This window comes from Malus sylvestris, chromosome 13 (assembly GCF_916048215.2).
Source record: "Malus sylvestris chromosome 13, drMalSylv7.2, whole genome shotgun sequence".
Taxonomy (NCBI): Eukaryota; Viridiplantae; Streptophyta; class Magnoliopsida; order Rosales; family Rosaceae; genus Malus; species Malus sylvestris.
In genome coordinates, this window is record NC_062272.1 from 32,786,106 (window position 1) to 32,847,053 (window position 60,948).

The 60,948-nt window shown below is 39.1% G+C and overlaps 4 protein-coding genes and 1 long non-coding RNA gene across 10 annotated transcripts; all 5 read right to left on the bottom strand.

Annotated features, from left to right (window-relative positions):
- Positions 1-1,724: 1,724 nt before the first annotated feature.
- Positions 1,725-3,187, bottom strand: LOC126597787 (uncharacterized protein At4g14100-like). The gene is made up of 2 exons (XM_050264623.1): positions 2,564-3,187; positions 1,725-2,267 (listed from the first exon to the last, which is right to left on the bottom strand). Exons 1-2 carry the CDS (start codon positions 3,027-3,029, stop codon positions 2,167-2,169), a joined length of 567 nt encoding a protein of 188 aa, XP_050120580.1. The 5' UTR covers positions 3,030-3,187; the 3' UTR covers positions 1,725-2,166.
- Positions 3,188-9,496: 6,309 nt separating this feature from the next.
- Positions 9,497-21,030, bottom strand: LOC126597783 (xylose isomerase-like). Of its 5 annotated transcripts, XM_050264618.1 has the most exons (21): positions 20,873-21,030; positions 20,207-20,292; positions 19,966-20,074; positions 13,886-13,960; positions 13,679-13,808; positions 13,494-13,585; positions 13,295-13,345; positions 12,870-12,946; positions 12,745-12,799; positions 12,549-12,650; positions 12,257-12,308; positions 12,027-12,072; positions 11,900-11,955; positions 11,510-11,561; positions 11,300-11,379; positions 11,140-11,210; positions 10,986-11,026; positions 10,646-10,745; positions 10,473-10,544; positions 10,313-10,390; positions 9,497-9,752 (listed from the first exon to the last, which is right to left on the bottom strand). In XM_050264618.1, exons 3-21 carry the CDS (start codon positions 20,014-20,016, stop codon positions 9,717-9,719), a joined length of 1,317 nt encoding a protein of 438 aa, XP_050120575.1. In that variant the 5' UTR covers positions 20,017-20,074; positions 20,207-20,292; positions 20,873-21,030; the 3' UTR covers positions 9,497-9,716. The 5 variants fall into 5 exon arrangements, with proteins under 5 accessions (XP_050120575.1, XP_050120577.1, XP_050120573.1 ...); XM_050264620.1 differs by lacking the exon at positions 12,027-12,072 and having other exon boundaries at positions 11,914-11,955; XM_050264616.1 differs by having other exon boundaries at positions 11,914-12,072.
- A 7,077-nt stretch (positions 21,031-28,107) lies between these two features.
- Positions 28,108-36,062, bottom strand: LOC126597791 (uncharacterized). The gene is made up of 3 exons (XR_007614328.1): positions 35,805-36,062; positions 34,730-34,932; positions 28,108-29,358 (listed from the first exon to the last, which is right to left on the bottom strand). It is a non-coding gene; the product is annotated as an uncharacterized LOC126597791 (long non-coding RNA).
- LOC126597786 (uncharacterized) lies at positions 32,240-34,380 on the bottom strand. The gene is made up of 2 exons (XM_050264622.1): positions 33,660-34,380; positions 32,240-33,552 (listed from the first exon to the last, which is right to left on the bottom strand). Exons 1-2 carry the CDS (start codon positions 34,361-34,363, stop codon positions 33,420-33,422), a joined length of 837 nt encoding a protein of 278 aa, XP_050120579.1. The 5' UTR covers positions 34,364-34,380; the 3' UTR covers positions 32,240-33,419.
- Positions 36,063-36,069: 7 nt separating the features above from the next.
- Positions 36,070-60,187, bottom strand: LOC126597785 (uncharacterized). 2 transcript variants are annotated; one of them, XM_050264621.1, is made up of 2 exons: positions 59,517-60,173; positions 36,070-38,930 (listed from the first exon to the last, which is right to left on the bottom strand). In XM_050264621.1, the coding sequence occupies exon 2, from the start codon at positions 37,613-37,615 to the stop codon at positions 36,653-36,655; it is 963 nt and encodes a 320-aa protein (XP_050120578.1). In that variant the 5' UTR covers positions 37,616-38,930; positions 59,517-60,173; the 3' UTR covers positions 36,070-36,652. The 2 variants fall into 2 exon arrangements, 1 of the variants encoding a protein (XP_050120578.1); XR_007614325.1 differs by lacking the exon at positions 36,070-38,930 and adding an exon at positions 40,850-43,672 and having other exon boundaries at positions 59,517-60,187.
- Between the last annotated feature and the right edge of the window lie 761 nt (positions 60,188-60,948).

Sequence of the window (60,948 nt, forward strand, 5' to 3'; positions counted from 1 at the left end):
GCAATGGCTTCAATGCAGGCGGAGAGCAAAGAGGAGAGAGGTAGAGTGTTATTGGTGATAGGTTTTACCTATTGGCAGTTTTGGAAGGTTCTCTGTGCTGCGACTTTTGCTCAAAAACTTCCCACTCCAAACCAGGTTATTCACTCTATTACCTGTTGGCAGATAAGGAACATTTTAAGGCTGCTAATCTTAGAGCTTAGGTTCCTTCCTATCCCAGTGTTATCCCCAACATCCTAATGCTACTTGGACCCCTCATCCTCTTCCTTTTCGGCAAGTTAATGTAGACGCTAATTGGTGTGCGACAACGAGGATAGGATTCTTGGGGATTGTTATCAGCGATCACTCTAGGTGTTTGTTGCAGCTTGGCGAAGCCCAATTTTGGCACCCTTGATGTTGGTTGTGGAGGCATTGGCAGTGGCTAGGGGTTGTTTCTTGGCTCGGGAACTAGGGTTTCCTAATATAGTGGTTGAATCTGTTTATACCATATTTAGGGCCTCGTATTTAGATCTCGTACAAATACTCGATAGACTTAAATCTAATTATGTGATAAAGGAAAGGGCAAATATGTAATAAGTGAGGAGTCCTTATTCTATAAAAGGACCCCTCACCCTCACAATTAAGGGAGACCAATTCCTAAGCCTTCTCACCCCTCTCAAAGCTCTCACTCTTATTCAGAGCTCTCTCTCCCTCACTTCTCAGATAAATACATAATCAGTGTGGATGTAGCCCAAATCTTGGGGTGAACCACGATACATCTTGTGTTATTTACATTACTTGCAGATTCACGGTCGGATTTACGTTGTTCCAAGACCTCCGGTTTTGTGCATCAACAGAATCAAATTCGAAGGAGGTTATATCCTCTCTATTGGGCCCGATTCACCTTGGCGGCTGGGAGGCTTTCCCGACCCTTGCGAGGGTTGTTCAACTGGGAGAGTCCTTTCAAGCCTGTCGTTAATCTTAGGCTCCAAGAATAGCGAATTTGGCTACAAACATGGTTACGTCGAGATCGTTTCAAGAGATGGATGCTAGCACTTGGGTCGTGAGACCTCCATTTTCTTTGGTGCATGTTCTCAACTACCACGGTCTACCTTGTCCTCCTTCTAGTTAGTCCCCCCTAGATTGTTGAGGGGTGATGCTATGCACTCAATGCAGTGTCTAGGGCCTAGTTTGGTACTGAGGTGATTCTGAAAAAAACTGGTATAAAAAAAAGCTGGGAGCTTTTTTGTGTTTGATAAACATTCAACTTCATCTTTTTTTTCACAGTTTTGGGTGAAAAAAGCCAAAAACAAGAAGTTGCAAAACCCAGCTTTGAAAAACCGGCTTTTTTTCACATCTGTTTTACATAAAAGTTTAACAAACACTATAATACTGCCTTTTTTTTCAAAAGCATTTTTACAAAAAAATTTACCAAACACTCAACAGCTTTATTTCACAGCCGCTTATTCTCACAGCACAGCAGAAGCAGCTTTTTTTTCAAAGAACAGCAATACCAAACCAGCCCTAGGTCTTTTTATCCCCTCAACAATCCAGTTGTTGTCTGTATTATGTTATGCTCTCTGTTAGCCACTTGTTTTCGACTTTCCTTGTACTCAATTGGCGTTAGCCCTAGCAATGAATTTACCAATTTCACAAAAATTAAAATTAAAATCTAACCTCATTGATTGTTTCACTCTTGTATCTCCCATAAGAAAATAGGAAGAGCTTCTAGTAGTAAGAGCAAGATATCAAATATAATACATTTGATACCTTCAGACTTCAAAGTAGTTACAATCCAAAGTTACATAACTTTATTTAACATTCTTATCTAATTATTAGCCAATGCATGGACTACACGTTTACTGATCTACACATAAAGTATAAAAATATACAAATAAACACACACATTTATATAGCGAGATACTAGAGAGACCAAATTTTTAAATCATTTTTTGTAGACCACGTGATGTGCCCGTTGATGATTGGACTCCCTTTTTAATGATCTAAAGAAGGAATACTCCAACCATGAACCACCACATTATATGAACTACAAAAAATAATCTAAAAATTTGACATTCCTAGCATTTTCCTCTATATATAATGATTTACAAAAATTAAAGCCGGATCCGAACCGAACCAAACCGTGGCTCGGGCAACTTGATGCCCACCTCGTAATTTACTGTCTAAGGTCTATGCATCTTTGTCTTGGTTGAAGCAGTATGCAGGTGCTTGAGTGACTGTATCTGGTAACACTGCACCAACCTCAAATGTCATTACCTGAGAAGATATTCCTACAAAATAATCATACAAATCATCAGCAGTAACATATTGATGACTATTCTATCCAAAAAAAAAAAAAAACATATTGATGACTATTTATTTGAGTCAGGTTAGTTAATTTGTAATCTAAAAAGTTGCATTAAAATCAATACTTCATACTAACAGTCTAATAACATAACAAATCAAACTGTCAAACAAGATAAAATATATTTTTTTTCAAAAGTTAAAGCAATTTAATCGATATAACCGTTGATTTCGAACTCCCAAAATATAATTGCTAGGGAATTAAGAAGAATGGCATACATACCATCATAGAAATCCCAACGAACTGGCCTCTTAGTGTAAACATCCTCATAGTACCAAATAAAATCCACCTTCTCCCACACATTGCATAGAAACCCATCTGTGACTTCCGTCCCAAGATACTCTGCTCCGTCAAGAAAATCAGGCCTTGGAATGCCGACTTCAAACCCCATAACCTCACAACTTCCGTTGTCACCGACGGAGTAGTAAAACGATGTGCCGTTGTTCCACTCTATGTCGTACAAAACCTCACCCAGCTGCTTCTGAAATATGTTGACGTTCCTACCTCTCGGCCAGTCGTACCAGAGCTCGCTGAGCTGGAGGTGTGTTGTGGTCAAGTTCATGAATAGAAGTGCATGGAATTGCAGTGGCCATGGCGACGGTGTTGGGTTCGAGTTTGAGCAAGTCAGGAGCTGTAGTATTATGCAGGTTGTTAAGCATAGTTGCAGTGGTAGTTTGAGCTGCTGCATCTTGTTTCTCTCTCTCTCTCTCTCTCTCTCTCTCTCTCTCTCTCTCTCTCTCTCTGCTTCTTGTGGTGATGTTTATTAACTTGTTTTGAGAGGGATAAAACACAACCGAACTGAGCGGTTGAGAAGCAAAGGCAATAGTACTGCACCTGTCCCACCTCATATGTAACTATAGCTTCCTCTATGCATAACATATGTATGTATAAAGTTCTCATTTAAGGGACACTTTGTTTGCTAGGGGTACTGGTACATTGTTTTTACCGACGATTTTGAGAATATGCGACGACCTCTTTCATTTGAGATGTTAGATTAATCTAACGGTAGCTAAGCTTATTATCTATAATAAGCCATGTTGTACCTAAACAAATTGTCGGCACGGAACCAATTAACAAAAATGAACGTCGATCCCTTCCACTCAACAATCCTTTCTCCACCTCAGGTTTTCTTTTTCTTTTTTTTTTTTTTTTTTTGCCTACTAAAAATAAGGGCCGATTGGGATTTTCCATCGTCTTCGTCCGAAAATTTGAATTCTTGAATTGTTGAAGCAATTTCCAAAACCCAGGAATCCCAAATCTCAATCTTGTGGAATTGGATTACACGGATTTGAAAATTGTTGACTTTGTGGAATTGGATTGGCTGGAATTTGTGGAATTGGTTTGTAAAGTTATTAGGGTTTTATGTAATTGGATTGTTCGCCTTCTCTGCTCTGGTTCATTCAAATTGTATTTTGTTGAGATACACGACGAAGACGACTGGGCTTTGTAGATGGAGGGATATGTGAAACCTCCTCCTCTGTTTTTATCTTCTTCTTTTTTTTTAATTTTTTTTTTAATCAATTGATATTTTGTTTAGGTGTAACATGGAGTATTTAAAGTAATAAGTCACTTCGTATTACGGTCTAATGATATTTCTCTTCACTTGTAAGTAAGGTCTTAGGTCGATTCTTATCAAATGTGAGTTTGAACCACAATATTACTGACTCATTGTGAGACTAAAACCACCTCTTCCTAAAAAAAGCAATGAACCTAGCTATCGTTAGATTAATCTAATGATTTATATAAAAGAGATCCTCACAGGTTTTCACAGTGAGGACCTTATGTGAGCATTACTGTCCTTCTTGGTTGTATATAGGCCTGGCAAACGGGTCGTGTCACTCGTGTTCGTGTCGTTTTCGTGTAACACCTGTTATCGTAACGGGTTGTATCGTGTCACACCTGTTATCTTAACAGGTCCTTAACAGGTCGGGTCACTTTACCCAACGGGTAAAGTGACCCAACCCGTTATGACCCGTTAAGAAAAATATTTTTTTTTTCTTAAATTTGCACATACCACACATTATCACATAAATAATACTTCAAAACATTAAAACACATTTGTCGTTTAAGTACTATATCTACACTCGAAAATAAGAGTCTCATAAAAAATACATTCATACACTACTAATCTATTACAGATATTAAATGTGCAAGGATATGCAAAATGAAAGCGTTTTTGTTTTCAAGGTTGTGAAACATTTCTCAAAAGTTTAAACCTTACCAATGGAACTCAAAACTTAATGAAGGTGACCCACCAGAGTGTTTATTCGTACTTTCATTAAGTATAACATAAGATTTTGTGGTATCCACTAGTGTAAATATTTTAAATTGAATATCGAATTCATTCATTGTATTCATATAGGGTCAAGGAGTGTAGTTGTAAAAAATCATCAAAATCGGAGTTAAAATAACCGTTAAATTGTGATTTTTCGTTTATAACCATCGAAAAGTTTTGTCCCGTTACTTAATCTTTAAATGTTTGTTTTTTGAAATTTTTGGCGTATGCGATCTCGAAGCATATACAAACAAGTATGACGGTTAGATCGTTGAAACTAGTTTCGTAGAATGCGTATCTCATCAAAACAATAAATTCACTAACACTTAAGAGTTTATTCTTACTTTCATTAAGTATAACATAAGATTTTGTGGTATCCACTAGTGTAAATATTTTAAATTAAAGATCGAATTCATTCATTGTATTCATATAGGGTCAAGGAGTGTAGCTGTAAAAAATCATCAAAATCGGAGTTAAAATAACCGTTAAATCGTGATTTTTCTTTTATAACCGTCGAAAAGTTTTGTCTCGTTACTTGATCTTTGAATGTTTGTTTTTTGCAATTTTTGGCATATGCAATCTCGAAGTATATACAAACATGTTTGACGGTTGGATCGTTGAAACTAGTTTCGTAGAATGTGTATCCCATCAAAACAATAGATTCACTAACATTTAAAGATTTTATTCATACTTTCATCAAGTATAACATAAGATTTTGTGGTATCCACTAGTGTAAATATTTTAAATTGAAGATCGAATTCATTCACTGTATTTATATAGGGTCAAGGAGTGTAGCTGTAAAAAATCATCAAAATCGGAGTTAAAATAATCATTAAATCGTGATTTTTCATTTATAACCGTCGAAAAGTTTTGTCTCGTTACTTGATCTCTGAATGTTTGTTTTTTGCAATTTTTGGCATATGCAATCTCGAAGTATATACAAACATGTTTGACGGTTAGATCGTGGAAATTAGTTTCGTAGAATGCGTATCCCATCAAAACAATAGATTCACTAACATTTAAAGATTTTATTCATACTTTCTTCAAGTATAACATAAGATTTTGTGGTATCCACTAGTGTAAATATTTTAAATTGAAGATCGAATTCATTCATTGTATTCATATAGGGTCAAGGAGTGTAGCTGTAAAAGGTTATCAAAATCGGAGTTAAAATAACCGTTAAATCGTGATTTTTCGTTTATAACCGTCAAAAAGTTGTCATGTTACTCTATCTCTGAATGTTTGTTTTTTGCAATTTTTGGCGTATGCGATGTCGAAGTATATACAAACATGTTTGACGGTTGGATCGTTGAAACTAGTTTCATAGAATGCGTTCCCATCAAAACAATAGATTCACTAACACTTAAGAGTTTATTAATATTTTCATTAAGTATAACATAAGATTTTATGGTATCCACTAGTGTAAATATTTTAAATTGAAGATCGAATTCATTCATTGTATTCATATAGGGTCAAGGAGTGTAGCTGTAAAAAATAATCAAAATCGGAGTTAAAATAACCGTTAAATCATGATTTTTCGTTTATAACCGTCGAAAAGTTTTGTCTCGTTACTTGATCTCTGAATGTTTGTTTTTTGCAATTTTTAGCATATACAATCTCAAAGTATATACAAACATGTTTGACGGTTGAATCGTTGAAACTAGTTTTGTAGAATGTGTATCCCATCAAAACAATAGATTCACTAACATTTAAAGATTTTATTCATACTTTCTTCTAGTATAACAAAAGATTTTGTGGTATTCACTAGTGTAAATATTTTAAATTGAAGATCGAATTCATTCATTGTATTCATATAGGGTCAAGGAGTGTAGCTGTAAAAAATTATCAAAATCGGAGTTAAAATAACCGTTAAATCGTGATTTTTCGTTTATAACCGTCAAAAGTTTTGTCCTGTTACTCTATCTCTGAATGTTTGTTTTTTGCAATTTTTGGCGTATGCGATCTCGAAGTATATACAAACATGTTTGACGGTTGGATCGTTGAAACTAGTTTCGTAGAATGCGTATCCCATCAAAACAATAAATTCACTAACACTTAAGAGTTTATTCATAATTTCATCAAGTATAACCAGTGTAAATATTTTAAATTGAAGATCGAATTCGTTCATTGTATTCATATAGGGTCAAGGAGTGTAGATGTAAGAAATCATCAAAATCGGAGTTAAAATAACCGTTAAATCGTGATTTTTCGTTTATAACCGTCGAAAAGTTTTGTCCCGTTACTTGATTTCTGAATGTTTGTTTTTTTTGCAATTTTTGGCGTATGCGATCTCGAAGCATATACAAACAAGTTTGACGGTTGTATCGTTGAAACTAGTTTAGTAAAATGCGTAACTCATCAAAACAATAAATTCACTAACATTTAAGAGTTTATTCATATTTTCATTAAATATAACATTAGTGTAAATATTTTAAATTGAAGATCGAATTCATTCATTGTATTCATACAGGGTCAAGGAGTGTAGCTGTAAAAAAATTATCAAAATTGGAGTTAAAATAGCCGTTAAATCGTGATTTTCGTTTATAACCGTAAAAAAGTTTTGTCCCGTTACTTGATTTTTGAATGTTTGTTTTTTTGCAATTTTTGGCGTATGCGATCTCGAAGCATATACAAACAAGTTTGACGGTTGTATCGTTGAAACTAGTTTCGTAAAATGCGTATCTCATCAAAACAATAAATTCACTAACATTTAAGAGTTTATTCATATTTTCATTAAATATAACATTAGTGTAAATATTTTAAATTGAAGATCGAATTCATTCATTGTATTCATATAGGGTCAAGGAGTGTAGCTGTAAAAAAATTATCAAAATTGGAGTTAAAATTACCGTTAAATCGTGATTTTCGTTTATAACCGTCAAAAAGTTTTGTCTCGTTATTTGATATCTGAATGTTTGTTTTTTGTAATTTTTGGTGTATGCAATCTCAAAGTATATACAAACATGTTTGACGGTTGGATCGTTGAAACGTGTTTCGTAGAATGCGTATCCCATCAAAACAATAGATTCACTAACACTTAAGAGTTTATTCCTACTTTCATCAAGTATAACATAAGATTTTGTGGTATCCACTAGTGTAAATATTTTAAATTGAAGATCGAATTCATTCATTGTATTCATATAGGGTCAAGGAGTGTAGCTGTAAAAAATCATCAAAATCGGAGTTAAAATAACCATTAAATCGTGATTTTTCGTTTATAACCGTCTAAAAGTTTTGTTTCGTTACTTGATCTGTGAATGTTTGTTTTTGTAATTTTTTGCTGATGCGATCTCGAAGCATATACAAACAAGTTTGACGGTTGGATCGTTGAAATTAGTTTCGTATAATTTGTATCCCATGAAGTTCAATGGTGTGTGTGTGTGTATATATATATATATATATATTTATTTATTAAGTAGATTTAAATCTATTTATTTTGTATGTATAATTATTATAGTTTTTAGGGGTATAAAATTTAATTTAAAGTTTAATATATATGTATATATATATATATATATAAATATAACTATTATAGTTAATATTTTGGGGGTATAATTATTGTAGTATATATAATTATTATAATTATTATAGTTAATTTAATATATATATATATATATATATATATAATTATTATAGTTTTTAGGGGCATAAAATTGTTAAATTAATATATATAATAATTATAGTAATTTTTTAGGGTTATAAAATTATTAAATTAATATTCTGCTTATCGTGTATCGTGTTACCCACGTGTATACCCGAAACAACCCGTTATCTTAACAGGTGCTTATTGGGTTACCCGATAACGACCCGTTTCGTTATCGTGTCGATTCGAACACCTGTTAATTTCGTGTCGTGTCGTGTCAGATTATCGGGTCGTGTCAAGAATTGCCAGGCCTAGTTGTATATAGGTCCTCTATGTTGAGGAATTATATTCTATTTCTATGAATTTGTAATTGTTGAGTAGTGATGTTTTTTTAGCGTATAGTAAGGTTTGATTTGAGGTCCTAGTTTGACATGCTTGTCCTATATCTTCAATATAAGTTCTTGATCATTATTCTTAATAAAGTTTGATTTCATGTCATAAGGGACACCATTAATAATTTAATTTCATGTCTTTCATCAATCATCATTCTTGCAAAAAGTAAGGCAAATTCAAAAGAGGGATGATTTTCACATGCATTTTTTAGTTTCTCACACAACTACGTATTTATAGTCATCAAATTGAGCAGATTAAACAGAAACTACATTATTAAACATGAACGTGTATGAGACCAAAACTAATTGTGTTTATAATTTATCATCCAAAACAGTTATGAAATTATTCTGGCCAAAACAAGTAGGCAAAATAATATTTCAAGAAAATACTATACGTGAGTGGATGAATGACTTCGGGTTTTGTTTAGCTTCTTACAAGATTTTGGAGTTTCTTTTAAGGAAAGCAACAATAAGACCTAGGAGTTTGGGAACGACCGATTCTTAAATGAATTGTATTGAAGAAAGTTGAGATTTCATCATAAAATAAATAGACAATACGAAGAGTAGCCCAACTACTTATAAACACATGCAATGTCCCTCTTCTCATCAATGTGAGGTTCATTCTTAACACGCCACCTCACGTGTGGCGAATTTTCAAGCCTAACACGTGAACAACACAAAAGAGTGACGTGGAGTGAGTGTGACCGTTAGACTTCACACGTGAGGCAACCTGCTCTAATACCATGAAATTTCTTAAGGGCTTTAGGCATGTGCTAGCTAAGATCATCAAACTGCATACATTTGCCCCTGAATTGAAATTTGAAAGGCAAATCATGCTCCATTTCATGCACTACATATATTGTTCAAATTTAAAAAGGAAACCTCAACAGCAATATACCAAATCATGGCTCAAAAGCTGCGTAAACGCTGTCGTAGACTAGGTAGGATAAGCATTCCAGACCATCCCATATAGGTAATATGTAACTCTACATGGTTAGAAGAATCTAGATCAACTGGGTACTTGTATACTCTCCAAGAACAAAGGAAACACTGTACTTTATTGGTAAATATTACTACATCAATTATTTGTACCAAACGAAAAACTCGTTATCCTACTTTGCATGCTTACAATACCGACTGGAAAAGCATCTCCGCAAGTTCCTGAAACAAACCCCACAACCTGATATTACAACGTATCTTAAACAAAAATAATGAATTACTAGGATTGCACCGAGAGTATGTTATCATCCAGATTTTCATGTTCTCCTCATAACTAGTAGCAAGCTTTACATGTGCTACGAATCCTTTTATTCGTCCAAAAATGAATTTTATTTTTTTTCTCTATCGTTTCTCAAGGAAGCTGAAATACTGAGACAACTTCAGGAGACAGCAGACATAATAAGAGCAATTTCATTTTAGACATTTTTTTTTCTTTTATCTTTTTCACACTTCTCAGATCTTCCATCGCCTATTTAGATTTTCATCACTGGTTTTAGAAATATGTATGGTCACCCAGAATGCAGAGATCATGATACAGACATAATAAGAGCAATATGATTTTAGACATATTTCTTAATATATATCCTAAGGCGTCAACTCTTTTGTTTCGATTATTTCTATTATACATGCATCTGCAGTGCCAGTATTGAAGCAAATTTTCTGTGATTGTTTGGATATTTGATGCTAGGAGCTCAAATGAATATTTCTAAGCCAAGTATTACCTGCTTGGAAGAAGGAACTCTCGGTTCACCCCATCCTATGGCCTTCTTCTCAAGATACTCAAAATCAGCCTTACCGGCCTGTTGAAGGTGCATTACCATGCATTAGCCATCTAGGCCATTTAAACCTACAAAACTAGACATAGTGTTCGAAAGTGGTTACCTCTATAAGTGCCCCAATTTCTGTATCGAAACTTTCATATCGTTTGCGAACAAGCTCAGGCAGAGAACCATCCTTTGTAATTAAAAAATGAAGAGACATGGTATCATGATTAGCAAGCAGAAAAACAAAATCATAATTCATTGAGAAAGACGAAGTCAAGCGCGGTGCACTACCTCAATCAGCTTCGCAACATTACGGAGGCCACGGGCCAGGGTATCCATTCCGCTGATATGAGCAATGAACAAATCCTCAACATCTGTGCTTTCCCTCCGTCTAAATATTGTTTAATAAAAAGGAAAAAAGAAACAATATAAGAAAACTAATCTACCAGCATAAAAAGGATAATGCTAGGGAGACCAAATTTTTAAACCAAATGGTGTGGTGGTTGATGATTGGATTATTACTTGGTTTGCGAATTTGGTTTAAAAATTTGGTCTCCCTAGCATTATTTGCATAAAAATATCACAATATATGCATTCACAATAAAATGGAAAGGCAATATAAGGAACTGACAATTTTGCATCAAAGTTGAATCCTCCTGGTGCTATTCCTCCCTGAGATAAAGAGAGAACAGATATAGATAAGCTCATGAAATTGGATGCCCGACCAATCACAAGTTTTTAAAACTTAAAACAAGAAGCCGAAATTGATGTCATTTGTGACATACATTCTTTACTACACCGTGCATAACCAGAGTCGCCTCTGCAATATCTGTGAGAAACTGATCTGTATCCCACCCTGCGACAGTGACAAAATCACCGTATTACAACTTTCATTCACATATAGTTTCGGTTACAAAAAGATTTGAAGTATTACAATAATCCTACCAGTCTGAGGATCTCCAGTGTTTGCATCAACGTTTCCTAGTAGACCATTGAGTCTTGCAGTTTCAAGCTCATGATAGCAACTGCAAAGTACACAAGTATTACAGATTTGGCGAAGGATTTCAAATTTTCTGATGTGCTCACACAACTCGAGGGAGAAATATAACGTGAACGTTTGCTTATGAAGAACTTAAGGCACAAGCTGTGATTTACCTGTGACCAGATAGTGTGGCATGATTGCACTCAATGTTAAGCTTAAATTCTCCTACAAAAGAAATGGGATGACGCTGTTAAGTATAACTCCTTTAAAGTAAGAAAACTATATATGATTGAAAAATAGTTCTCAATATCTCTGCTCTTCCAGTTCAATTGAAAGAAGGCTAGCACACTATTGAGCAAAACTTTTACGTAAAGAATTTAAATAAATGGACTACAAAATGACATGTCACCATGAATGCAAAAACCAAATATAAAAACACTTATTGTATTGTATAAAATTTCACAACTCGTCTCATTCATATAGCCAACTTTGGAGCTTAACCAAAAACTAATAGTAACAAAGTCAAGTGACTCGTGAATATAGAGGGTATGTGTAAAATTCACCTATGAGGCCATACTTTCGCAGGAAATTTGCTGATGTTGCAGCATCCCAGTCATACCTAACAAAATCATGAGAAAACAGATGTGTGAAAACCATATTAAATTACTAATAATCAAGCAAGTAGCATACTGGTGTTTGGTAGGTTCTTGAGGCTTGGGTTCAATCAACAATGTCCCTGAATGGCACAGAAAGGAAAGAAAAACATAAGCTCGCCTGAGCAAAGTAGTGGATACCAAAAGAATAACAAATAAAGATTGAAAAGAAATGTTGAGAAACTAGTCACTCTGGTATAAAAGTAGAAGTTGAGGTTATAACAGTATCTGGTATAAAGCTTTAGTATAAATTTAGTGCAAGTATACCATTGAATCCAATTTTCTTCTTGTAGGCAACAGCAGCTTCAAGAAACCTTGCCTGTGAATATACATACAAAAGATCATGCTAAGTAATAATGAAGGCCTCATTATGAAACCGACAGACAGGTTATACCACTACAGTGATATGGTAGCATAAATACAGTGTATTCCTTGGTAGGTTTGAACTACAGTTGCTAAAGGAGGGTTTATACATGACAGAAAAGGAAAAAGAAAATGAGAAATTGAAATGTATCACTGAAAGGAAGCTTATTTTGAAATAACTGCAAATGGAACTCACCAGATGATCAAGCTCTCTTCCCATGTCAGTATTCAAGAGACTCTGGTAACCCTCACGGCCACCCCAGAAAACATAATTTTCACCCCCTAAATAATGTGTAACCTGCAGAACGTGTAAAGAATTACATACACTATGAATATAAATAAATGCAAACAATTAGGATTATTAATTTGAGATTACTTGCACCAACACCAACCTCAATGGCTTTCTTAACTTGAGCAGCAGCATATGCACACACACCTACTTTGGGGCTGTAAAGCATTTTGAGTATTAGTCCACACAAAGAGAAAGAGTATATTAATTATTTGTTCCAAAGATTACCTGGTAGCACCACCATGCATGTAACGAGGATGCAAAAACAGCTGAGCTGTGCCCCATAAAGGTCGAATTTTGGTTCCCTACAGGGCATACGAAAGAATTTAATGTGATTTCATAAATACTTGGACATTTTAGTATTTACATTTTCCACTTGACCTTGTTAGGAATTTATCAGAAAACATTGACTAGCATGGGGTTTTGGAGGCTGCGTATGATTGATTGGTCTCTTTTTCCAGAGTAAAGTGACCAAAAAAGAATTGTCAGATAACCGATGAGCCATGCCTAAATTGCAGTGGGAGAATTAAGTATGACTGCATATGTCACATCTTGAAACCAATGTAACTGAACTTTAATTTGCATGAAAATAATTGCCTTCATGTATTATGTCATTTTATCATATCATTCCGTGCTGCTGTATGCAGAAGTACCTGAAGCTCCTTAGCAAGGGCCACCACTTCATCCAAGTTTTTATTAGATTCCTGCAACAGGCAAAACAAGGTCAATGAACAATTTCCAAGTTCATAAGATCTTGTACTTTCCTTGAGAGAGCAATGCAATTTCCTATCTCCTAATTTGCTTTTTTCACATTCTAAAACAGTTATATAAGTAAACTAGAAAGTGTATCACCTCCAAGGTTTTGCCAACGGGAGCTATATCCCTGTCATGAAAACACCACCTATCAACTCCAAGCTTGTTTATGAACTGAAAGTTGGCTCTCACTGCATCGTCATTTATTCAAGAATATGTATTACGTTAGCTCAATAATCATCAATCACAAATGCAAAGGATAAAAGTAACAGTCAAAATCTCACTTCTTCGCTTTGCCATAGCCACAGAATTAGTTCCATCCTCCCATGGCCAATTCTTTGTAGGTGCACCAAATGGGTCACCTCCTGTTCCACGGAATGTGTGCCAAAATGCAACACTAAACCTCATCCACTCCTATGGTTATGAAGAAACTTCAGTCACAAACCATTAACTGCTTCATAATTCAAATTTTATTAAACAGAAGAACCAACCTTCATTTTTTTTCCCAAGAATCTCCTCGTCCGCATTATACCACTTGAATGCAAGGGGGTTCTTGGTAGAGGGGCCTTGAAAGAAGGACAATATGAGGTTATATATTTCGGCAAAGATAATCCAAAAAGAAGATTTCTGTAAAGAAATCTTACTTCAATCAATAACAACAACAACAACAGAGCCTTTTCCCACTAAGTGGGGTCGGCTATGTGAATCCTAGAACGCCATTACGCTCGGTTTTGTGTCATGTCCTCCGTTAGATCCAAGTACTCTAAGTCTTTCTTAGGGTCTCTTCCAAAGTTTTCCTAGGTCTTCCTCTACCCCTTCGGCCCTGAACCTCTGTCCCGTAGTCACATCTTCGAACTGGAGCATCAGTAGGCCTTCTTTGCACATGTCCAACCCACTCATTCCTAATCTTATCCTTTCTCGTGAGCCCACACCTCCAACGAAGCATCCTCATCTTCGCTACACCCATTTTGTGTAAGTGTTGATGCTTCACCGCCCAACATTCTGTGTCATACAGCATCGCCGACCTTATTGCCGTCCTATAAAATTTTCCCTTGAGCTTCAGTGGCATACGACGGTCACACAACACGCCGGATGCACTCTTCCACTTCATCCATCCCCCTTGTATTCCATATATTCTGTCTTTGATCGGCTTAGGTGAAGACCTTTAGATTCTAACACTTCTCTCCAAAGGTTAAGCTACGCATTTACCCCTTCCTGAGTTTCATCTATCAACCCTATATCGTCTGCGAAAAGCATACACCAAGGAATAACATCTTAAATATGTACTGTTAACTCATCCATTACCAATGTAAAAAGGTAAGGACTTAAGGATTGTTGATGCACAAAATCAGTGAGGACTTTGGTACAGCAGAAAGTATTAAGTTTGTGACCTTCGCTAGATTGCTCCAGTCATTAGTATGGATAAGTATGTAAAAGGATAGAGACAGGAGAGCAAACACAAGATGTACGTGGTTCACCCAGATTAGCTATGTCCACGGAGTAGAGGAGTTCTCATTAATTGTGAAGGGTTTACACAAGTACATAGGTTCAAGCTCTCCTTTAGTGGGTACGAGTGAATGATTTAGTACAAATGACATTAGGAAATATTTTGGAAGAATGATCTCATTTTATAGAAGAGAGTTTCTAGCCTTGTTCTGACATTGACACGTGTCGTGTTGTGATTGGCTTCCGATGTTGACACGTGTCGCGCTATGATTGGCTTCTAATGTCAACACGTGTCGCTTTGTGATTGGCCTCCTGGTTGGAGGGAAACTCTTCTGGGTCCTTGACGGTATAACGTTGACTGGTGCTCGGTAGTTTCGGGATTGGTCAAGTATGGTAAAAACAATGCTCCCCTAAGTTCCCAAGTGAGGGAAGCTCCTCGGTTGGGGACTTGCAAGATCCAAGCCGCTGAGTAATCACGAAACTTCTAAGTACCGAAGTGTGGTATCGTCTTCACTTGCTTTATCTATCTTATAGGTAGATGTGACATCTTCTCTGGAAGTACTCTTCCTCCGTCCAGGGGTGGTATCTTTAACTGGTGGAGATGCACAAGGTAATGTATCAATTTCACTTGAAGCTTACTTGTAGTTTCAAGCTTGGTCAAGCGCGATACAAACCATGTAGTAGGAGTCCCCCAAGTCGCCGAGCTAGGGGATCTGCTGAAAGAGGTGACAGACAAGGTAAGCAATCAGAGCTCCAAGCAATCAGTCCCAGATCAGAAGTTTGATTTCGAGTTCCGGTTGACTGTTCTCATTCTCCTTATCTTACATGCAGCATGAAGGATAAAGAGAAGAAAAGGAGAAGAGATGATATGAGATACTTTTGCTTTTGAAGAAGTAACTTTCCACAGGCTTATTCTTGAACTGGGCTAGAGAGTTTTTTGGTTTCCTCCAGAGTATAAGGCCGACTGAAGAATTTGAGGGTCAAAACAAGTCCATCAAATCTAAAGTACTTTCGACCCTGCTAATATGGGATACTTTTGTTGTTGACAAAGTAGTGGAAGTATCGGCACGTATTCTGTTACGCTTGTCTCCACATGCTTCCTTGTATCCTTCTCACTTGCCCTATCTGTTCCTCAGGCAGATGTGGTATCTTCTTTGGAAGCATAAGATGTTGAAGATGAGTACTCGAGAGCAATGCCAGGTAAGTAATCAGGTAAGGGTTCCAGATAGTCAGTTCCTGACTGGAAGCTTGATTCTAAGTGCTGATTGATTGCTCTCTTTCTCCTTAACTTGCAGGTAAGAACCAGGCCAAAGGAAAAGACAGGGAAAAAGCATGATATGGGATACTCTTGCTTTTAACCCTGATGATATGAGATATTCTTGCTCTGGTGTAGCTTGTTTGCAGAGGTATTATCGGGGGGAAAGAAAGTGAGTATTTCGAGAGGCTTCGTTGGGAGTACCCTCTCAGATATGAGGAAGGGTTAAGCATTTTTGCAGGTCTGCCTGTCCGTTGAGGATGGAGGTTGACATATGTAGGAGTCTCCCTAACAACAAGTAGTAATGCTATTCCTTTACCCTTCTTGGTCATAGCACTGTAGTGGGAGCTGTCAGCTTCACGTGTTTTAACTCTGTCTGAGCACTTTGAAAAAGTAGTCTGTGGTATCTGGAAAGCTGATGTTGCGTGTGAAGATTACAAACAAGCTTTATCCAAGGAGATCTGGCTCTCAAAGTTGAGAAAGCGATGCCTCTTCGGTTTTCGAACAAGCGATCCTGTCGGGGATTTGGCTCTCAAGATTCGGAGAATGGTGCCTCTTCGATTTTTGAGAAAGCAATCCTACTGGGAGTCTGACTCTTGAAATTCGGAGAGCAATGTCTCTTCGATTTTTGAGAAAGTAATCCTGTTGGGAGTCTGGCTCTCGAGATTCGGAGGGCGGTGCTTCTTCGATTTTGGAGCAAGCAATCTTGTTGGGAGTGTTTTCTCGAATGTGAGTGAAGGTTCGGCATTTTTGCTAGTCTACCTTGCCACGAAGCACAAAGGTTGAGACACAGGGACTTTCCAATTATCCAGCAGTGATGCTGTTCCTTTACCCTTGTGAGTAATAATATGGTAGCTAGACCTTCAAAATTTATGTGTCTAAACTTTGTTAGTGTTGTTTCTTTGCTATTCTTTTACCCTTCTTGGTCATAGCGATATAGTGGGAGCTGCAAGCTTTACATGTCTAAACTTTGTCAGAGATCTTTGGCAAAGTTATTTGTGGTACCCATGAGCTGATGTTGCGTGTGGAAAGTGGATGATTGAATAGTAAGATTCACGTGCTTTCTACTTCACCAGAAATCTTCGACAGATTGCCCGTAATTTTCGCAAAGCTGAGTGTGCATGTGACAGGTGCTGACAAGGCTGAGAAAGCAGGTGCCTCTTCGATTTCTGAGATCGGCCCTCGTGGTCTCTGAGTAACCCAGCTTTTGAGAACGCAAGCGCCTCTTCGATTTTTGAGATCGGCCCTCGTGGTTTTTGAGTAGCCCAGCTTTTGAGAAAGCAAATGCCTCTTCGATCTCTGAGATCGATCCTCGTGGTCTCTGAGCAGCCCAGCTTTTGAGAAAGCAAACTCCTCTTCGATTTCTGAGCAGACGCCTCTTCGATTTCTAAAGCTCCGTCGAGTGCAGATTTTTATAGAGGCTGGCATTAAGTTCCAAAGCACACTTAAATCTCCACCAGTAGAAGCTCCCTTCTTGCACTTCTAAGATCTTGATTTGTCCGACCTCTTCTCTCTTCAACACCTTTGAAAATGTCTGACCCTTCCGACCGTCGTTTTGACTTGAATCTTGGTGAAGAGGCAACCGCACCTTCTCCAGACAACATATGGTGCCCATCCTTCTTATCCCCTACTAGTCCTCTTACCGTTAGGGATTCTGTGACGAAGAATGATATAACCGCTGCGGTGGTGGCCAGGAACCTTCTCACTCCCAAAGATAACAGACTTCTTTCCAAACAGTCTGATGAGTTGGCTGTTAAGGATTCTCTGGCTCTCAGTGTTCAGTGTGCAGGTTCTGTGTCTAATATGGCCCAACGCCTATTTGCTCGAACCCGCCAAGTTGAATCATTGACGGCTGAAGTGATGAGTCTCAAGCAGGAGATTAGAGGGCTCAAGCATGAGAATAAACAGTTGCACAGGCTCGCACATGACTATACTACAAACATGAAGAGGAAGCTTGACCAGATGAAGGAATCTGATGGTCAGATTTTACTTGATCATCAGAGGTTTGTGGGTTTGTTCGAAATGCATTTATTGCCTTCGTCTTCTGGGGCTGTACCGCGTAATGAAGCTCCAAATGATCAACCTTTGATGCCTCTTCCTTCTAGGATTCTGTCCAGTACTGAGGCTCCGAGTGATCGCCCTTCGGTGCCTTCTCTTTCTGGGGCTCTACCGATTGCTGAGACTTCTCCTAAGCAACCTTTGTGAAGGCCCTCTCTTGTTTGTTTATTTTGACTTATGTATATGTACATATTTGTAACTTGTCGGAGATATCAATAAATAAGCTTTGCTTCATTTCAACGTATTGTGTTAAATACACCAAAGCCTTCTTTACTAAGTTCTTTGAATTTTTCTTTTGTTGAAGCTTGTATGTTGAAGCTTTGTGAGTGAAGCATGTAGGTTGAGGTAGTGTTCCCTTAATTTCTCGAGTGAGGAAAACTTCTCGGTTGGAGACTTGAAAAATCCAAGTCACTGAGTGGGGTCGGCTAAATGAATCCAAGTGCTCGGTCCTGTGTCATGTCCTCCGTTAGATCCAAGTACTCTAAGTCTTTTCTTAGAGTCTCTTCCAAAGTTTTCCTAAGTCTTCCTCTACCCCTTCGGCCCTGAACCTCTATCCTGTAGTCGCATCTTCAAACTGGAGCATCAATAGGCCTTCTTTGCACATGTCCAAACCACCGTAACCGATTTTCTATCAGCTTTCCTACAATTTCGGCTACTCCTACTTTACCTCGGATATCCTCATTCCTAATCTTATACTTTCTCGTGTGCCCACACATCCAACAAAGCATCCTCATCTCCGCTACACCCATTTTGTGTACGTGTTGATGCTTCATCGCCCAACATTCTGTGCCATACGGCATCGCCGGCCTTATTGCCGTCCTATAAAATTTTCCCTTGAGCTTCAGTGGCATACGGCGATCACACAACACGCCGGATGCACTCTTCCACTTCATCCATCTAGCTTGTATTCTATGGTTGAGATCTCCATCTAATTCTCCGTTCTTTTGCAAGATAGATCCTAGGTAGCGAAAGCAGTCGCTCTTTGGTATTTCCTGATCTCCGATCCTCACCCCTAACTCATTTTGGCCTCCATTTGCACTGAAATTGCACTCCATATATTTTGTCTTTGATCGGCTTAGGCGAAGACCTTTAGATTCCAACACTTCTCTCCAAAGGTTAAGCTTCACATTTACCCCTTCTTGAGTTTCATCTATCAACACTATATCGTCTGCGAAAAGCATACACCAAAGAATATCATCTTGAATATGTCCTATTAACTCATCCATTACCAACGCAAAAAGGTAAGGACTTAAGGATGAGCCTTGATGTAATCCTACAGTTATGGGGAAGCTTTCGGTTTGTCCTTCATGAGTTCTTACGGTAGTCTTTGCTCCTTCATACATATCCTTTATAGCTTGGATATATGCTACTCGTACTCATTTCTTCTCTAAAATCCTCCAAAGAATGTCTCTTGGGACCCTATCATACGCTTTTTCCAAATCTATAAAGACCATGTGTAAATCCTTTTTCCCCTCTCTATATCTTTCCATCAATCTTTGTAAGAGATAGATTGCCTCCATGGTTGAGCGCCCTAGCATGAACCCGAATTGGTTGTCCGAAACCCGTGTCTCTTGCCTCAATCTATGCTCAATCAATAAGAACAAAAAATTCTTAAATTTTGGCAATACAGAAATAATAAAGATATTCAAATGCAATCGATCTTCCAAATCAAATTAACTGAAAAAATTGGTAATCTTAAGAATGCCAAGAGTAATATGGTAGGAGGAAAATATTCTAGAATCCTACTAGGAATTAGACAATAGAAAATTGAAAAGGTCTATCGAGATAAGAGTGGTGTTTCATAAGCCTTTACCTCATACTTAATTTTGGGAATGCCAGGGAAAAATTCCCCTTCCCATTCATCAGAACCACTGCACCCACTTCCAAGATCTGATGCAGGGCATGTTGGCGAATCAGCAATCTGTGTTCAATACAAAACCATTGACAATAAGAAAAGAAAATCAAAATTTAGTTGGAATTAATCTTTAAACAACATATGTATCGGTGTATTGTATGTATATGGAAATATAGTAGGTAGAGGAAGATTCGTTACCACTCCAAATGTAACCACATTCAAACAAAGAAGAAGCAACAAAATCCTGCCAGCCTTCATTTTCAGCGTCTCATGTAAATACACCCCTGCCATATAACAAAATTGATCACATCCATCAAAGTCCAAATAAGCACACATAATCACAAGTGTATTCTAGTGAAAACCCGTAATCGGATTCAAGTGATACCTCTCTCTCTCACAGACACCAAAACGCATACAGCAACAAGAGAAGCACTCTGTGGAGAGCTCAGCTATCAGTGACCAGTGATCACGACCATTAAATGAATTTACACACTTTTCATGAGCATTACAATTACAGCAACACAGAGCCAAACAGAACTTCAATTTTACGAGATTACCAATTACCCATCATCAAAATTACCACATAAAAAATGGGTTTCCATCAAAATATTCAATCATCAAAGCAGAAAGGTTCAAACTTCAAATTAACCAAAGCTTAATCACCACTAACTTTTACTAATTACCACATCCAAAATTATCACCAGCCTCCACAAAAAGAAAAAGAAAAAACTGGGAAAAAATAATCAAAAACCAAAATTACAACTTATCAAGAACACAAATTAACAAAAAATTTATCCAAAAAAGAAAACCAAAATTTACGGATAAGGCTTACAGAAAAGGAGAGAGATGGAGGGAGAGACTTACAGAACGAGATGAGCTCTCCGAATATGATGATGTAAAATGGCGGTTCCCAGTGACTGTGTATAAATACCTGATTTTCCAAATTTAATCCACAATTTTAATTTCAATTTATTGAATTGGATTAGCTGACGATCACCGTTCTTTTGTACAGCATCCACAGTGGTTCGAATTTCCAAACGATTTGTTACATCTATTTTAATTTACCATTTTACCCACAGAGGTGCGCATTTTAGTCTTTTAGAGGAATTAGAATGGGGGCAAATGTGTCACTTGACAGGATTATTTGTTGCCTATTATTTCGAACTAATTTCGCACCAGTTAGGATTAAGGATTATCAGTTTGTAAATGATAGATAACCTTACGTGCGAGGTGGTAACGTTCCTCACAGGCACAGTTTTATCCCGTGCAGCTTACAGCCCTTTGTTTGATTCGGAAGAGGATCCTCTCTTGAGCTCATGATGGAATCCTCCTGACCACAAAATTCAGGCCGTTCAAATTTAATCTAACGGTTGCAATTATTATAATATTTAGAAAATCTTCTGTTTGGAACCGTTGTATTAAATTTGAATGTCCCGGATTTCGTGGGAAGGAGGATCCCATCCTGAACTCAGAAGAGGATCCTCTTCCGTTTGATTCGATGATTGTTTGTTATCTCACTAAGTTTTGGAAGACACACGTGGCAAGGACTCAGTAGTGCGAATGAAGATATCAGATTATCAACAACCAAAAGAGGACGTCCATTAATTTAATTGAGAAAATAAAATAAAATGGTTTTCTTGTGAATAGTGTTGTAAAGTGGGTGTGAAGGGATGCGTTAACAATGGAAGAATGAAATTCAAATTTGTAAGCTTAAATACTAGAAGTTTGGTAGTTATTATTGGTTTTTTAATTAAAATGATTTTTGAGATTTGCATATGTAACATCCCACATCATCTAGGAGAATAGATCTTCTATGCCTTCTATGTATATTCTTATCTCTACCTAGCATAAGGCATTTTGGGAGCTCATTGGTTTTGGGTTCCATCGAAACTTCGAAGTTAAGCGAGTTCGCGTGAGAGCAAATCCATGATGGGTGACCCACTGGGAAGTTCTCGTGTGAGTTCCTAGAAACAAAACCGTGAGGACGTGCTCGAGACCCAAAGTGAACAATATCATGCTACGGCGGAGTCGAGCCCAAGATGTCGTGGGGGCCCGGGCCGGGATGTGATAGAATGGTATCAGAGCTAATTCCTGGCCGAAAGTGTACCAACGAGGACGTTAGGCCTCTAAAGGGGGTGGATTGTAACATCCCACATCGTCCGGGGAAGTAGATCATCTATGCCTTATATGTATATTCTCATTTCTACCTAGCACGAGGTCTTTTGGGAGCTCACTGGTTTGGGGTTCCATCGGAACTTCGAAGTTAAGCGAGTTCGCATGAGAGTAATCCCATGATGTGTAACCCACTGGGAAGTTCTTATGTGAGTTCTCAGAAACAAAACAGTAAGGGCGTGCTTGGGGCCTAAAGCAGACAATATCGTGCTACGACGGAGTCGAGCTCGGGATGTAGTGGAGGTCCGGGTGGGGATGTGACAACATAACTCCTTACTTTGGTTCTTGATATTTAAAATCAATATAAGTGGCCCTTGAGATTATCTATCATCAATCATTTTAGTTATTGGGTGAAAAATTAGGTTAAATAATGATCAACAACAACAACAAAGCCTTTTCCTACTAAGTGGGGTCGGCTATGTGAATCTTAGAACGCCATTGCACTCGGTTTTGTGTCATGTCTTCCGTTAGATCTAAGTACTCTAAGTCTTTTCTTAGGATCTCTTCCAAAGTTTTCCTAGGTCTTCCTCTACCCCTTCGGCCCTGAACCTCTGTCTCGTAATCACATCTTCGAACTGGAGCGTCAGTAGGCCTTCTTTGCACATATCCAACCCACTCATTCCTAATCTTATCCTTTCTCGTGAGCCCACACCTCCAACGAAGCATCCTCATCTTCGCTACACCCATTTTGTGTACGTGTTGATGCTTCTCCGCCCAACATTCTATGCCATACAGCATCGTCGACCTTATTGCCATCCTATAAAATTTTCCCTTGAGCTTCAGTGGCATACGACAGTTACACAACACGCCGGATGCACTCTTCCACTTCATCCATCCCGCTTGTATTCCATATATTATGTCTTTGATCGTCTTAGGCGAAGACCTTTAGATTCCAACACTTCTCTCCAAAGGTTAAGCTTCGCATTTACCCCTTCCTGAGTTTCATCTATCAACCCTATATCGTCTGCAAAAAGCATACACCAAGGAATAACATCTTGAATATGTCTTGTTAACTCATCCATTACCAATGCAAAAAGGTAAGGACTTAAGGATTGTTGATGCACAAAATCAGTGAGGACTTTGGTACAACAGAAAGTATTAAGTTTGTGACCTTCGCTAGATTGCTCCGGTCATTAGTGTGGATAAGTATGTAAAATGATAGAGACAGGAAAGCAAACACAAGATGTACGTGGTTCACCCAGATTGGCTACGTCCACGGTGTAGAGGAGTTCTCATTAATTGTGAAGGGTTTACACAAGTACATAGGTTCAAGCTCTCCTTTAGTGGGTACAAGTGAATGATTAGGAAATATTTTGGGAGAATGATCTCCTTTTATAGAAGAGAGTTTCTAGCCTTGATCTGACATTGACACGTGTCGTATTGTGATTGGCTTTTGATGTTAACACATGTCGCGCTATGATAGTCATTGGATGAAAAATTATGTTAAATCAGGATCAAAATAATAAAATTACTCTTAATTTAATAAACAATAAACCAAAATGATTTGACAAAAATTGAGGATATTTTTGTCATATTACCCTTATTTGATGGATTTTTTTTCACAAAATGACCAAAATAATTGATTGTGGACAAACTTAAGGACTAAATTTATTGATTTAGAATCTCAAGGACCAAAGTGAGGAGTTATACAAATTTCATAGACCATTTTAGTTAACAATCCTTTATTATTTAGGTGTGTAGGATTTTAGCATGCAATATTTGGTGTTGTAGACTTTTGCATGTTAAGTGCTCTATACAAATAGCATGCAAGTATGATAAAAAACTTAAGAGAAGAAACAGAATAAGTGAAAAAGAAAATAGAGAAAAGGCAGAAGATACAACAGAGAAAAATATTGATAGTTATTTTTGTACTTCTATTAGTTCAGATAATGAAAGAAAGTACTACTGCTGTTCTGAGGACGTAGACACTCTCTCATAACGTACAAAATCCCAGAAAGATCCACCGATTAACTTAATCAAAGTCTTAGAAATATTGCTATAGACACGAAATTCACAGAAGTTGACAGCCATGTTAACGACTTTTAAACTCCAACTTCCTAACCTCATATTGTCACAGCCCATCCCGAAAGATATTCTTTGTGGGTGTGAAATGTCTAAATTACCCTTGGATGTCGAGTACATTATATAGTGGTGTGGTTTGAGCTTAATATTTTGACCAATTATTTCCTTTACTAAAGATTTGGAACTTAAGTTTTATTTATTTTTAGTTTGGTTGGCCAAACCTGGACCACACACACACACCAACCAATCATATTGACCATCTCTCTCTCTCTCCCTCTCGATTTTCTTCCATTATCCGTATAATACGTATGGTCAACCTTCGAACCTAGCTCACTAATCATGGATCGAGGTTTTGGAAGCCATCTTCATGTTCCTTGTGAGCTTAGGAACACACCCATACCATTTTTAGAACGTGAATCCTTCGAAAACTCGAGAACCCAGAAATCCAAGATTTTGAGCACTGTTCATGTGATCGTAATTGTTGAATTTTCAGCGAGTTTTAAGGTCATATGAAGCCTTAAAACATCTTCACGAAGCTCAAGGAGTAACTTTGGAGTGATTTGGATGTCGGGAAGCTCGGGTTCGACGAGTTGCAGAGGTGGCCAGATTATCGTGCTTTTTCCAGTAAGATTTCGTGGATTTTAGAGCTTAAAATTGGTAAAGTTTTGTTCTACTCGTTGTAAGCTTCATTGTGGTATAAAATTCTTGAATTTTGGTTGAAAAATGAAGAAGATATGAAGGTTTAAACTTTTTCCCAGTTTCCGGCAACGGTCTCCGGCGAACCAAGGAAGACGAAGGAGAAAATTCTGTCAAGTCTGACGGAATATTCTAATGCCGTCAACTTTTATTAAGGTTTTAACGGAATATTCCCAATGGCCGTTAGGCTCAGTTAGGGTTTGGCCGCACGTAGGGGCATGTCTGGTCGTGCCTTAGCTAGGGCGTGGGTGGTTGGAAAATTTTGCTAAAAATATGAGGATGTTTGTGGTGTTGAGTAGATCACGTTGATATATTCAAACACCCCATTTGAGCATTGTATGAGAATTTATTAGCTAGTTTGGTTATATGCTTTAATTAACGTTTATTTAGTTATTTCGTATATAGGTGGACCTATCCTGAGGATGAGTGCCATCAATCGAGGCTCGGGGGCTACGACCCTTTGACATATCAGTGAGTGGGCTTTTGGTTTTCCGTATATACCTATATACTTGAGATTTTTTCCTAGAAAATGAAATTGAATGATTGTACGTTTTGGAATGCGATGAAAAATATCTGCCTATTTTTATTTATACGTTAGTAGTTGTATATATTTATGATTGGTGTTGCGGACGCACAAGTAAGTGCCAGGTAAGTTCATAAATTAAAGATATGAGATTGCTTCAGTTATGCAAGATATAATATGATGTATTGAGAGCTCATAAACCTGCATCTCGGTGTTAGTGCTCTCGCCCAGAGTTAGGGCACAGTCTTTCACGTGATGTTCACCTTCCGCACCATATGCTCACCTTGGATCCAAGTTAGGTGCATAGGCTTGTCGTATATACCATTATAGGTGGTTCTGACTTGTAGGTGACCCGTGATCATTCGCACAGTCTTCATGTGATCGTAGCACTAGAGTATATTTATTTTACACCTAGTCTTGTCGTACATACCACTTTAGGTGATTCCGACTTGTGTGCAGGATTTGATATGGTTAAGATTGATTATGAGCTATAGACTCAGCCATGAAGGTTAAGTTAGGTGGATCCGGCTGATATGGTATCTGGCATTGATATATTTTAACTAGATTACTTATAACATTTTATTAAGATACTTTGGCATGATATATTTCTATGGATTTCCATCCTGAGCATGATTTCTGATATAGCATATATTATATTTTCTGGGAAATTATACAGGTTTTACGGCGAGGGTTAGAACTTTTGAGAAATGAAATGATTTTGAAAAACTTTGTTTTTGCCCACTCACACTTTCTGTTTTGCGCCCCTCCAAGTTTTAGGTAGAAGTGCTTGGTGGCTCATAGGGATTTCGGTAGTGGTTCTGACAGAACATCATAAATGTAGGATCACCTTTAGGCGTTGTATAATTAATACTTGTCCAGTCGGACTGCACTTAGGCTATTTATGCTCTGATTGTGTATTTCACACTTAATCTCGCACTAGCACTTATCTTATCCATTACTGCTAGTAGTTGGTTTTTATTTACTCATATTTCTCTATATCAATTTCGCTTCCGCACTGTGCACATGGTTACGTCACTCTCACGTGACAGCCAACACGCCCTGATTTAGGTCGGGATGTGTCACATATGCAAAACGCTTTCTTCTTTGATGTTGTTCATTATCCTCTTATCCATACGAAACTAAAATTTGGACCAGATCCAATGGTTTGACCTCCCTATAATTTGCAGACATTACTCTTTGATACATGACTTGTCATATCCCAGTCTCGGCTCCGCAGTAGCACGATATTGTCCGCTTTGGGCCATGCCCTCACGGTTTTGTTTCTGGGAACTTAGACAAGAACTTCCTAGTGGGTCACCTATCTTGAGAATGCTCTTACTCGAACTCGCTTAACTTTGGAGTTTCGATGGAATCCGAAGCCAGTGAGTCCCCAAAAGGCCTCGTGCTCTATGGAGGTGGGCATGTACATATAAGGCACATCACCCCCTCTCCGTTGGTCGATGTGGGATATTACATGACTACTGTTAGAAAAGAGAAAGGGAGTATAGTAAGCTAATACTTTTCCATTATTTTTATTAATTTTGTTATTAAAATGAATAGTGCAGTATAAATACGTGATGGCACGACACCGTTGCCCTTCTTATAATAACAATTATTATCTTTAACCTTTACTCATTTAAAACAATTTATTTATAGTAGCAGGAATTACTGCTCTTTGCTTTAGTTTATTTAGGGGTTTTTGAACACTAGTCCTTGCAAAGGATTATAATTTAAAATAAAAACCTAGTGCTATGATACGAAATTTAACTTAACATACAAATTAAACCCTCTTGTATCAATTGTAATAAAGAATGTAAGTAGGGATCGTTCTGGACCGAGAATTAGGAGGGCATGCTAATAACCTCTAAACTAACTTGAAAACAAATAAACAAAGTTAAAAACACTAAACTAGACTCAAAGAAATCAAAACAAACTCAAAGAACTCAAAACAAGCTAAAAACGCTCAAATCTGCCTAAAAACACAAACTGGGCAGATTTGGACTCTAAACACACTTTTGGACGAATTTTGGTTTTAACTTGGTTCGAAACACTTAAAAACACAAATTAAATCAGTTTCTAACTAATATGACTCAACAAGGTAGAGGGGGTTTTGGTTTCGACGAATTTGAAAACAAAACAAGTAAGTTAAAGAACTAATGAAATATGCACGAATTTGAGTAAATTGAATGGATGGAAGGCTAGCTAGGAGGTTCTTCTCCACACATGACACACTTGCAAACAAAACGATTTCCAGTTGCTTTTCAATAAACTACGAATTCTCAACGCCCTAGATTAACTGTGAATTGCACTAATTAACCCTCAGATTTTCCTAATTTCATTGAATTGGATGATTGCATACAACAACCCAAAGCATTCCCCACAAGTTCCCAACATGAATTGCATAATAGAGATACAAGCAAGAATCATTAAGTTCTATGAAAATCATAAGTATTGACGAAACACTTGTAACTATGAATTGCATGAAACTTATGCCAAGAATTTACTTAACACGGTTGTGACAAGCAACCTTTACTACTTGTGAATATAAGTTCATAACGATTAGGTGAAACTCCCTTATATCCTCGCATCAGATTTATGCATGAAAATTAAGCGTGCACTCTCAACCAACGTACACAAATCAGTTTTAATTCAAATGGATAAGTAAATTGAATTCACAACTTATGAATCACAACTGAAGGTAATCAAATCATATTGCAAGCATGAACATGGTTTCGAATTCCCCCCTAGCTAAGGGGGGTTTAGTTCCTCATACTTACAAAGCAACGATAAACAAATTTAGACATTGAAAACAAAAGAAAGAAGACACCTAAACGCTCCAACGATCCAAGTTGGACATCATACACGTCCAAGCATTTTCCTTCCCTTCCTTTGCTACGGCACAAGGTGTTGGTGAGTGTTTGAAGGTTTGGTTGTATGGAGGAATGGATGTGAAGATGAATGGATGTGTTTGGATGAAAGTTGTATTGGAATGGGGATGAATTCTCAAGCAAAAACTGAATGTAATGGCTGCCACACACACTTCCTTTTATAGAGGAAGTGCACGGCATGGAGGAATGGATGGTGGTGTGAGCAATGATTCAAAGGTGAAAGTAAAGTAATGATGCAAAGCATGGGGGGTGAAATGGAGTGGTGTTGCAGCTATGAATGCAAGTAGGGCACATGAATGATTGTGCACATGGTAGATAAAGGAAAGGGAGGTGGAATGGTGCAGAAATGAGTCATAGGTGCAGGTTGATTCATGATGCATGGCATGGGCAAGGAAAGTGAAGGAGTGGTGCATCAATGAGTGCATGTAGTGGAGGTAAAAGTGAATGAAATATGATGGGTGAAGGGGACAAGGGATGTGCACCAATTGAGTGCAATGATTCAATGTAATGGTGTATGAAAACAGAAATAATACAGGGGACAAGGGTGATGCACGGCATGGGCAAGGAAATGTGATGGATAACACCCCTTTGCAGCTGTCCATGTGCCTTCAAACTTGATTTTCTGCACTCTTTGCCATGTGTTCCAGCTCACTTCTCATGTGTGTGTGCTGTCATGTAATCATCATTTCCACATAACATCATTTCAGCTAGCAATCAAGTCCATGCCGTGTATGAATGTTGTCTCTCTGTTCTTTGCATGTGTGTGTGTTGTTTTCTATCTTTATTTCCACATGTACCAGCTATTACACTTGCACACACATATGTTCTTCTTTATTTTAGCTAGCAATCAACATATTTTCTACCCATGCCGTGTATGAATGTTTGTAGTTGTAGGTCAACACACTTGCACACACACATGCTGATTTCTAGCCTTCTAATCTTAAAAAACGTCCATCCTCATGTCTCCATGCTTGCACCATCCAATCTTGGCCCAAAAATGCTCCAAAATGCTCCAAATAGCACTTTGTTGCCAACTTTGTTATTTGAACCTACAAACACACAAAAATAGCTTAAAGTACTAAAATAACTAGAATTAAACTAAGTAAATGCCAAGAAACAAGCTAACTAAGTTGTATAAATATGCACCTATCAAATTCCCCCACACTTAGCTTTTGCTAGTCCTCGAGCAAAACAAAAGAAACAAAACGAAACAAACAAAACACAACCTAGACCTTCCAACATTTGCCTCAGGGATTTTCAATGAAACATGACATGTTAAAAATCATCATGCCCACAGATTTTGGTCATCTTTACACTTAAGCACATACTTAATCACATTCACCACTTACTAGTTCACAATTAACCAATTAAAATGATGTTTTGAATGTAGTAACATGCCTTAGAGAATTTTCTCAATTTCTTACAAGATACTCTCTATTTTCACACACAATTTCTAACTACACACCTTACACTAGTACACGTGAGAAGATTAATAGAAGCACGAAAGACTAGGACTCACATATGTTATAACAAAAAAAAGCAATTTTTTGGAGTTATTAAGCATGGTTAGATATGATCTCATGAATGGAATGCTACTACTTAGATGCGAGAACCAGTGACACCATATGCTCATACCAATTTCGAACTCCACAAATTGAAAACACAACACTCAAAATTGAAGTCAAAGGTTGTAACAGGGCTTGGGGTAATGGCTAATAAAGAAAGGGTAGGAATAACAAACGTTCTTAAAGCGATAGCAAGCAAAGCAGTGAAATAGACACTTGGAATTCACTTTAGAATGTAGAATCAACTTTTATATACAAAGGGAAGATTCATGCAACACTTAGGGCCGAATTCAATGTTTTGGACCATTTTTTAACAAACAACACTTTAGAGCTTTTTTTCATTTTTTTTTTCTTTTCTACCCGTGCCTTATTAAGGACTTTGGCACACACACACACACAAAAGAATCACTTCCCCCACACTTGCTTTCTGCAATACATTGATAAAAAAGGAGTTCATTTTAAGTCATGCTTTACTATGCTTCAAGAATAAGGGTATGGATGGTCCTAAAACTAGGTTAGGTAAGGATAGTGTGGGTTAACAAAGAACATAGGCTTAACAAAGTTCAACGGGGTTAAACTTAAACACATAATGAAATAGGGGCACGACAATTTGGCTTTGGTGGTCACTACACAACTTCATCTTGAATATGTGTTATGCAAATCAATAGCATGCTTTGAATGAAATAGGCATGAGTTCTAGCATTTGGAACTAAATGATGAAACGCCTTCTAAATAGCAACCAAGCAAAGAATAATGAGATCATGCAACGACTTTAGAACACAATGGTGCACAAATTATTAACTCTCCAACTAAACGTTTTAGGCTTAAGTCTCACAAGGTTGTAGTGTTCATTTGAGTTCCTTCCTTCAAGCATGTTACAAAAACTGAATTTCCCTTTATGATTGCAAGTGAATTTATAAATTATAACCACAACCAAGCATACACCAAAGAGTAAATCAAATTTTCATCCATGTTTATAACTCTCTTTAACAATCATGTACTTAAAAACCAAATCCTCATCATTGTGTTGGAAGGTACCCTAAGACACAAATAAACACACACAAACAACTCTTTTTGGGTTTTTCAAAACAATTTTTCAAATTTTTATGAGATTTTCAGATTTTTATGTCAAAACACACTAAAACACTCCAAAACAGCTTAAAAACACTTAAAAACAGCAAGGAACAACACTAGAAGTAATGGGTGATAAACTCCTACGAATTTCATGCAAAACAACGAATTTCATGCAAAATAACTTGGTTACCCCCCCACACTTAAGTCAAACATTGTCCTCAATGTTTCAAGCATAAACTCACACAAAAATAAGCAAACAACAAACAACGAATAAACATGACAAGTATGGCAAAGTAAAAACCAGACAGAGTAGAGTTTAAGAACGCAAATCTGGTTTTGGAGATAGATGATCTTGTTGACTTTCCACAGCTTTGATCTCAAACTGGTTTGGAATTCTGAGCGAGGAATATCAGAGTTCTTTGGTTTCAAATCAAACTCTTTTTGCTGGGTTGATTTGATTGTGCAATCTTCATTCTTCTCGACTTATTTCTTCTGCACGGTAGGTAGGCACGAGGTAGAGGTGATGGTCTGTTTCTTTCTTCAATCTTTCCAAGTGCCCACCTCTTGCTTTGTTTCTCCTTGTCCCTAGCTGAGGATGAATTAGCACATTGTCTCCACATGCTTCGAGATATCATTTTCACTTCCCTTATCTGTTCCCCAGGCTGATGTGGTAGACGAAGAAGAAGCATAAGATGTTGAAGATGAGTACTCGAGAGCAGGGCTAGGTAAGCGATCAGGAAGGGGTTCCAGGGAGTCGGTTCCAGATCGGAAGATTGATACCAAATGATGGCTGGTTGCTCTCTTTCTCCTTGTCCCGCAGATGAAAACAACGACAAGGAGAAAGACAGGGAGAAAGCATGATATGAGATACTCTTGCTTTCAACCTTCATGATATGAAATACTTTTGCTTTGGATGAGTTGTTTGCAGAGGTACCCCAAGGAATTAGGAACACTGAGTGACTCGAGAGGCTTCATTGGGAAGGCATTCTCGGAAATGAAGAAAGGTTATGTATGTCTGCCTTGCAATGGAGGGTGAAGGTTGACATTTATAGGAATTAATAACCGGTACTATTCTTTCACTCTTGTCGGCAACCGTTGGATGATTTAACAGTAAACTTCACGTGCTTTCTACTGCACAAGAGATCTTCGACAGATTGCCCATAATTTCCGCAAGGCTGAGTGTGCATGTGACAGGTGCTGACATGTCTGGAAAAGCAAGTGCCTATTCGATATCTGGAATCGGCGTTTCGACAAACTCCCCGTGATTTTCACAAAGCTAAGTGTGCATGTGATAAGTGCGGAAAAATCTGGAAAATAAGATTGGCCCGTGGTTTCTGAGCAAGCCCAGCTTTTAAGAAAGCTAGCGCCTCTTCGATTTTTGAATTGGCCTCTTCGATTTCTGAGCTCGCCTCTTCGATCTCTGAAATCCCGTCGAGTGCTAATTTTTATAGAGGCACGCATTACGTTTCAAAGCACATTTGAATTTCTGCCTGTAGAAACTCCCTTCTTGCAATTCTACGATCTTGACTTGTCCGACCTCTTCTTTCTTCAACACCCTTGAAAATGTCTGGCCCCTTTAACCGTCGTTTTGATTTGAACCTTGGTGAAGAGGCAGCCATGCCTTCTCCAAACAACATATGGCGCCCATCCTTCATATCCCCTACTGGTCATCTTACCGTTGGGGATTCGGTGATGAAGAATGATATGACCACTGCGGTGGTGGCCCGGAACCTTGTCACTCCCAAAGATAACACTCTTTTCCAAACGGTCTGATGAGTTGGTTGTTAAGGATTCTTTGGCTCTTAGTGTGCAGTGTGCGGGTTCTGTGTCTAATATGGCCCAACGCCTATTTGCTCGAACCCGTCAAGTTGAATCATTGGCGGCTGAAGTGATGAGTCTCAAGCAGGAGATTAGAGGGCTTAAGCATGAGAATAAACAGTTGCACAGGCTCGCACATAACTATGCTACAAACATGAAGAGGAAGATTGACCAGATGCAAGAATCTGATGGTCAGATTTTACTTGATCATCAGAGGTTTGTGGGTTTGTTCCAACAGCATTTGCCTTCGTCTTCTGGGGCTGTACTGCATAATGAAGTTCCAAATGATCAACCTCTGATACCTCCTCCTTATGTAGCTCCGCCGACTACTGAGACTTCTCCCAAACAACCTTTGTGAAGGCTCTCTCTTGTATTTTTCTGTCTCCTGTTTATTTTCCACGAATTTTAATGTGAAAATACCTTGCATATTTGTCAATGTCTCAAAAATAAACCCATACCCAAAAATAATTAAATAAGCAACAAATAAATAAAAAAAATGACAATCATGGAAAAATAAAAATGTAGAAAAGGGAAGGTTTTTAGAAACGCAAAACTGATTGTGGAGCGATTCAGAAATCTTCCTTATTTGAATACATGGGTTGCCTCCCAAAAAGCGCTTGCTTTAACGTCTTCCAGCCGGATGATACCTCCATTTAAGCTTGAACAGGGCCCACGGCATGGAGGGGTACATTCTCCACGACATGCTCCTCAAAGGCCTCATAATAGGCTTCAAACGATGCCCATTTACCTTGAATTCTTGTTGCGTCTTTAAACTTTGTATTTGGACTGCACCATGAGGAAAAACATTAGTAACCACAAAATGACCAATCCCTTTGGAACGCAACTTACTAGGAAACAAGCGAAGGCGGGAATTAAAGAGTAACACTTTCTACCCAATGAAGAATGATTTGCCTCGAATCATCTTGTCATGGAAAGCCTTCGTCTTCTCCTTGTAAATTCGAGTGTTTTCATAAGCCTCATGCCTAATCTCTTCAAGTTCATTTAATTTGAGCTTTCTATTAATTCCAGCGGTATCAAGGTCTATGTTGAATGTTTTGAGGGCCCAATGCGCCTTGTGCTTCAATTCTACGGGAAGATGGCATGGTTTGCCATAGATGAGCCAAAATGGGGACATGCAAAGGGGTGTTTTATATGCCGTACAACATGCCCACAACGTGTCCTCCAAATGCAAGCTCCAATCCTTCCTTGTTGGCCCAATGGTCTTCTCTAGAATCTGCTTGATCTCCTTATTAGACACCTCGGCTTGCCCATTGGTTTGAGGATGATAAGGTGTTGAAACCTTATGTTTGACATTATACTTCCTCAATAGCGCCTCAATGGTTCGATTGCAAAAGTAAGAACCTCCATCACTTATGATTACTTTTGGCATTCCAAACCTTGCAAATAGGTTAGTTTTAATGAAATTTGCAACTACTCGAGAATCATTAGTTCGGGTGGCTTTTGCTTCCACCCATTTCGACACATAATCCATAGCAAGTAAGATATAAAGGAAGCCATGTGAGGAAGGGAAATGACCCATAAAATCAATACCCCAAAAGTAAAAAATTTCAACATTGAGGATGGAAACCTGCGGCATTTGATCCCTTGCACTTATATTTCATGTTCTTTGGCATTTATCACATGTTAAGCAAAAAAAATCTAGCATCCTTAAAGATACTGGCCAATAGAACCCACATTGTAACACCTTAAGTGCTGTTCTTTGTGTGCGAAAGTGACCACCGCATGCATATGTATGAAAAAAGTTTAAAATGGAATGAAACTTAGAATCATGCACACATCGACAAATAATTTGATACGGGCAATATTTCCACAAATATGGATCATCCCACACATAAAATCATGCGTCATTTCTAAGCTTATCACGTTGGTGTCTAATGAGAGTGCTTGGAATTTGTTTAGACACCAAAAAGTTTACAAAATCAGCATACCAAGGTTCACTTACCTTAATGGACATCAATTGTTCATCAGGAAACGTTTCAGCAATGGGTAGGGACTCCTCCTTATGCATCATATGGCTTAGGTGGTCAGCCACCACATTTTCACTTCCTTTTTTGTCTCGAATCTCAATATCGAACTCTTGAAGAAGTAATATCCATCAAATTAGCCTTGGCTTGGCTTCCTTCTTGGAGAGCAAGTACTTTAGAGCTGCATGATCAGTGAAAACAATTACTTTAGTACCAATTAAATATGATCGAAATTTGTCTAAAGCAAAGACAACAGCAAGAAGTTCTTTTTCTGTTGTGGAATAGTTTAATTGGGCATCATTCAACGTCCGTGACACATAGTAGATGACATGCGGCCTCTTATCCTTCCTTTGTCCTAAAACAGCCTCTAAAGCATAATCGGATGCGTCACACATGAGCTCAAAAGGAAGGCTCCAATTCGATGGAACAACAATGGGAGCCGTGGTCAGCAACTCATTGAGTTGTTTGAAGGATGCCGTGCACTCCTTATTGAAGTCAAACACCACATCTTTTTGAAGGAGACAGCAAAGAGGTTGGGAAACCTTTGAGAAATCTTTCATAAATCTTCGATAGAAACCTGCATGTCCAAGAAAAGAACGAACTTCTCTAACCGAAGTAGGAGAGGGTAAGTGACGTACAAGATCGATCTTTGATTTATCAACCTCCATTCCTTTTTCAGAGATGATATGTCCTAAAACTATGCCTTGTTTAACCATGAAATGACATTTTTACCAATTGAGAACAAGGTTAGTTTCGACACATCGTTTTAAGATCAAACTGAGATTATGCAAACAACCATCAAATGAATCACCAAAAACGCTGAAATCATCCATAAAAACTTCAATAATCTTCTCAACATAATCAGAAAATATGCTCATCATGCATTTTTGAAATGTGGCAGGTGCATTACATAAACCAAATGGCATGCGGCGATAAGCAAATGTACCAAAGGGGCATGTGAAAGTGGTTTTTTCTTGGTCCTCCGGTGTTATGACAATTTGATTATAACCAGAATAACCATCAAGAAAACAATAGAAAGCATAACCCGCTAACCTCTCAAGTATTTGATCAATGAAGGGCAAAGGGAAGTGGTCCTTCCTAGTGGTGGCGTTGAGCTTCCTATAATCGATACACACCCTCCAACTTGTTTGGATTCGAGTAGGCACAAGCTCATTTTCAGCATTTGTCACCACAGTTACTCTGGATTTCTTTGGAGCACATTGAACGGGCGAAACCCAATGACTATAAAAAATAGGATAGATCACTCCATAATCTAAAAGCTTGATTATTTCCTTCTTCACAACTTCCATCATTAGACCCCTCCTCCAAAAGTATGCGATGCATGCAAGTGGTGGGACTGATTCCTTTTATGTCGGCCAATGTCCACCTAATTGCTGTTTTGTATTCCCTTAGCACCCTTACCAACTTGTCCTCCTCTTGTGTCGTGAGTGTGCTTGAGATGATGACGGGCAATGTCTCATCATCGCCCAAGAAAATGTACTTCAAATGGCTTGGCAATGGCTTAAGTTCAAGTGTAGGTGGCTGCATAACTGAGGGAAATAACTTATTAGCCAAAACTGAAATGGAAATTGGGTCCAAAAACTTACCAAATTGTAGTGGCAATGATTCGAGGGCAGCCACCATCCCAATCACGTCTTCATTAGGGGGCATGGTAAGGGAAAAATCATTCATGCCGTGGGGATGCATGGTTACTGCTTCATTATTTTGAATGTCCATTCCTCGTACAATGACCAATTCAAGTGTATCGTCATTCAATTGTTCAAAATGGTTCTGCGCCAAAGAAGCAAATACATCAATAGAAAAACATGGGTGATCCTCACTAGGATACTTGATAGAATCAGAAAGATTGAAATTGATAACTTCCCCATCAAATTCCATTGTCAAAGTTCCATTAAACACATCAATCTTAGTACGGCAGTTTTCATGAATGGCCATCCAAGGAGGATGGGTAATGTAGGGTAGTGGTCCGACTCGTCCATTTCAAGCACGTAGAAATCCACCGGAAAGATTAAGTGATTGACCTGGACTAAAACATCTTCCAAAACTCCCTTTGGATAGGCATTAGATCTATCGGCCAATTGTATAATCACACCATCATTTTTCAATTCGCCTAAGTGCATAGATGCATAGATTGAATAATGCATGACATTTATAGATGCACCTAAGTCTAACATGGCAGATTCAAAATGAGTATTCCCAATTACACAAGGAATGGTAAAACTACCCGGATCCTTGCATTTAGTGGGCAGTTTACGCTGTAAAACAACAGAGACATTTTCACTTACCTTGATAACCTCCTTGCTCGAAATTCTCTTCCTAGTTGTGCAAAGTTCTTTCAAAAACTTGGCATACCTTTGAACTTGCTTAATTGTATCCAAAAGTGATATATTGACTTGAACTTTTCTAAACGTTTCCAAAATATCCTTTTCCGCGTCCTCCTTCTTTGATTGCATAAACCTATGAGGAAAGGGTACATTTGGAGGAACAACGTTAGAATTAATCAAAATTGGAACTTCCTTACCTTTGTTGGCCGAATTGGAATGCTTAGGAGCTTTTGGGGCCTGCGGCAAAGATGTTTCCACCCTTGCCGTGGGGGTGCTTTGCCCCTCATCTTCAATTATCAACTCTTCAACCTCGTTGGAACGTGAATTGGACGGTTGGGGATCAGATCCAACTTGTTTTCCATTTCGCAAACTTATGGCTTTTGCAGATTCGAATCCTCCTTTCGGGTTGACAACGGTTGAACTAGGCAACTTACCTTGCTCTCTGAATTGTCCTACAAACTCCGCAATCTGCCCAATTTGCTTCTCCATTTGGTCCACCCTTTTGTCTTGGTTTTTCATTGCTTTGGCTTGATTTTCTTGCCCCTGAGACAAATTGGTGAGTAACTTAAGAAGTGTGTCATTATCTAAAGATGTACCTGAGATGTTTTGGGCAGGTTGTTGTGGGGCTTGTGTTGGTGCGTATTGCTTGGTATAGAAGCCCAGAGGTTGCTACCTAAAGCTTCCTTGTTGTTGGGGCTCCCTCCACTTGAAATTTGGATGGTTTTTCCAACCTGGCTTATACGTATTAGAATATGGATCGTTCCTTGGCTGGTTGTGGCCTTGAAATTCAATTGCATTGGCGCTTTCTCATCCACCATTTTCAATCAATTGAGGGCACTTTTCAGTGGCATGTCTTTGGATATAACACACACCACATACATTTGGTTTTTTCATCCTTATTCCTTTAGCCATCTGAGACACAATGGAAGTAAGATTAGCTAACTACGATTGAATGTCGGATGTGGAACTTACCTCATTCACTTGCTATCGTGGGGTGTCCCTTTGACCAACGCCTTCATATTGTTGAGCATTCAATGCTCGGTTAGCAATTAAGGTCTTGGCAGCCATGGGTGTTTTGTCCACCAAAGCTCCTCCTGCTGAGGCATCTAGCATTTGTCGTTCAATTGGTAGAAGCCCTTCGTAGAAATATTGAAGAAGAAGCTCCTCCTTCATCTGGTGCTGTGGACATGAAGCAACAAGGGTTTTAAAACGCTCATAGTAAGTGGGAAAGGATTCACCTTGGTTTTGTTAAATGCCACTAATCCTTTTGCGTAGTAGAATGACTCGAGAAGTTGGGAAAAACTTCTCTAAAAATGCCCGTTTCATACTCTCCCATGATGTGACAGTTCTGGGGGCTAGCTCATACAACCAATCTTTAGCCTTTTCTAAGAAAGAAAAGGGAAAAGCCTTCATTTTCAGAATGCTCCCATCAACATTCACAGGGGTCATGCTCGAACAAGCAACCTCGAACTCCTTCAAGTGTTTATTAGGATCTTCCATGAACATCCCGTGGAACTTAGGAATGTGATGCAACAAACTTGATTTCAATTCGAACTCGTTCGTCTTCCCTAAGGCAGCTAGGGGGTATTGGATGCATAGGGGAGCGGCATTGTCCAATCCCGAAGCGGAAAGCTCATTGATTGTTCGATTGTCCGCTGCCATGTTGGGATCTTCCTCTTTTTCTTCAAGTGGATGTTCTTCAAACTCAGGTTTAGGAATAGGTGGGTTACGATCTTGCTGATTCCTATTCCTTCTCAAAGTCCTCTCAAAATCATCTTCAAAGTCCAAGATATGCTCACGAATCGGATGAGAACTCCGAGTCATAAACTAGTATCTAAAACAAGAAAACAAACAAGGTCAGTAACTAACATAAAAACACACGAAAATAAACAAAAACACAACCTAGACCTTCCAACATTTGCCTCAGGGATTTTCACTGAAACATGACATGTTAAAAATCATCATTCCCACAAATTTTGGTCATCTTTACACTTGAGCACATACTTAATCACAGTCACCACTTACTAGTTCACAATTAACAAACAACACTTTAGAGCTCTTTTTCATACTCTTTTTTTTTCCTACCCGTGCCTTATTAAGGACTTTGGCACACACACACACAAAAAAATCACTTCCCCCACACTTGCTTTTTGCAATACATTGATAAAAAAGGAGTTCATTTTAAGTCATGCTTTACTATGCTTCAAGAATAAGGGTATGGATGGTCCTAAAACTAGGCTAGGTAAGGATAGTGTGGGTTAACAAAGAACATAGGCTTAACAAGGTTCAACGGGGTTAAACTTAAACACATATTGAAATAGGGGTACGGCAATTTGGCTTTGGTGGTCACTACACAACTTCATCTTGAATATGTGTTATGCAAATCAATAGCATGCTTTGAATGAAATAGGCATGAGTTCTAGCATTTGGAACTAAATGATGAAACACCTTCTAAGTAGCAACCAAGCAAAGAATAATGAGATCATGCAACGACTTTAGAACACAATGGTGCACAGATTATTAACTCTCTAACTAAACGTTTTAGGCTCAAGTCTCACAAGGTTGTAGCGTTCATTTGAGTTCTTTCCTTCAAGCATGTTACAAAAACTGAATTTCCCTTTATGATTACAGGTGAATTTATAAATTATAACCACAACCAAGCATACACCAAAGAGTAAATCAAATTTTCATCCATGTTTATATCTTTCTTTAATAGTCATGTACTTAAAAACCAAATCCTCATCATTGTGTTGGAAGGTACCCTAAGACACAAATAAACACACAAAAACAACTCTTTTTGAGTTTTTCAAAACAATTTTTCAAATTTTTATGAGATTTTCGGATTTTTATGTCAAAACACACTAAAACACTCCAAAACAGCAAGGAACAACACCAGAAGTAATGAGTGATAAACTCCTACGAATTTCATGGAAAACAACGAATTTCATGCAAAACAACTTGGTTAACAATTTGATAGGTGCATATTTATGCAACTTAGTTAGCTTGTTTCTTGGGTACTGTATCTGAAGGGTACTGTATCTGAAGGTCTATGGTTCAGACAGGGTGCCACTAATCTCACAGCCTTCTCCGATGCAGACTGGACTGGCTGTCTATTTGATCGCCGTTCTACTAGTGGCTACAATATCTTTCTCGGATCCAATCTTATCAGTTAGAGTGCCAAGAAACAGGCTACTGTGGCACGGTCATCCACAGAGGCGGAATACAGATCTCTAGCCCACACTGCAGCTGAACTGACTTGGATCTGTAAAATTTTTCGTGACCTTGGTTTTCCTCTCTCTCAGGCTCCCACTCTCTGGTGTGATAACATTTCAGCCATCTCTCTTGCTTCTAATCCGGTCTTTCATGCCCGAACTAAACACGTGGAGATTGACTATCATTATATTCGCGAGTTGGTCTTAGCTAATCTCATCAAGGTTCACTTTGTTTGTAGTCAGGATCAGCTCATTGACATACACACAAAGTCTCTGTCCAAAGGTCGATTTACTGCTCTAAAATCCAAGCTTCCTCTTGGTTCTTCCATTGATCCCAAGCTCAGCTTGAGGGGGTGTATTGAGAGACCTAAACCAGTCACAATTTAGTTACAACAGTAAATAGTTAGTTGTGGTATTTGTGTAATTAGTTGTAGAAGATAAGGTCACTTATGTAAAGAGTCTTTGTGACTATATATATCCCTGTGTACTGTCAATTAAAATATGAATGAGAAATATCTTCTTTAACACTTTCTACAAACTTATCGGATCCAATATTCCAAGTCTCCTCGAATGCTTGTGTACAAAATGGGATGACCGAAAGTCGCAAACGGCATGCACATGCCGTAACTCATGACGTATTTTCTAATACACTCAAATATTTTAGGGAAAACTAATGTGAAAAAGACTTGAAAACTTTGAGTTTTAACAATAAGGACAAAATAAAAGATAAAATGAATAGTACCGGAATTGACATTTTAGTGTAAAAATATGGTTTTTCATTAAAGTTGACAGTATCAGAAACTTTTCGTTAAAGTTCCAAATATTTTTCTTGTGACTAATTAACAGCATATAAATTATTCATATTTTGTCCAATTAATATGGAATGGTTAATTAATAAAAAAAGCACGTACAAAATCTTCGAGAAAATTGTTTCTTCGCTCTTCGCGATTAAAATTTCCAGGGACTTTGAAACCTACATCCAAAACGATAAATGTATGTCCCAATTTCGTGTGTGCGAATATAGGTTTATTGTGTTTGTAAATGTATGTCCCAATTTCGTGTGTGCGAATATAGGTTTATTGTGTTTGTGGTAGCTATTTAAGGGATCACCATTTATGTTTATTTGGTTGTGTTTGTAGTAGCTATTTAAGGGATCATCATTTATGTTTATTTGTGCAAATTATCTTTAGATCAATGTATTAATTGGTCGCCAAAAAAAGTGTACCCATGTGACATATACTTGTTTATCAATAAAATGTCTCTATCGCTTCATGTACATTGCATATGTTTTAGAGATAAAGAAACATATGAATGAATTATGTCACCGAGTTACAATACATTACAAAATAAACCCTACATTTGCATATCAAAATATTTATTAAAAACGTGTGTTCCTAAATCCTATATATATATATATCAGTCGGTCTAGGTTGGATCCGGTTGAGCCTAGATGGTCCTCTCACAAAAATCGTCTAGTGGTCTATCTCATGTTTCACATGTGGTTTTTTTTGGACAACATGTTTCACATGTTTTTTTTTTTTTGGACTAAATGTTTCACGTGGATTAATTTTGGAATGTGCTATCCACACACTTTATTTTACTTCTCACACACCAGCTTGATAATTTATATCCGTTGATCTTCTTCAATTCATCCGATCCGACGACCGAAAATTAAAAAGGTGTGTGAAAAGTAAAATGGGATTTGTGGATATTACATCCCTTAATTTTCCATATTTCATTGCTGAAGTTCATAATTTTCTTGGGAAGTGGATTGGGGGTGTGCGTGTTCGACATATATCGTGAAAATATTGTGCACACGTGATGTGATTCAATGTCTATATTATGACATTTTATTCATATATGTAAGTTTAAACTTTAAGGATCATAGGGCTTTAAGTCCTATCTGACATCTTTTAAAAAGCAAAAGGGTACGTATCCGATATCCGACAAGTGCCTAGTTCAGGTACATAATCAATAAGCTTTTAGGCCATCTCTAATGGAGATGACAATATTATCATAGGGCAATTTTTAGCCCATTTTTTTTAACAAAATTCAACTTCAATGGAGGGCTGAGCCAAACACAAGTGGATCTCTTCAAGTCAAATTAAAGCATTTTGGCCATCGGGTTGGGCATTTTAAGCCCGCCTGGTAGCCCGTTTGTTGGGATTTTTTTTTTCCATAATTTTTTTTCGTGGAAATAAATTGCACACAATGACTTTTCTTCCATAACTTAATGTGCGACCATGATTTTTCAAGGCCGAAGTAAGCCAAATCTGAATACACATACTTCAAAAGGCAGATCATCGACTCAATAGCCTCTAATGCGGAGTTGACTAAACAGAGCAGCGATGTCTTCAGCATCCTGTTCCGGAATCAGCAGGTGAAGTCCGACGACTTCGCTGAGATTGACCATGCATGCTTGTTTCGCAAGATACAAAAGCTTAATCCTGCAAAGAATTAGCGAGTTTTCTATGGTCTTGGAGTCCTTACAATCTAAGGATTGGTGTGCACCGCAAGTAATCACACTCTTAAGAATGTGCAATGTCTACTTCCTAGATATCATATAGGATTCTCCCAGTTTAATAAGGATCCTATTATCCTAAAAGACAATCTCCTCAATTGGTATAAATACACCATTTTAGAGTTCATCTCTGGTAACATAATTCTTACATACTTATTATTTCGCCTACTGCTTGATTCTTAATATTACTTACTAACTTGACCGTCAGAGAGCCTTTGATCGGCACACCCCTCTGCCCGGTTTTTGGCTTGCTTACGGTTGTTTGCTTTTTTATAGGTACTTGGATTTGAGCATCTCCACTCTCTACAGCAGTGCATAAATTCAGTTCCAGTAATTGTTGCTTTCAATAAGAGTGAACTCATATTCCTCATGACCAAATCACTCCACTGCTGCTATGACTAATTCAACCCGACCACACTATTCCACTGCCTCAAGACACGACATCATTTTCATTAACAAAGATGTTCCCCCAAGAAGAAAATTTGGGAAAGTCTATTGCAGATCTATACTACTGTAGACAAGCTTCAAAGAGATTCACGAATTAGATAGCAAACATATAAATGGAGTAAGGCTAAGATGGTCTTGATGACGCTAGATAGATCTATTCTCAAACAAGCTCTGAAGCTTAGATTTAAGGCTAGCAACAACGAACCATGATATGAGGCATTGCTCGCCAGGCTAAGGATTGCGGCAGAATTGCAAGTTAAGGAAAGGTCAGTCAATTGCAACTCAATGCTGATAGTTAACCAAGTTAAGGGTGACTACGTAGTTCATCATCTGACGATGAACTCTACCTCGCCAAGGCGCTGCTCGAGTACCTTGCTTCCTTGAGCATTGACGAACCTGAACCAAAAGTAGTCGCCATTATCGACATAAGGGAGAACTGTATGGACGAGATCATTGACTATATCCAAGACAAAAAGTTTTCTGAAGATTGCCACTTGGCCAGGAAACTGGTCCAAAAGACCTCACGATATACAATTATTCGGTAGCTCTATCGACGTTTATACTTTTGACCCTACACTCTATATGTCACCTCGAAGATGGACCTACATATCCTAAGTGACATCCATATGCAGGAACCATGCTGGTGGAAGATCAATCACACATAAGGCATTGACAGTAGGATACTATTGGCCCACCATGTGACAAGATATCGTAGATTGCACTCAGCCTTATGATAAATGTCAAAGGTATGCTCCCATGAACGATCAACATGATGAAGAAATTAGTACTCTAATAGGGGCATGGACTTTCATGCAATTAGGAATCCATCTAGTCGGACCACTGAAGAAAGCTTAAGGAAATAAGGAATACTTGATAGTTGCCACAAATTACTTCTCTTAGTGGATTGAGGTAGAACCTTTATCTAGGATCACTAAGGCAGATGTGAAACATTTTGTTTGGAAGAACATTATTTGTCATTTTGGAATTCCCCATATCATACTTACAGATAATGGGCTACAATTTACTAGCTCTGAAGTCATGAACTGGTACAAGAAACTCAGCATTTGCCATCTCACCTTCATCTTTCGTTCTACCCTCAAGGCAATGGGTAGGTGAAAGCTTCAAACAAAACCATCTTACAATACTTGAAGAAAATGCTAGAATAGAAGAACAAGTGGCCAGAAGAACTGCCTGGAGTTTTATGGGTATACTGGACAACCACTCAAAAAGCAACTGGAGAAACTCCTTTCTTTATGGCTTACAGAACATAAGTCGTCATTCTAGTCCAAGTTACTGCGATGCTTGTTGGAAATGTGCCTTAAAAGCCAATCAGATGATTATACTTTATAGACATTTCACATGTTAAACTAATCTAGTTTAATATAAGGGAAAAAATTATTGTTTAAAGCCGTCTCATATAAATGTTATATGCTTGAACAATAAGTCCAAGGAATATGTGATTGGGAGAACGTGATATAAAGAAGTTAGATTTATGAAACCGTTCTCTTTTGTACACATATCCTAAACGTTCCTGATCATAGGATTGCCAATTGGACATTGACAGTCGTTAAGATCAGTACGTGTTATGTCTTCTCTCACGGAGAGTGACTAGTCTCGAGTCATTGGTGTGACTGATACCAAGACAAGTATGTAGGTGCTCAATAGAGAATGAGTCCACTGAATGCGAATAACAAGGATTTGTCGTACTCATATCACATGAGAACTCATGGTTAGGATAATGCAAAGTAGTCATTTGACCTGAGGCATCATAGTTGTCTTGTGGTTAGGTCCTTAATCTTTGACTATGTCAAAGGCACTTCGTTAGAGGGTGTCCACGACATAGTTGGGGTTAAGCTACTTAACCATGGAGGTAGGTGAATGTGCAACAAAGGATCTCTAACCTTCAAAATGTTGAAGGAAAATACTATATGATATGATTAAGAATCTCTAACTAGAATATGAATGAGATTTAGGAAGTCGTTCCAAATTACATTCAAGGTAATCATATAAGTAAGAGAATCACATTGGATAGTAGACATAAATAAACTATCAAACTAAATAATAGGGTCAGGAGTATTGTATTAGAGAAAGACCATTTTGCATTTGTAATCTGAAACTGAATAGGTTCTCCAACCTCTTCTGACTAGCTTGAGAGCCATGACATACTGCTAGGTGTCACTCATGGTTTGTCAAAGCCATAATGGTATATAATCACTTAAAGGAGAATTGAAAGTAAGTTTCAATTCATAATCGATTAGTAAGAGTTCTAATTGCCCATTGCCTTGCTAAAAGGAACCTAATAGATCACACACCATGCAAGGTAATGACTGAAGGAAATAACAAAGATGTGTAAGGACTATTAAATAGTTTAATTGTATATAGAAATGATTAATTAAAGTTAATTAATCAAGAACGAAAGGTTCGTCTTAGGCTTTAAGGTGGGTTTCGGGACTCAAAAGGGTTTTGATCCACAAGGCACATAAGGTTTAAGTTGTGTGACAACTAAAACAAAATGGGCAATTAACTCACTAACAATTTGGAGGCCAGCTTTGCATAGAGAGAAAGTGGTTTTGGACTTATTACAAGTTTGCTACTCCATTGAAGATATGTATAAAAGTATCTTTATAGCATTTTCTTCATTTATGGTTTCTTTGAGGAAAGATGAGAGAACACAAGCTCTCTCTTTCTCTCTAGGAGGCTGGACACTATGGGTGAAGATTGCTATTGTTTGTACCATACTTGACCAATCCCGAAACTACTGAGCACCGGTCAACGTTATACCATCAAGGACCCAGAAGAGCTTCCTTTCAACCAGGAGGCCAATCATAATGCGACACGTGTCGACATCAGAAGCCAATCACAGCTCGACACGTGTCAACATCAGAAGCCAATCACAACACGACACGTGTCAATGTTAGAACAAAACTAGAAACTCTCCTCTATAAATAGGGATCATTCTCCCACAATAATCTCTAATGTCATTTTGTACTAAACTATTCACTAGAACTCACAAAATGAGAGCTTGAACCTATGTATTTGTGTAAACCCTTCACAATTAATGAAAACTCCTCTACTCCGTGGACGTAGCCGATCTGGGTGAACCATGTACATCTTGTGTTTGCTTCCCTGTCCTTATTCATTTACGTACTTATCTTCACTAGTGATCGAAGCAACCAAGCGAAAGTCACAAACCTGACACTTTCTGTTGTACCAAAGTCCTCGCTGATTTTGTGCATCAACATTTGGCGCCGTCTGTGGGAAATCGACACTTATTCCCACTCTCTTCAGCTTTGTCAAGCTGGTTTCCACCACTCGTACACTTTCTTTTAGCCAAACATCTCTCTCCAACATGGGGAGCGAAAGAAGCCATAACACACAGAATGACACCCTCATTGGACCTAGTATGAAGTAACGAAAGCAGGAAGTAAATAGAGTTACTCTTCAAGCTAAAGTCGATGAGTTAGAAGCTCAGAACAACAAGATAGTGATAAGGAACGAGGTCCTCCAGGAGCAGTATGAAAAACTTTTCGAGATGCTTCACGAGGCTAGGCATGCTCAAGCACACAAGCTCGTCACCCATGCTGAGGTCAACAATCATCTGAATGCCCCCAACACGGAAGGTCACCGATATCCAACACGGACATCCCTGATAGGGATCGAGCTACACATCAATGTGATAATCCACATGAGACCTCTCTCAACCCAGCTGCTTCAACCCGAAGCAGAAGGAGTAGAGGAAAGCACCTCCTCACAGAAGGAGTGGAAGGATCAAAAGCCGTCTATCGCGATTGTCGAGACTTCCTAAAGCAACGTCGGGAGAATCCCATCCACATAAGCTCGAAGATCAATGACCCAAGAGTTTCTGAAAGACTCGGTCCTCTCCCACGACCCAGGCCAGCAGTTAATCTAAGGAATGGGCAACAAGTCCCAGAAGAACATGAAGGTACAGGGGACTCGGAAGTGTTCCGACATACTCACTCTAGGAATCAGTATGACGAGTCCAAGGAAAAATCATGCTATCTTGATCAAACTTTCCTACTTCCAAGAGGCGATGGGGACTTACGGAAGAAAACTTCAGTGATGCACGACTCCACTCAGGACCCCCTCGTCCTACAGCTCCTGGAGGAAGTAAACAAGTTGAAGGCTGAACGTCAAGCCGAGATACCTGACTGGAACCAACCCAGGCCTGGCCCCTTCACAAAAAGGATCCTCAACACCCCCTTCAAGCGAAGACAAAGCAGAAGCTTGACTTACAACTCTATACTAGAAGGGAAGACCTGATTGAACACCTTAACCTCTTTGAGTCCACCATGGTATATCGGAGAAACACCGATGAAGAACGGTGCCTTCTCTTCCCCACTACCCTCTCTGGCGGAGCTTTAAACTGGTATTGCCGTCTTCCACTTGAGACGGTAGACTCATTTGAAGAGTTGAAGAAGTTGTTTGTCTCTCAACACATCTTCCAGACCGATCGCTTGCATTCCGCAGATGACTTGTACACTATTCGCCAGAAGCCGGACGAGTCATTACGAAAGTATGCTGGTCGCTTCAGCCATGAGTATTCTCGTTGCGCTGAGGCAGATGACAAGACCGCCCTCAAGGCCTTCACGGCAGGCTTACGTGACTGTTTCTTCAAGTACATGATCAATGCCAACACTTGGAAGACTTACTCTGAGGTGATGGCACAGGCTTACAACCATGCCTCCGCCGAGGCAAGGACATATCAAGGGAAACCCCCTACAGTCACCCCTTATCAGCAAGTAGGGAGTGGAGGCCAGATCCAACCGAATGAGAAGACCTCAACCTTCCAAACGGTAGCAGCACACCCCCTTGCCTCATTTAATGCTTCGCCAAGTCAGCAGACATATCAATCCCAGGGCAAAAGGAAAGATTTCCATCCTCACCAATCTCATTTTAATAAAAAGAATAAGGGGCACTATCACGATAACTCAGGATATCGTCACAATAACGCCCGTCCCCAGGCAGTCAATGCAGTGGGCCAATCACATGTCAAGACAGGCCCTACCCCGAGGTATGAGACATACACACCTTTGAACGCTACATGCGCGGCCATATACCCCAGTATAGCTCATATGATACCAAAGCCAAAGCCAAGACAGCCAGATTACAAGTTCACGAAAAACACGGGCATGTTTTGCTGCTACCACGAGTATAATGGCCATGATGGCGAGGAGTGCGTCATCCTCCGTGATCATATTGAAGCTTTGGCACGTGAAGGAAAAATTGATCAGTTCCTCCTTCACCCTCCAAGGGATAACTGTAACTAACGCCAGGTGAATGTGATATATTCTATAAGCGGCGGCACACCTATGTCTGAATCTTCCAATAGGGCCATGAAAAACAGTGAACGAACTTTGAGACCTGGTCATCAAGTGTTTCACGTGGAAGACATCAGGGGAGGCAAGTATCAAAAGCCTAACTGGGATCCAATATGTTTCTACCCTGAGGAAGAAAGAGGTATCATCTACCCTCACAACGACCCGCTGATCGTGGAGGCTCACATAGCAAATTTTAATGTGAAACGAATCCTGATAGACACAGGTGCTTCAGTCAATATCATGTTTGCTGAAGCTTTCAAGGCACTTAATGTAGCTGAACACTTGCTCGATAGCTCGATTTCTCCTCTGATAAGCTTCTCTGGCGATATCGTGCAACCTTTAGGGAGTATACACTTACCCTTCACCATTGGTACATGCCCCTACACAGCTACTATTACCACTAACTTCCTAGTGGTCAATTGCCCGACGGCATACAATGTCATCTTTGGGCGCACAGGCATCAATGATCTCAAGGCCATGGTATCCACACATATGTTGTTGATGAAGTTTCCAACCCCTTTCGGCAATGGATACATCCGGGGAGATCAACTTAGTGCTCGATCATGTTACAACACTTCAGTTAAGCAACAACACCTGCCTGTCCCCAAGGAGACTCTCTCTATACATAACCAGGTAGTAAAGACCAGTCCAGATGAAGCCAACTCGGATCTTCATGATGGCAACAGTCAACCCGACGACCCTCGAGATGACTCATTCACCCAGCAAGCACAACCCGCTAAAGAGTTAGAGAATGTCTCTATCTCTAAAGACCATCCAGATCGCATGGTGAAGATTGGCACCACTTTGTCACCACCCCTTCGGTTGTCGCTGATCTCCTTTTTGCAAGAGAACGCCGAGGTCTTTGCTTGGTCATATAAAGATATGCCGGGCATCTCTCCCGATATCATCTGTCACCACTTGAGTATTGATCCCAAGACCAAACCAGTAAAACAGAAGCGAAGATCTTATGATGTTGAACGATACGAGGTGATGAAAGCAGAAGTTGAAAAACTCAAGGACATAGGCTTCGTCCGTGAAGTCAATTACCCAACATGGGTAGCAAATGTTGTCCTTGTTAAGAAAAATCCGACCAAGGAAAGTCTCCTGCTTCAAAAGGTCTTGTGGAGAATGTGTGTCGACTACACCGACCTAAACAAAGGATGCCCGAATGATAGTTTCCCCCTTCCTCTCATTGATAGACTTATAGACTCTACGGCAGGGTGTGAGCTCTTGAGCTTCATGGACACTTATTCAGGATACAACCAAATCCTCATGAACCCCTCAGACCAAGAACACACAACCTTCACTACTAACAGGGGACTATATTGCTACAAAGTCATGCCCTTCGGTCTAAAGAATGCAGGAGCAACTTATCAGAGACTGATCAATTCAATGTTCACCGAACAGATTGGGAAGAGCATGGAAGTTTACGTTGATGATATGTTAGTCAAGAGCAAACATGCTGACCAACACATCACCAACCTATCTGAAACTTTCACCATTCTAAAGAGGTATCGAATGAGGTTGAACCCCAACAAATGTGCCTTCGGCGTGGGCTCTGGCAAATTCTTAGGCTTCATGATTAGCCAACGAGGCATTGAAGCTAACCCCGAAAAGATCAAAGCAATCCTCGACATGAAAGAGCCAGTAACTTCAAAAGACATCCAAAGCCTTACTGGCAAGGTGGCAGCCTTAACCAGATTCATCTCTAAGGCCACAGACAGATGTGCTCCTTTCTTCAAAGCAATCAAGGGAAATAAGAAGTACATTACATGGACGGAGGAATGTGCCAAGGCATTCAGGAACCTCAAAGAGTACATGAGTAAAGCCCATCTGCTCTCCAAACCAGAAGTTGGTGACACTCTCATTATCTATCTATCGGTTTCGGCTTCAGCAGTCAGTTCTGTTCTTATTCGAAATGACAGTGGTGTCGAACGGCCCGTCTACTATGCTAGCAAGGCCCTACAAGATGCGGAGACACGATACTCCAACATTGAGAAATTAGCTCTAGCATTGGTCATGTCTGCTCGAAAACTTCGCCCTTATTTCCAAGCACACGCCATCATCGTGCTTACCAATCACCCTCTTCGACAGATACTCCAGAGTCCTGACACGTCTGGGTGAATGATCAAATGGGCGATAGCATTGGGTGAGTTTGACATCTCCTACCAACCAAAACCAGCCGAAAAGGGTCAAGCAGTAGCAGATTTCATCGCCGACTTCACATATCCTGTTGACATTGCTTCTACACATGAAGCAATAGCTTCATTACCATCGGAAGCTCAGAAGATAGAATTAACAACCCCAGCATGGAGTCTGTATGTTGATGGCTCATCCAACCAACAGGGCTGCAGAGCAGGATTAGTCATCACTACCCCTGACAAAGTGGCGATAGAATACGCTATTCGTTTCAAATTCAAGGCATCGAACAACGAGGCCGAATACAAAGCCCTTCTAGCAGACTTACGTTTGGCCAAGCACCTTGGAGTTAAACAAATTGATATCTTCAGTGACTCCCAACAATTAGTGGTCAACCAAGTCACGAACAACTTTGATGCTAAGGATAGCTCCATGGCAGCATATCTTGTGCAAACACGACTTTTGCTCAAGCACTTCCACTACCAGATCACCCAAGTTCCTCGACCGGCAAACAGTCATGCAGACGCTTTGGCCCGCCTCGCCTCGGCAGTGGAAGACAAGATTGGGAGAAAAATTCATGTCGAATTGTTGGCAGCACCAAGCACCATGGTCGCGGAAGTGTGCAATTTACAACAAGGAGATAATTGGATCACCCCAATTTATAAATTCCTTGCCCATGGCACCCTCCCAAATGACAAAGTCCAAGCTAAGCAGATTCGATACAAGTCTGCTCACTACCTGATCATTAATGACCAACTCTACAAGCGCGGTTTTACCCTGCCCTACCTAAGATGCCTTACACCTGCGGAGGCAGAAATTGTCCTTCGGGAAATACATGAAAGAGTCTGCGGAGATCATGCTGGGTCTCGATCCCTAGCACACAAGACTTTTCGCCAAGGATACTATTGGCCAACACTCCACCAAGATGCCATCAGAATATCTCGCTCATGTGATAAGTGTCAACGCTACGCAACTATCCCTCACTCCCCTCCCGAGCTGCTCACTCCTATGATCAGCCCTTGGCCCTTCGCCCAATGGGGACTTGATTTGATCGGCCCAATGCCTGCAGGGAAGGGCAAGGTCCGCTATGCAATCGTTGCAGTTGACTACTTCACAAAGTGGGCTGAAGTAGAACCCTTGGCAACCATTACTGAGGGAAAAATAGAAGACTTCGTATGGAAGAACATCCTCTGTAGATTCGGCATTCCCAATGCGATAGTCACGGACAATGGGCGGCAGTTCGACAACAAGAAGTTCAAGATGTTCTGCTCTAAGTTCAACATTAACTTATGTTTTGCCTCTCCAGCCCATCCCCAGTCTAATGGACAAGTCGAAGCCGTTAACGAAATAATCAAGCGCACTCTGAAAACTAGCTTGGACAAAGCTAAAGGTTGTTGGCCAGAATTCGTACCCCAAGTTCTTTGGTCATACCGCACTTCATATCGGACTTCCACAGGAGAAACTCCATTCTCACTTGCTTTTGGTACAGAAGCAGTTGTCCCGGTTGAGCTTGAGCAAGCAACATACCGAATCCAGAATTACATGCAGAGTGAGAACGACAAACAACTCACCCTCAACCTGGATCTAGTCGAGGAACACAGAAATCAGGCTCACCTGAGGAATGTCGCCTACAAGCAGCGCATTTCCAACTACTACGACTCAAGGGTCAAACCTCGCTCTTTCAAAGTGGGAGACTGGGTACTGAAGAAAAGATTACTCTGTGATAGGGTCCCTAGTGAAGGAACACTCAGTCCTAACTGGGACGGACCATTCGAGGTCGTCGGCATCAGCCGCCCTGGCTCCTACAAACTCAGAAACTCCGACGGCAAGACCCTTGGCCATCCATGGAATGCTGACCACTTGAAGTACTATTACAAATAGACTCACATTGTACAAGTGTTAAGCTACAGCCGTTCGGCATCCTATGTAACAAAGACCATTTGGTATGAATTCAATAAAGAGGTGATTTAGCCAACTCGGCCATAAACTCTTTTCCATTCTGAGCAATGAAACACTCAAGTGTTGAAGCTTCAACGCAAATGTTTCCAATACAAAACAAAATCTAAGTATGTGTCAACAAGACTATACAAAGGATCTACATCATACATTCCAACACATTCATACATAAACATCATACATTCCAACACATTCATACATAAACATCATACATTCCAACACATTCATACATAAACATCATACATTCCAATACATTCATACATAAACATCATACATTCCAACACATTCATGCATAAACATCATACATTCCAACACATCCATACATAAGCCAACTGTGCTTCGAAAGGGTTCAACACACTTTGTGTCATTCGACATTTGCCACAATGTGCCTCGACACCTTGCCCTTATTCTCACCAACTAGGTGATGAAGGAACTCACCTTCGTACCACCAACTAGGTGATGAAATGTACAACCCGTACTCTAATATTATTTGGAAACTTGCCACCCTTATCACCAATCAGGTGAAGAAGGAACTCATCTTCATGCCACCAACCAGGTGATGAAATGTACAACGCGTACTTTCCTTCATGCCACCAACCAGGTGATGAAATGTACAACGCGTACTCTCCTTCATGTCACCAACCAGGTGATGAAATGTGATGAAAGGTGATTAAGGAATTCACATTCGTACCACCAACCAAGTGATGAAAGCAACCTACCATTCATTCCATTAACCAGAAGACGAGTGGTACAACTTGTCCATGTGAACTCCTAGCATTCACAAATAATAAAAAACTATCAAGCTTTACAACTCAACTAGGGGAGCATTTATGCCTAACAAGAGCTATAGTCACCAACAAAGTCTTATTGCAAGCCAACAATGGCTTCAGTGCATGGTATACAAAGATCAAGCTCTTCAGCCCTCTTGCATCTGCTTCAGACATTTCTCCTCTGTAACAATGCAAACACTACAACTCATAGAAAGCTTCAAACGCTCTTGATCAAGACTGTTCGAAGCAAATTCAATTTATATGGTTCATCCAAACCTTCGACTACTACAAGATGTGGCTTGCATCACAATCTCTCGCTTAACAGTATGGAAGCAAAATTTGTATACGTTGTCTCTCCCACATTTTCAAATTTCTAGTTTTCCCAAAAAACAAAAAAAAAAACAAAAAAAAAAACAAAAAAAACAAAAAAACAAAAAAAAAAACAAAAAAAAACAAAAAAAAACAAAAAAAAAAACAAAAAAAAAAAGGAAATTGGAAATTGGGAAATTCAACAAAGCTTCATCAATGGAACACAACTACAATCCTCAAAAGCTTCGCACTATCTTCATCAAGATAGTGTGAAGCAAAATCAATTTATGGTGCCAACAAAAGCTTCATCAATGGAGGACAAATATCAATCTCAAAAGCTTTGCACTATCTTCATCAAGATAGTGTGAAGCAAAATCAATTTATGGTGCCAACAAAAGCTTCATCAATGGAGGACAAATATCAATCTCAAAAGCTTTGCACTATCTTCATCAAGATAGTGTGAAGCAAAATTAATTTATGGTGCCAACAAAAGCTTCACCTATAAAGCTTCAACCCCAAAGCTTCACCTATAAAGCTTCAACACCAAAGCTTCACCTATAAAGCTTCAACCCTTCAACACCAAAGCTTCACCTATAAAGCTTCAACACCAAAGCTTCACCTATCAAGCTTCAATCCCAAAGCTTCACCTACAATACAAAATTTCAACACCAAAACATATAAAAGCTTCACACACTCTTCATCAAGATAGTGTGAAGCAAAATCAATTCATGATGCCCAACAAAGCTTCAACCTCAAAGCTTCACCTACAAAGCTTCAACACCAAAGCTTCACCAACAAAGCTTTTAAATATATATATATATATATATATATATATATATATATATATATTATTTTTAATTTTTATTTTTTCAGAAATTCGAAAATTCAAAAATCCGGAAATTTGAAAATTCAAAAAAAAAAATAAAAAAAAAATCAAAAAAAAAAAAAAAAAAAATCAATCAAAAAAAAAAATAAAAAAAAATTGCCTAGGCCTCCTCTTCTTTGGGCCTAACAACTTTCATAACAAATATATATGAAGAAGGAGTTTTGGGCTACCACTTAGAAAGGAAATGCCTCATTCGTCAACTCCCCCGACCAGAGACTTGGGGGACTCCTACCATATGCTACTGCACCTTGATACTCGGAAGTCTCAAGACCACTTAGTGACTTGGATTTTTCAAGTCTCCAAACGAGAAGTTTTCCTCACTCGGGAAATTAAGGGAGCACTACCTCAACCTACATGCTTCACTCACAAAGTTTCAACATACAAGCTTCAACAAAAGGAAAAATTCAAAGAACTTAGTGAAGAAGGCCTTGGTGTATTTAACACAATACGTTGAAATGAAGCAAATCTTGTTTATTGATATTCCCGATAAGTTACAAATATGTACATATACATGAATCAAAATAAACAAACAAGAGGAAGCCTTCACAAAGGTTGCTTAGGGGAAGTCTCAGCAGTCGGTAGAGCCCCAGAAAGAGAAAGCACTGGAGGGTGGTTATCCGGAGCCTCAGTACTGGAAAGAACCCCAGAAGGAGGAGGCATTGGAGGTTGATCATTTGGAGCTTCATTATGCGGTACAGCCCCAGAAGACGAAGGCAATAAATGCCTTTGGAACAAACCCACAAACCGCTGATGATCACATAAAACCTGACCATCAGCTTCCTTCATCTGGTCAAGCTTCCTCTTCATGTTTGTAGCATAGTCATGTGCAAGCCGGTGCAACTGTTTATTCTCATGCTTGAGCCCTCTAATATCCTGTTTGAGACTCATCACTTCAGCAGCCAATGATTCAACTTGGCGGGTTCTAGCAAATAGGCGTTGGGCCATATTAGACACAGAACACTAAGAGCCAGAGAATCCTTAACAGCCAACTCATCAGACCGTTTGGAAAGTAGTCTATTATCTTTGGGAGTGAGAAGGTTCCTGGCCACCACCGCAGCGGTCATATCATTCTTCATCACAGAATCCCCAACGGTAAGAGGACCAGTATGGGATATGAAGGATGGGCGCCATATGTTGTCTGGAGAAGGCATGGCTGTCTCTTCTCCAAGGTTCAAGTCAAAACGACGGTCGGAGGGGCCAGACATTTTCAAAGGTGTTGAAGAGGGAAGAGGTCAGACAAATCAAGATCTTAGAAGTGCAAGAAGGGAGCTTCTACTGGTGGAGATTCAAGTGTGATGTAGAACTTAATGCCAACCTCTATAAAAATCTGCACTTGACGAAGCTTCAGGAATCGAAAAGGCGTTTGCTTTCTCGAAAGCTGAGCTGCTCAGAGACCACGATGGCCGATCTCAGAAATCGAAGAAGCACCTGCTTTTTCAGCCTCGTCAGCACCTGTCACATGCACACTCAGCTTTGCGGAAATTACGGGCAATCTGTCGAAGATTTCTGGTGAAGTAGAAAGTACGTGAATCTTACTGTTCAATCACCACTCTCCACACGCACCATCAACTCCTCGGGTACCACATATAACTTTGCCAAAGATCTCTGACAAAGTTTAGGCACGAGAATTTCGAAGTTCCAGCTACCCTATTATTACCCACAAGGGTAAAGGAACAGAACCACTGCTTGACAACTGGAAAGTCTCTATGTGTGTCGACCTCCGTGTTCTGTGGCAAGACAGGCTGGCAAGAACGTCCAACCTTTACTCACATTCGAGAAAAGACTCCCAACATAATTACTTCCTCAAAAACCGAAGCGGCACCGCTTTCCGAATCTCGAGAGCCAGATCCCCGACGTGATTACTTGTTCGAAAACCGAAGAGGCACAACTCTCAGAACTTCGAGAGCCAGATTTCCTTAGATAAAGCTTGTCTGTAATCTTCACACGCAACATCAGCTTTCCAGATACCACATACCACTTTTTCAAAGTGCTCTGACAAAGTTAAAACACGTGAAGCTGGCAGCTCCCACTACATTGCTGTGACCAAGAAGGGTAAAGGAATAGCATTACTACTTGTTATTGGGAAATCCCTATATACATCGACCTCCCTCCTCAACGGACAGGCAAACCTGCAAAAATGCTCAACCCTTTCTCGCATTCGAGAATGCACCCTCAACATAACCTTTCGAAATACTCAGCTTTATTTCCCCCCGATAATACCTCAGCAAATAAGCCACACCAAGAACAAGAGTATCTCATATCATTAGGATCGAAAGCAAGAGTATCCCATATCATGCTTTCTCCCTGTCCTTGTCTTCGTCCTTGTCCACACCTGCAGGACAAAGAGAAAGAAAGCAGTCAGTCGGAACCTGAAATCAAACCTCCAATCTGGAACTGACTGCCTGAGACCTTTGCCTGGTTGCTTACTTAGCATTGCTCTCGAGAACTCATCCTCAACTGCTGTCAAGGTCATGAATTCCACCGGCACATACCTCATGACAGTTGATCAGATATTGACTCTTTACACTGAAGCTGCCAAGCATGGATGAGTCACTATGAAGGAATGTTCTGAAGGACCATTTAAATGCAAAGGTTGCACACCACTTCTGCCATGCAAAAGATTGAAGCAGAAGGTTCAACGGTGAGCTGAAACAGATCACTACAACACGACACATTTCCATACCACATTCATTATTCCGTCAACAACAAAAGTATCCCATATCATCAAGGTCGAACGTACTCTAGATTTGATGGACTTGTTTTGACCCTCAAATTCTTGAGTCGGCCTTATACTCTGAAGGGAACCAGAAAACCCTCCAGCACAGTTCAAGAATAAGCCTGTGGAAAGTTACTTCTTCAAAAGCAAAAGTATCTCATATCATCTCTTCTCCATTTGCTTCTCCTTATCCTGGTAGCTGAATGAGAGACAAGGAGAAGGAGAACAATCAACCGAAAGCCAAAGTCGAACCTCCGATCCTAGGTTGCTTGCTTGGAAGTTTGACTGCTTACCTTGTCTGTCACCTCTTTCGGCAGATCTCCTAGCTCGGCGACTTAGGGGACTCCTACTATAGGGTTTGTATCGCACTTGACCAAGCCCGAAACTACAAGTAAGCTTCAAGTGAAATTGATACATTACCTTGTGCATCTTCATCGGTTAAAGATACCACCCATGGATGGAGGAAAAGTACTTCCAGAGAAGATGTCACATCTACATATGAGACAGATAAGGCACGTGAAAATGATACCACACTTCAGTACTTAGAAGTTTCGTGATTACTCAATGGCTTGGATCTTGCAAGTCCCCAACCGAGGAGCTTCCCTCACTCGGGAACTTAAGGGAGCACTGTTTGTACCATACTTGACCAATCCCGAAACTACTGAGCACCGGTCAACGTTATACCATCAAGGACCCAGAAGAGCTTCCCTTCAACTAGAAGGCCAATCATAATGCGACACGTGTCGACATCAGAAGCCAATCACAGCTCGACACGTGTCAACATCAGAAGTCAATAACAACACGACACGTGTCAATGTTAGAACAAAACTAGAAACTCTCCTCTATAAATAGGGATCATTCTCCCACAATAATCTCTAATGTCATTTTGTACTAAACTATTCACTAGAACTCACAAAATGAGAGCTTGAACCTATGTATTTGTGTAAACCCTTCACAATTAATGAGAACTCCTCTACTCCGTGGACGTAGCCGATCTGGGTGAACCACGTACATCTTGTGTTTGCTTGCCTGTCCTTATTCATTTACGTACTTATCTTCACTAGTGATCAAAGCAACCAAGCGAAGGTCACAAACCTGACACTTTCTGTTGTACCAAAGTCCTCGCTGATTTTGTGCATCAACAGCTATCATTTTCTTTATCCATAGTCACTCATCTTCTTCCTTCACCATCCTTGGTGTCGAAAATTAGAGGTCTCAAACTTTGGAGACTTTTGGAGAATCCATTCACCCTCCTTCTCCAAGAAATCGTGGAGCAAATTAGAAGCAAGGAATGAAGGCCCGGCCTCTCTCTTGGGTGATTAGTCTTTCCTTATGCAAAGAGGATTCAATAAAGGTATAAAAGTTTCTCAACTCTCTTTGTGTTTTGAGTTGAGTTTTGGTTCACCACAACTACTAGGCTTTGAATTTCATGGTTTAAGTTTTGTTTTAAAGTGCTTAGAAACATGTTTCCACCATTTAATCATTAAATGCATGAATTATAACAATAATGTGGTTCAAATTCGCTTTTGCCGAAAATTGAATATAAGACCTCTCACTTATAAGTAAAGAGAAATACCATTAAACCGTAGTAATGGCTATTCAATTAATTGTTTAATGAGATGTTTAGGTGACATCGCCCACATGATGTTGGACCATTGATAAAGTAAACCTCGTGGGCAATGGACAGTGGTGAAGCTAGGAATTGACGGGAGGAGGGGAGAACTTAAGAGAGTGCAAGGTTCAAGAAAAAAAAAATCTTAGACTCTTAATCCTATAGTAGACTATGCTAATATGCCTAATAACTAATCCAACCAACAATTCAATTAACCAATACCAATAAGCATACAAATTATTCAATAAATAACAATTTAATTCAACTAATCATATGAATAATTGTATACATTAATTAATAATTCAATTAATTAATCAATAATCAAGATTTCAAATTTTAATTTTTACCCAAAACAATAATTTCATAATTTCATTCATCAATAATCATAGAATTCTTATCAAGAACCAATAACCAATAACCATATTAGTGCATTACCATAAGATTCTATACCAATTAAACAATAAATAATAAATTAGGGTTAGGGATCATAGATCTAGGAATTAAAAAAATTACCTAAAGAATGGCTTTGAAGGCAGCTGGCGGCTAAAGAGTGGTTGGAGCTTGGAGGAGTGGCTGGCGTGGAAGCAAAAAGCCAAATGGAACTTGCTGCTGGGAATTTCGGGGGGGGGGGGGGGGGGGAGAAGAGCACTTTGCTCTCTGTCTCTGATTGGCAAAGCCTCTTACTGAAGAAGATAGAGAATGGGGAAAGGGGGATATTTATACATATATTTTTTCTTCAAACATATACGAAATGGCGTTGTTTCGTTTGATTTTTTTTGTTACAGGACCAAAACAACATTGTTTTGGCCTAGATTTAAAAAAATAAAATAAAATTGGTAATCAGATTCAGTTCTGCGCAGCAGCAACAGAACACCAGAAATCAGCCATGGGAGGGGCAATGGGGCTGAGTTTTCCGGCGAGGGAAGGGGCTGAACCACTGCTCCAATCTTATTTTTCGGCGAGGAGAGTGGTGGCCACCACTCCTTGCCCTCACATAGTTTCGCCACTGGCAATGGATATGTAAATTCTCTTTTTTAATTTTAACAAAATTAATGAAAATACTATGCTTTCTAATTTCCCCTGTGTGTGTGTGTGTGTGTGGAAGATAGCTGTCATCGCACTCCATAAAACACACATGTTTCCTGAGAGAATTGGATTTCTCAACAACACACATATCACATGCAACAACCAATAGAAGATGGTATTGTTACTATTGTACACGCATCTAATCGTCAATGCTGTCGATCAAAATAGAAAGGTGTTGCATACATGCATATTTTTTCCTAGTTGTTATTATATATTGTACACGCTAAACACACATACCCATTTTAGTTTTATATGTACTCCTGTTTAATTTTGCTAGTTGTTTTCGTTTGAATTTTTCAATTCAATGACTCAAAATATAAAAGGGTGTGTGAGAAGCTAAAATTGATGTATTACATGAGAAAACCTTACATGAAACGAGTTTACTGCCACCATAACGTTCTGTTCCAATAATACACAAATGTCACTGATTTAGTAGATAGGGATGCTTCATGGCGGTGAACTTATTTCCATATATGTACTCTCCTATTACAGAGGTAATATAATGTGATTTATTAAAATTCGGTCTCTTTGGTAAATCACGTTACCATTACCATTGTGGTGACCACCACCACCGCCTACCATCACCACCACCAACACACACCACTATCAATACCACCACCACCACCACCACCCACCACCATCATTCACCACTACCATCACCCACCATCATCATCACATCTCCACGTCGCCACCACCACATACCGTTGTCACCATTGCCGCTATTGCCATCATCACCAACTATCGTCACCGCCATCGCCGTCACACCACCAGCATAGTTTCTAATTATATCTCCCATTTATATATTAATAACTCTATACACATATTAATTTTCATATTATTCTTTTAGGTTAGCAAAACA

Excerpts from the sequence above, each read along its gene's own strand:
- LOC126597787 (XM_050264623.1), bottom strand. The coding sequence starts at position 3,029 with ATGCAGCAGCTCAAACTACCACTGCAACTATGCTTAACAACCTGCATA. Across the intron at positions 2,268-2,563 it reads TCGTTGGGATTTCTATGATG|GAATATCTTCTCAGGTAATG; the intron begins GTATGTATGCCA and ends ATTATTTTGTAG.
- LOC126597783 (XM_050264616.1), bottom strand. The coding sequence starts at position 20,016 with ATGAATGGGAAGGGGAATTTTTCCCTGGCATTCCCAAAATTAAGTATG. Across the intron at positions 13,961-19,965 it reads TCCCAAAATTAAGTATGAGG|GCCCCTCTACCAAGAACCCC; the intron begins TAAAGGCTTATG and ends CCTTCTTTCAAG. Across the intron at positions 9,753-10,312 it reads GAGTTCCTTCTTCCAAGCAG|GAACTTGCGGAGATGCTTTT; the intron begins GTAATACTTGGC and ends GGTTTGTTTCAG.
- LOC126597786 (XM_050264622.1), bottom strand. The coding sequence starts at position 34,363 with ATGCCGCAGGTTTCCATCCTCAATGTTGAAATTTTTTACTTTTGGGGT. Across the intron at positions 33,553-33,659 it reads GGCAAATCATTCTTCATTGG|TCCAAATACAAAGTTTAAAG; the intron begins GTAGAAAGTGTT and ends CTCATGGTGCAG.
- LOC126597785 (XM_050264621.1), bottom strand. The coding sequence starts at position 37,615 with ATGAAAAACCAAGACAAAAGGGTGGACCAAATGGAGAAGCAAATTGGG.